Source organism: Eublepharis macularius, chromosome 12, assembly GCF_028583425.1.
Source record: "Eublepharis macularius isolate TG4126 chromosome 12, MPM_Emac_v1.0, whole genome shotgun sequence".
Lineage (NCBI taxonomy): Eukaryota > Metazoa > Chordata > Lepidosauria > Squamata > Eublepharidae > Eublepharis > Eublepharis macularius.
The window spans coordinates 50,818,680-50,876,523 of record NC_072801.1 but is presented as its reverse complement, the minus strand read 5'-3'; the positions used below and the strand labels follow the sequence as shown (position 1 = coordinate 50,876,523).

At 44.7% G+C, this 57,844-nt stretch overlaps 1 protein-coding gene and 2 pseudogenes across 1 annotated transcript; all 3 read left to right on the top strand.

Annotated features, from left to right (window-relative positions):
• The first annotated feature begins 16,620 nt into the window (after window positions 1-16,620).
• LOC129339226 (olfactory receptor 12D2-like) lies at window positions 16,621-17,591 on the top strand (annotated as a pseudogene).
• A 12,005-nt stretch (window positions 17,592-29,596) lies between these two features.
• On the top strand, window positions 29,597-33,471 carry LOC129339225 (Golgi-associated RAB2 interactor protein 5A-like). Its single transcript, XM_054993823.1, has 3 exons — window positions 29,597-29,680; window positions 30,944-31,122; window positions 33,261-33,471. The coding sequence occupies exons 1-3, from the start codon at window positions 29,597-29,599 to the stop codon at window positions 33,469-33,471; spliced, it is 474 nt and encodes a 157-aa protein (XP_054849798.1).
• Window positions 33,472-42,111: 8,640 nt separating this feature from the next.
• LOC129339224 (olfactory receptor 12D1-like) lies at window positions 42,112-43,019 on the top strand (annotated as a pseudogene).
• The last annotated feature ends 14,825 nt before the right edge of the window (window positions 43,020-57,844 follow it).

The following is a 57,844-nucleotide window of genomic DNA, read 5'->3' as shown; positions in this document are numbered from 1 at the left end:
CAAAGTCGGCATGGCTCCCTCTAGGAAAGCAAAAGCTGGGGGGAAGGGCCCGCGGCCAGCATGGGCCGGCGGCAGTCGGGGGAACAACCTCCCCTCTTCTGGCAAGGGCTCAGGCACCTTTGCGTCGGGGCAGGGGAGCAAGGGCACTGCCTCCACGGGCAGGGCCGGGAACCCCCCTGCATCAGGCCAGGCCCCAAGGGGTAGGCCCCACCCTTTGCCTCAGCAGGACAAAGGTACCAAGCAACTCATGCCTGCCTCCTTGGCCAGGGGGAGAGCCAGCCACAGCTCCAAGGCAAGGGGCCCGTCTAAGGGATCAGCCAAGCCTCGGGGGCCTTCTGCAGCTGCACAGGCACAGGAGAGAGCCTCGAGGGGCGGGGGTCTGCCGAAGGGGCCAGGGGGCAGGCTTTCTCAGACCATAGGCCTGCACCTGAAGCCTTGAGTAGTATTGGACGGGCCCTGGAGCTCCTCATGGCCTGGGTCGAGCAGCTGGGGACCTCCGGGCCTGGGGCAGGCCAGCCAGCCCCAGGGCCTGTCGAGGTCCCTCAACAGGGCAGAGGCAAGCCAGGAAGGAAGCGCTCTGCTCCAAGCGAGGAAGCGCTGCGGTCTTCTTCTGCCAGCTCATCAGACTCAAGTAGCAGGGAACGGAGGAGGCCTGCAAAGAGGGGACGGACATCACGCAGGAAGAGGAGCCAGTGTCACCGGGAGGATTCAGACAGCGGGGAGACCTCAAGTGAGTCCTCATCCTCGGAGAAGGGGTCCCTCTGGGAGGAGTATTGGGAGGTGGCTTCAGGGTTCCCGGGCTTACCAGCCTGGGCTCAGCGGCATGTGGGGGGCCACAGGGGGGAGGGCACCCCCAGGAGGTTTAGGGCGTGGATGATAACCCCCCTCAGGGCTCATCCTTTATGGATGATGAGGACCCCCCAGGCCTCCACCTATCCCGCAGGGTGCAGGAACGTATTCTTAATGGTTATTATTTGGACATCTTCTCGCTCTTAAAGCTGGAAGCGGAAGATGGGAGGTCTGCCCCCTCTTCCAAGCGGGACAGAAAGGTGGGGAGGAAAGCAACGGCCAATCGCACATTCGCTAACTGGCTGGAGGGTTTCTTGGTATACATGGGGGTGATTCAGGTGGCCTACCCCGACTGGGGTTGGCATCTCTCCAACCACCTTAGCAATGTTCTCCGGGCCCGAGCCTTGGCCGGGGAGCAGGTGGCCATGGATTACGACGAGGCCTTCTGTAAGAGGGCTTCTCACAACCCCAGGGCTCAGTGGGACTTCATCAATGAGAAGCTGTGGCTCTGGTTGGTGGGGCCGCACATGAAGGGTAGGGGTGAGGGGTCTTGCGGCATGCCCTGTTCGGCTTGCTGTGACAGGCCCAGGGGCCCCTGCAGGGAATACAATCAGGGCAAGTTCTTCTGTCCTAAGTGTCGATTTGACCACAACTGTGATTCCTGTGGCGGTCCCCACGCTTGCCCGTCATGCCCTCGGGGCTCAGCCCCCTCTCAGCCATCTTCCACCGCAGCTGCGCAAAAGGATGGAGGACCAGCCTCAATCGCGCCCCAGGCCGCCGCGTTGCCACGACCGCCAGCAACCTAAAATCCGCCAGGGAATTGCCTGAGGTGGTTGCGGCCAAGGTGTTCAAAGAGGTGTTGACAGGCCGGGTTTCTGGCCCCTTCGATCCCCCCCTCTTCCCAACCTTAGGGTCTCATCCCTGGGGGTCATCCCTAAGAAGACCCCCAGCGAGTATCGCCTGATACACCACCTGTCCTACCCCAAGGGCTCGTCGGTGAACAATTTGATTCCCCCTGAGTGTTGTTTGGTCAGATATGCTTCATTTGATCAGGCCGTCTGCCTGCTAAGGGCATGCGGGCGGGGTGCCCTCATGGCTAAGTGTGATGTTCAGTCAGTCTTCCGCTTGCTCCCTGTTCACCCAGTTGACCACTGACTTCTGGGCTTTAAGTTCCAGGACAAGTGGTATATCGACAAGGCCATGCCCATGGGCTGTTCAGTGGCCTGCACGACCTTTGAAACATTTAGCACCTTCCTCGAGTGGGCGGCCAAGGACCGCATGGGGTCCACTTTTATCACACATTATTTAGATGATTTCCTGATAATGACCCCTCCAGGTGGCAGTTTGTGCCGACCGCCTCATCGCCTTTCAGGCTTTGGCCAGCAAACTGGGGGTGCCCCTCGCGCAGGAAAAGACGAAGGGCCCCTCCTCCTGCCTCACATACCTGGGCATCGAACTGGACTCAGTTGCCAGCATATCTCGGCTCCCGGCAGACAAGCTTGCCTGGCTTAAGGCCTTCATAGCCGCCACCCTTCCCCGGGAGAAGTGCACCCTAAGGGAGCTTCAGTCTATCATAGGCCACCTCAACTTCACTTGCAGGGTGGTCTCCCCAGGACGGGCCTTTTGTTCCCGTCTTTCCAGGGGTTGCCGGGGGGTATCCGCCCCTCATCATCACATCTGGCTCAACAAGGGCATCAAAGCTGACCTCCAGGTGTGGCTGGATTTCTTGTCACGATTTAATGGGGTCTCCCTCTGGCAAGACCTCCTGGACTTGGGCTCGAGCTTGCAAGTCCATTCGGATGTGGCCAGTAGCCTGGGATTTGGGGTTTATTTTAAGGGATGCTGGTGCACCCAGCGCTGGCCTTCCTCATGGGCAGGCTCAGGGATCCTCCGGGACCTCACATTTTTAGAACTCTTCCCCATTGTGGTAGAGGTGGTCATCTGGGGGTCCCTGCTTCAGGACAGGCGGGTCACCTGGTGTGACAATCTAGCCATGGTCAAGGTCATCAACCGGCAGTCCTCTCGCTCTGAGCGGGTCATGCGCCTCATCCGCCGCTTCATGTTAACATGTCCCGCTGCTAACATTACCTTCTCAGCCCGCCATGTTGCAGGTGTGGATAATGGGTTGGCTGATGCATTATCTCGCTTCCAGATGGAGAGGTTCTTCGTGCTGGCTCCAGAGGCTCGATGCACCCACGATCCCTTTCCGGAGGACCTGTGGCTGATTGGAGGTACTCCGTGATGCAGGGAGTATTATGGTCAGTGGCCCAATCCACCCTCTGGGCTTACTCGGCAGCAGCCACCCACTTTCTGGCTTTCTCCAAGACTGTTGGTGGCCGGGGGTCCTGGCCCACTTCTCAGGACATGGTCTTGCAGTACATGGGGCACCTCAGGGGTCTGGGGCTTTCGCCCCTGTCCATGAGGAGGGATCTGGCCTCCATTTCTTTTTTCAGCAAGGCTCAGGGCTTCCCCGACCCATGCTGTGGTTTCATCGCCCATAGGGCCCTTGAGGGTTGGGCCAAGCTAGCCCCCCCTGCGGCATGCTGTGGGATGCCCTTGTCCCTATGCTGACACACCAGGCCCGGCAGCAGGGCCCGCCTGATGCCATCGTGTTCCAGATCAGGGAGAATGATATCGGCAAGTGCGAGTGTTCCGGATCTGAAGCGGTCGATATGCGCTGATTTGGAACAGCTACAGGGGCTTTTCCCTCAGACGGCCTTGCTTTGGTTGGACCTGCTGCAGAGGCACGTCTGGCGAGAGGCACACTGCCCCAAGAAGGTGGACAGCATCAGGCAGAGACTCGCCCACACCATGGAGCGGTTTATCTTGGATAAGGAGGGCCTCCTGATCAGGCACCCGGACATTTCACATCGCCTGGAGGCTCTATTCCGGACTGCTGGGGTCCACCTCTCCAGCTGGGGTCAGGACATCTGGCTGCAGGACATCAGGGATGGCCTGTTGACTTGGCTTCAGTGGTAGGAGTGTTGACGGGGAGCCCAGAGGAGGCTCCTGTGGTAGTGGGCATTGGGGCAGATCTCGTTTTTGGGGAGCCAGGTTCTGTGTGTCCACGCCCCCTATCAGGGGATCCCCAGAGGGGATCTTGGGAGTGAGCTACGGTAGGGCCTGCCCAGCTCGGGTGTGGCGAGGAAACCTCACTCCCAGGTGGCAGGGGAGTCCACTAAGGGGTGCACACCCAGGTGACTCCCCCAAATGCCACTCCTTGGGTCCCCCCCCTCAGCATGGCTGAGGGGGGTGGGTTTTTGGCTGGCGGCAGGCCAGCCGAAGTGTGCTGGGATCTGCCCCTCATGCTGCGCCAATGTTCCTATTGTTATGTTAATTTTACCCCAACGCTTGTCTCAGCATGGTCATTCCACGCTTCGCCTCCACACTCTCAGCATAGGCAGCAAATATGAAGAATGCCAACCTTTTGAGTTGCGAGATGGGGAGTGAGCAAGCAAAAGGAGCAAAAGGGGCCTTAGGACTTTGACTATCTGAGTGCAGAGAGAACAATGAGCCAGGGAATGGATGGTAGGCCTTCTAGGAGAACACAGGAAGAGAGACATGCAGCCCAAACAGCCACACGTTCCAGTGAAGTCAGCAATGTGCATAGTGAGGCCTAGATTCTGGTTGTTTCAACATTTCCAAATGCCTCAGAATGCCTAAAACTGACCACTTTCTATGTGTCTGTGCCTCATTCCATTGGAGAAAACATGAGGGGGCAGTGCAGGTGAGGGAGGCTTCAGGAAATTAAGGACATCCTAATCCATCCTTAAGATTTTTTTTACTTATAAAAATAATTTCAGGAGAACAGAAATTTATATACATAATGTAAATAACGTAAAAATGTAATCTTCACATTGTTTGTTCAATTTAACTTCATTTAAATCAATCCTTTTAACATCTTCACAATTTTTTTGATCCAAATTTCTAAATTTTATTGTGTAGAATAACTTTTTGCAGTATTGCTAATAAACAATTTATCGCTTAGGCAACCTTCAATTAAAAAATAACAGTATAAATTATTAAAAAGACTATGTGAGTTGTTAAATTAAACTTATACTGCCAACCGTGCCAGGGGCTAGCCCCCTTTAGGCAGGTGGCAGCCATTTGACCCGCTGAAGGGAGGGAGACAGAGTCCTCCCCTCATCTGGGGTTTAGCCTTGGGGGCGGAGCTTTGCAGCATTCACTGGCTCCTCCGCCCCTTTTGGCCTCAGTCTTGCCTCCTGCTCAAGCAAGCAAGGTCGTGTTGGGTGCTTGCCTGGCTCGAGGCCTAGGAGGGCACGGAGAGCTCATCCCCGGTTCCCTCGTCGAGACGACGCTGAGCGGCCATTGGTGGTTGGGCGCTGTCGTCTCCATCTAGCCCGCTTTAGGCTCCTCTGAGAAGCCTCGCTGCGGGGGTTTGGGGCGGAGGAAGGGCCGCTCCGCGCTCGGCAGCCAGGGCCGGCATTGCGCCGGACTTTGCCCCGCACCTTCCATTTTCCCCGCGGCTTGCCTGCGTGTCCTGGCTCGGCGCCGCGGCTGGGGCCGGCATTGCTCCAGGCTTTGCCGCGCACCTTCCTCTTTTCCCATGGCTCGCCCGCGTGCCCCGGCTCGCCGCTTGGTTCCCGTCTGCCCTGCTTGTCCCGGCCGCACCATGGCTTGTGGCTGGGCCACTTGGCGCTTAGTGGCCGAGGGTGGCGTAGTGACGGGTTTTCTGTTGTTTGAGGCTGGGTGGCCTTTACAGATTGCATGGGTGCTCACGGGAGGGAAGGGCCTGCCTTTCGGGCAGCTTTTGTGTCGCTTGTGCCGGCACTCCCACCCCCATTACTCGGGGCATTCATTCCCATCTCTTTGCTGCCCTCCACCCTTCGTTTGGGTTAGGCTGGGTAGCCGTTTTGAGTGCTTCTGAGTGGCACTAGGGGTTGCCTTTTCCTTGTTGAGGGGGTTGGGAGTCTAGGCAGCGGCCATTTTGTGGGTCAGGAGACGGAGGCCATTTTGTTAGATTCAAGGGCGGCCTGGTTTTTTCCCGCTGCTATTACACCCCCTGGTGGTTTTGGCCCATCGGCCTCTGGTACTTTCTGGTGAGCAGTAGCCAGGGAGAGTATTAAAACAATAATAATAACATAATAGTTGTTGTTGTTGTTGTTATAAAATAAATAATAAAACCAAGTTGTGCTTTAGAATAGGATGGGTCCAAAAAAAGGGGTTGGCAACACCAAGGGCAAGCAGCCCGCCCGGCGCCCTCCCAAGCATCCTGTGGTAGCATTATCATCGGATGAGGAAGAGGAGGGTTCAGTCAGGCGGGATATATTGGCCAGGATTGCTGCATTGGAACAGGCCAGGCCATCTGTCCCCACACAATGGGAGCCTGCTAGTAAGAGGCCAGCTCGAGCGGCTTCCAAGGCTGCATCCATTAATGATATTCTGTCTCGTTTGGCTGCTTTGGAAGGGTCTTCTGCTGAGCGTGCCACGGTTCCTTCAGCATCATCGGTTGGTCAGGCCACGGAGGAAGAGGCGGCAGAGCCTGCGGCATCTGAGACGGAAGCTGTCTGGCCTCAGGAGGCAGGTCAGGTGGCCCTGGTGGTTCAGCCCCCGGACAGCGATGGTAAGTGTCCCTGGCCTCAGCAGCTGGGTGCGTGGCCATGGGGTCAACCAAATCAGTCTGCACAACACACTACATACACACAACCCGCAGCTCCCGCAGGTACTTCGGGTGTTGGAATGGCTCCCAGGGCTGGGATGGCTGCGGAATGGGGCTCTTGGTGCCAGTCGCCGGGGCCTAGCCAGGTGCTTGGTAAAGGGCCCCAGACCAATAAAAGTGAGGGTACTTGAGGCCATGTTGGCCAATTACCCTAACAGAGATGATGCCCAGTTTTTGTTACATGGTTTTTTGTTTGGCTTTAGGATACCTTTTCAGGGTCCCAGGACAGCCTTCATGTCACCGAATTTGCGTTCGGGGGTTGGCATGGAGGAAGTTGTAAGGGCAAAAATTCAAAAGGAATGTGCGGAGGGCAGGGTTTTAGGCCCTTTCCCCTTCCTTCCTGTTCCTTGTTTGCAGGTCTCCCCCCTTATGGGTAGTCCCTAAGAAGGCAGCTGGTGAATTCCGCTTGATTCACCATCTTTCTTACCCCAGGGGTGGTTCAGTCAATGATGCAATACCAGAGGACTTGTGCTCGATGCATTATACGTCCTTTGACCAAGCGGTCAAAGTCGTGAGGCATTGTGGAAGAGGCGCGGATATGGCGAAATGTGACATTAAGTCGGCCTTTCGTCTTCTCCCCATACACCCGGAGGATTTTGAGCTCCTTGGGTTTGCCTTCGAGGGCAAATATTACATGGACCGAGCGCTCCCGATGGGTTGCTTCGTTTCATGTGCAGTGTTTGAACCTTTTAGCACGTTCTTGGAGTGGGCCCTACGTCAGAGGCAGCGCTGCCGTGACTCCGCCCACTATTTGGACGATTTTATCCTGGTTGGGCCCTCGGGTTCATGTTAGTGTGCCTGGCTTTTGAGGGGGTTTATAGCTTTAGCTGATGAGCTGGCCGTTCCTTTAGCCCATGAGAAGACAGAGGGTCCCATGACGGTTCTGACCTTCCTCGGTATAGAGTTAGATACAGAGCATCAAACTTCCAGGCTGCTCCTCGAGAAGCTACAAGATTTGAGGGTGCGATTGCGGTCTCTCTTAGACAAGCGGAAGGTTTCACTTTTGGAGCTGCAACAGGTCGTCGGACATCATAACTTTGCATGCAAAGTGTTGGTGCCCGGCAGAGCCTTTTTGAGGCATCTCTGTGGTGCGATGGGGAAGCTCAGGCTCCCGCATCATAGGACGTGGATTTCTTCTGGGATGAGACAGGACCTGGAAGTCTGGAGCCAGTTTTTGAGCTGCTTCAATAGCATTTCTTTTTCGAGGCAGGAGTTGTTGTTGGAAGGGGATTTGCAGGTTTCCTCTGACGCAGCTGGCTCTATAGGTTTGGGGATTTATTTTAGGGGGCACTGGTGTGCCTCGCAGTGGCCCGCGGACTGGGTGGAAGCTGGCTGGTGCAGGGACCTGACATTTCTTGAATTCTTCCCAATCTTAGTGGCTGTTAACCTTTGGGGAGAGGAAACGGCCAACCACTCGGTGCACTTTTGGTGCGACAATATGGCAGTGGTACAGGTCGTGAATTCCCTCTCTTCTCGATCCCCCAGGGTGATGAAGCTGGTCCGAGCCTTCACTTTAAGGTGTCTGCACCTTAATATTTTGTTTTTAGCCAGGCATGTACCTGGGGTTAACAATGAGGTGGCAGACGCGTTGTCTCGTCTGCAGATGGACCGGTTTCGACAGCTTGCCCCAGAGGCGGATTTGCTGCCCACCCAGGTTCCTCTGGAGCTATGGAGGATTGGGAATCCGAGGCCTTCAGAGCTATCCAGTTAACTCTGGCCCCTAGTACCAGGAGAGCTTACGACAGGGCGGTAAGTCGCTTCAGGGGTTTCAGGCAGGAGGTGGGTCTCCCTCAGTTTTGGCCAATCCCTGTCGAGCATGTAGCTCATTTTTGTGTTGCTCAGAAAGGTAGGGGGCACAGGGTTAAATACATTCGCAGTCAGCTTGCCGCGTTGAGTTTTGCCTCGAAGGCCCGCGGCCTTGTTGACCCTACCAGTGACTTCCGCATAAGGAAGATGTTGGAGGGTTGGTCCCAGGAGACGGCTGTTATGAAGGCAGCCTATTTCCCCCAGTATCTTGCAGGGCTTGAGGAATGTGTGGCCCTTGGTTTGTAGTTCACCTTTTGAGGAACTGTTATTCCATGCCGCTTCCTTGATCGCATTCTTTGGAGCGCTTAGAGTCAGTGAGCTCGTTCCCCCAGTCCCTTAAGGACAAATCTGGTCATGCTATTTCAGCAGCTGATGTTAAGTTTCAGGGGGACCAGGTAGTGATTCGTCTTAGGCGTTCTAAGACTGACCAGTGTCAAAAAGGGGTAGATTTGACGCTTAGTCAGTGTGCCATTAGGGATTTGCGCCCAGTGGAGGCTTTGAGGAAATACCTCAAGGTTCGGGGCTCAGCGCCAGGGACGCTGTTTTGCCATGACAATGGTTCCCTGCTGACAAAGTACCAGTTTTGGACCGTCGCAGGCAGAGCCCTCTTGAAGTTGGGGTTAGAAGGGGTCAAATTTGGGACTCACTCGTTTCGCATAGGTGCGGCTTCCACAGCCGCGGCGATGGGGTACTCAGGGGCCGAGATACAGAGAGTGGGGGAGTGGTGTTCCGACGCTTATAAGTCTTACGTGAGGCCTCTGATCAGGGGCCAATCATGCTGACGCTGTTTTTCCTTCAGGTGCGGTGGTGTGGCGTGAGAGGATACGCATCCTCATATGTGGCGATAGTATGGTCTTTTGGGCGGCAAACCAAGCGAGGAGGACACAGATGGGGTCTTAGCTTGGACTCAGCCGTTGGGCCACGGTGGAGTGGCAAGGCAGAAGAGGCCTGCGATGGGCTGGTTTATTGCCACTGTTGTTTGGGGCAAGGAGTTCCCCTCCCCCACACATCCTTGTTGTCCATTTAGGTGGCAACAATTTAGGTCTTATGAAGGGTGTGGCCCTTTCTTGGCAGGCACAGGACGACTTCAGGGAGATTCTGAGGAGATGGCCCGGTGTCCTGATCTTTTGATCGGCGATGCTTCCGCGCCGGGTGTGGCAGGAAGCATTGGACCACAGTGCTATTGAGAGGGCTAGGCAGATGGCCAATAGAACCCTCTTTAAAACAATGACAGGTGGGTTGGGGATCTATTTACCCCATCCGCAGATCCGGGCCAAGTCTGCAGACCTCTACAGAGGGGATGGTGTTCACCTCTCTAGCAGAGGTAACAATATTTTCTTGAATGACCTGCGGCACGGGCTGCGCTTGGCCTTAAGCCATTTGTGGGGCGTGGAGGACTAAGCAGAGGCTTGGCCTCTGCGGTGGCAGGATGTTAGTTAGGGAACAATCTGTAGCAGGCTGGTGAGCACCCTTGGCAACTCCCCATTGGTGGGGAATTGGGGTCTGCCAGAAGTGACTGGCTGCCGTACGGCCCAGTTGCGTGGTTTGACGCCCTGGGTGGGGAACCCCTGTATAAGCCAGTCTCCCCCTGCTGCCGTACGGCTGGGTGGGGGAGCTTTGAAGGGGAAACACTTTGCCTGGCCAGGCTGGGTTCCAGCCATTTGATGATGGCTCGCACCCGGGGCAGCAGGTGTCTCGCCCAGACAGGTCAGGGCAGGGTACGGAGTGATCCCAGGGCCTGACCTGTACAGCTAGTACGGCCCTTGCCGTAGTTTAATGTTTGCTTGTTGTTTATTAAAATGAAAACTGGCCCATTTTATAACCCGAGATACTGTCTCTGTCTCTTACTCCCAATAGTGGGGCAAATGATGTTTGTTTCAACTTGAGTATTGAATCTACAATTTTACTTCGTAGAAATAACTATTGAGTATGTAAATACCCTCTTATCCCTTCTCTTATAACTCTAATTCCCCTTCCCTTTCCCCCTCCCCCTTTCTTGAGTACTTAATGTGTATATATATATAAATTATACTTACAATAGTCTGATTTGTTCTGAAATATATTATAATTGTGCTTAAGTTTCCCCCCTCCCTTATCCTCCCCTGTAACCCAATTGATTTAAATCTAGTAATACAATATCACTCCTGGTATTACTCCCCCTAACTAAAATATTAATATAATTATTAACACCCCTTCTGTTAATAAATAAAATTTTGTTCTGGTCTGAAGGATTTAGAGTCAGATAATTAATTTTTTGAATTTATACTAATAAATATCTATAAAAGAACTAGTTCACTCTCCTTTCTTACTGTATAACCCAATTAATTATAGCCTTATATCGTTATATCGCTTCCCGAGTCTTGATATTGATGAGAGTTCAAAATTCAGATAGGAATATATAATTTTTGAAGAGATGAGGCCTTAACATATGAATAAAAGTCTTTCACTTTGTTCAGAAAATTTCTTCTCATTGGTATTTATTTTCTGTTTCCATACCATAGCTACCAGATGTTATAATATACCATGATATCATGTGGAGCCTTGTTGCGATAAATGCTGCATATCTTAACAAAAATAATTCTGGTGAACTTTCACTGCTTCTATTCCATTGGAGAGCATTATAAACACCATCTCCAAATATTTCACTGCTCTAATGTAGTTCCACCACAAACGTACGATATCATGAGGTTCATTACAGTATAAACAGTGGTTACTAATACCACGATACGTCCTTCCCAATCAAGCTGTGGAGAAATGTCATTGCTGAAGCGTTTTTGTGGTAGTTTCTCTTAAGCTAAGGGTAGGCCAAAAGATAATACATTCCAAGTTTTACTATCTTTCTCATACCCTAAAGAGCATCTTGACCTGGACAGCCCAGGCAAGCCCGATTGCATCACATCTCATAAGCTATGCAGGTTCAGCCCTGGTTAATATTTGAATGGGAGATCTCCAAAGCAGGCCAAGGTTGTTATGCAGAGGCAGGCAATGGCCAACCATCTCTGTAAGTGTCTTGGCTTGAAAGCCCCAGCAGAGGTTGCCATAATTCATCTGTGACTTGATGGCACACTCTATCACCATTCTATAGAGCATTGCCATTTCTGTATATATTCTGACCTGATCCCCAAACACAATAAGCTGTAGAAGATATGCAGAGAACCATCACCCTTTGAAGGGACTCAAAACCCTACCAGGACTAGTAAATATCATCCCATCCCAATTATTCTCTCCCTCTTTTTTCTCTGTTTTCTAGCTAGCCTTCTGCGTGTACTGTGTGTTCTATGCTTTCTTGTCTTTTATTCCTCTTAAAATAAAGAAGCCTTTCCTGTTGTACATCCACCTGTTTGAGAGTTCTCTAAGAGAATAATCCTGGTATACATCAGTAGAGATTCCCCAGTTACCCTCTCTTGCTTCGTTACCTTTAGTGTTAATTCCCCCAACTCACAAGGAGATCCTTCATTAGGGCAACACTGGAAATTGGTAAGTGTAGGAGGAAGGTGCTTCCGGGGAAATTTTGCTTTTGGACCCATTGCCATCTCTGAGACTTCATCAATGTTGCATGTGTCTAGCATATTTTTCCTGTGAGATGGGCATCAAATGGAGGATGAGAGAGTATAGTTGTTTGTTCTAGCATAAGAGGCTTGCCCTTGGCGAGTCTGAACTGTGGGAAAGTAGGATATAAATCTTTACAATGAAGGAATAAACAAATTAATAATTTGTCAATTTATTACCTTTCACTTCCCCAAGGAGATCCAAGACTTATTTTTGAGCAGTTTATACACAGTAATTTTTAAAAATATATTCAAACATTCTCTCCCAAAGAGAACAATTAAGGGAATCACTTTCCCCCATGAGATAATTTTAGGCATCAGGACTATGATAAAAGGACTATGGGTCAGGCAGCAATTGCTTGTAATGCCATTTTCTCCTGAATGTTTTTTAGCAGAGAAGGACTAAACTTCCTCACAGATGAGCATGGCAAGAACACTTGGAGAGAGTGGTTTCTATCTATAAAAATGCAAGTATGGAGGAAAATTAATTTCATTGACTCTTTTTGCTTTCAAGTAACGGCAATCATGTATTTATTTGATTGTGAATACAAACAACCCCCAGGGAATAATGAAAATCTGATAGAAAATGACTTTTAGAGGGCTGTAAAAACAGAACTGTGTGGGGTGGAAAACAAAGAATGGTTATGATGCAAAACAAGGCAATAGTATGTATACAACTGCCCCCAGACTCTAGATGGAAAGACACACTAATAAGTACCGAGGGATGCTTGTGTGCGTAATGAAGATTGTATGTGTAGTCCTCAATACACATGCAGGCTTTTCTTGCTCAACACATCTGAATGTGCACGGCACACATGAATACCGCTTTCACGGGAGTTCCCTTTGTATGACTGCATCTGCAAGTGATTTCAGAGGGCAAGGTGCCAATTTAGCTCTGTTTGCACTGCAAGAACAAGAAATATAAGCTGCTTGAACTTGCTATTTTGCATTTATTGTGGATGTGGGGGAACTGACATTCTTTTAGCAGTTGAGGAGGAACTGATAGTGAAAGCGTGAGATTATTCACGCACAGCAAATTGAAGTGTGACTGTGTGAGTGAGTACATGTAAAGTGAAATGAGGTTCACTTGAACATCCTTAGGTACTTAGTAAAGTGTATTTTCACCCTTTCTGCAGAGGGACTTTGCATTTCAGTGGGATGCAGCTTTTATCTCCAGATAAAAGGATCTCTGTCAAAACGAAAGCGTGTTCCATGCATCTCAGAAGGCACTACTGATGAGCAAGTGGTCTAAGAATATAAGACAGCTTCAGGAAAAAAGAGTTATCTTTGTAAATTAGAACATCCTTCTCACCCTGGGAACCATATCAATATTTTCAAGAAAACTGTTGCAAAATAAGCTTGTAATCTGACTGTAACAACTACCAGCTAAAGGCTGATAACCACCTTATGAGGAAAACAGAAATCAAGCAAAATTTAAATTATTTCAAAATTCCAGAATTTATACCCAATCCAATCGTAATTCTTGGGATATGAAAGGGATATGAGACACAGTTGTTTCTTGAATGGCTATATGCCCATGCATAAACTAGAAGACTCTAGACAGAAGTGAATTTTATGAATCAATTTCATATGTGAATCAGTTTTATTCCTTGTTTCACTGGGGATTTACTGAAGCCCACAAAAGCAATTTTCATTTCTGCTATTTCTCTAGTCTCATACTTCCAGCTGTACATCAATCATGTTTTTCTCCCTTTGTATACATACTTACACAATAGTCACAACAGTGGCAACATCTTTTAATAATAGCCTTTTCTCTATGTTTTCAGTGCCCCCCCCCCCGCTGTTTAATAGTAACTTTTCCTTATGTTTTCAGTGATGGACAACCGTATATATGTTGGTGAGTTTGTCCTCATGGGCTTAACAAAAGTCCCTGTGTTGCAAGATGTCCTCTTCTTTCTCTTCTTCATGCTGTATTTGACCATCATACTAGGAAACACCACTATTTTGTTGATAACACTGATTGAACCATGGCTCCATTCACCAATGTACTTCTTTCTTGGAAACCTCTCCTGCTTAGATATCTGCTACTCCACAGTCACTGTGCCAAAGATGCGGATTCATTGATTGGTTGTCTATCTCAGTTTCATTTTTTCCATTTCCTAGGGAGCAGTGAAGGTTTATTGCTAGGTGTCATGGCTTATGACCGCTATGTGGCCATATGTAATCCACTGCGTTTCAGAAGGCTTCAGAAGGCTTCAGTAAAGAGAAAGTGTACCTGACATTTTAAAGAAGAAGCAGAGTACGCCGTTTTGGACAAGGGAAAAATTGAGGGCAACCATAGAGAGTACCATTGAGAAAAAAGGCCCAATATTTTGAAGGTTTGCAAAAGATTAAATGATTTTTCCTCTTTCCCATTTATATTATTGGACTTAACTAATTAAGTAAAATAAAATAGAAAAGACCGAGCTGAGAAAGAGAGCCGATTCATGGGATCCCAAGGCAAGCCCAATGGCGGGGAAAAAGGACAAAGAGTGGCAGGCAGCGATTGAAAGTTTAGACAAAAAAATAACAGAAGGCAATAAGGAAACAAATGAGACTATACAAAAAACACAAGAAATGGTCCAGGAATTACAGAAGAAAGTGACTCGCAATTGAATTTAGTGAAAGAGATCAAAGAGGCAATAAAATCAGAGGTTGCAGAATTGGCAAAGAGTATTGATGAAATAAGAACAGAGCTCCAAACTACGAAACAAAAAGTGCAAGAGGTGGAGGAGAAAACGGAGTGTATAAGAGCAGAGGCAGCGGGAGTGAGGGATAGAGTTGTTGTAATGGAATGCAGAGCTATGGAAAAAGAGCTTCGTTTTCGAGGTATTCCAGAGGTAATGGCGGGATCTGCATTGAAACAAGTCACTGAAATAATTGTGGAATTTTTAAGTAAAGAGCAGGAAGAAGTGGCTGCCAACCTAGACATTGCCTATCGAGTTAATTCCATGTATGCAGAGCAAAAAAACTTGCCAAGAGATGTTATTGTCCAGTTAACCACCAAGAGAATGAGGGAGGAGATTATCAGAAATGAGGCCTTTACATATGAATAAAAGTCTTTTACTTTGTTCAGAAAATTTCTTCTCATTGGTATTTATTTTCTGTTTCCATACCATAGCTACCAGATGTTATAATATACCATGTTATCATGTGGAACCTTGTTGGGATAAATGCTGCATATCTTAACAAAAATAATTCTGGTGAACTTTCACTGCTTCTATTCCATTTGAGAGCATTATAAACACCATCTCCAAATATTTCACTGCTCTAATGTAGTACGATATCATGAGGTACATTACAGTATAAACAGTGGTTACTAATACCTCGATACGTCCTTCCCAATCAAGCTGTGGAGAAATGTCATTGCTGAAGCGTTTTTGTGGTATTTTCTCTTAAGCTAAGGGTAGGCCAAAAGATAATACATTCCAAATTCTATTATCTTTCTCATACCCTAAAGAGCATCTTGACCTGGACAGCCCAGGCAAGCCCGATTGCATCACATCTCATAAGCTATGCAGGTTCAACCCTGGTTAATATTTGAATGGGAGATCTCCAAAGCAGGCCAAGGTTGTTATGCAGAGGCAGGCAATGGCCAACCATCTCTGTAAGTGTCTTGGCTTGAAAGCCCCAGCAGAGGTTGCCATAAGTCATCTGTGACTTGATGGCACACTCTATCACCATTCTATAGAGCATTGCCATTTCTGTATATATTCTGACCTGATCCCCAAACACAATAAGCTGTAGAAGATATGCAGAGAACCATCACCCTTTGAAGGGACTCAAAACCCTACCAGGACTAGTAAATATCATCCCATCCCAATTACTCTCTCCCTCTTTTTTCTGTTTTCTTGCTAGTCTTCTGCGTGTACTGTGTGTTCTATGCTTTCTTGTCTTTTATTCCTCTTAAAATAAAGAAGCCTTTCCTGTTGTACATCCACCTGTTTGAGAGTTCTCTAAGAGAATAATCCTGGTATACATCAGTAGAGATTCCCCAGTTGCCCTCTCTTGCTTCGTTACCTTTAATGTTAATTCCCCCAACTCACAAGGAGATCCTTCATTAGGGCAACACTGGAAATTGGTAAGTGTAGAAGGAAGGTGCTTCCGGGGAAATTTTGCTTTTGGACCCATTGCCATCTCTGAGACTTCATCAATGTTGCATGTGTCTAGCATATTTTTCCTGTGAGATGGGCATCAAATGGAGAATGAGAGAGTATAGTTGTTTGTCCTAGCATAAGAGGCTTGCCCTTGGCGAGTCTGAACTGTGGGAAAGTAGGATATAAATCTTTACAATGAAGGAATAAACAAATTAATAATTTGTCAATTTATTACCTTTCACTTCCCCAAGGAGATCCAAGACTTATTTTTGAGCAGTTTATACACAGTAATTTTTAAAAATATATTCAAACATTCTCTTCCAAAGAGAACAATTAAGGGAATCACTTTCCCCCATGAGATAATTTTAGACATCAGGACTATGATAAAATGACTATGGGTCAGACAGCAATTGCTTGTAATGCCATTTTCTCCTGAATGTTTTTTAGCAGAGAAGGACTAAACTTCCTCACAGATGAGCATGGCAAGAACACTTGGAGAGAGTGGTTTCTATTTATTCTTTTCTGCTATTTCTCTAGTCTCATACTTCCAGCTGTACATCAATCATGTATTTCTCCCTTTGTATACATACTTACACAATAGTCACAACAGTGGCAACGTCTTTTAATAATAGCCTTTTCTCTATGTTTTCAGTGCCCCCCCCCCGTTGTTTAATAGTAACTTTTCCTTATGTTTTCAGTGATGGACAACCGTATATATGTTGGTGAGTTTGTCCTCATGGGCTTAACAAAAGTCCCTGGGCTGCAAGATGTCCTCTTCTTTCTCTTCTTCATGCTGTATTTGACCATCATACTAGGAAACACCACTATTTTGTTGATAACACTGATTGAACCATGGCTCCATTCACCAATGTACTTCTTTCTTGGAAACCTCTCCTGCTTAGATATCTGCTACTCCACAGTCACTGTGCCAAAGATGCTGATTCATTGATTGGTTGTCTATCTCAGCTTCATTTTTTCCATTTCCTAGGGAGCAGTGAAGTTTTATTGCTAGGTGTCATGGCATATGACCGCTATGTGGCCATATGTAATCCACTGCGTTACACCATCATCATGAACAAGAAGGCCTGCATTTTTTTGGCAATGGCCAGCTGGACTACTGGGTTCTTCCATGCTCTAATGCACACCATTATGACTTTGAAGCTGTATTTCTGTGGCCCTAACTTAATCCAACATTTCTTCTGTGACATCAAGCCCCTCCTGAGGTTGGCTTGCTGTAGCACTGCCCTCAACCTCAGACTTCTCAATATTGTTACAGGCCTAATTATTTTTCTTCCTTTTTTTCTTACACTTCTCTCCTACATCTATATCATCTCCTTCCTCTTCTTGAAAATAAAATCCAAGGAAAGCAGAGGTAAAGCTTTCTCCACTTGTGCCTCACATCTCACAGTGGTAACACTTTTCTATACTGGGGCCATCTTGACGTATATTCCTCCCTCTTCTGGAGAATCCCTGGAACAGGAAATGATGGTCACTGTCATGTACACTGTGGTTACTCCAGCTCTGAATCCCCTGATTTACACCCTAAGGAACCAAGAGGAGAAAACTGCTATTAGGAAAGCAATAGGTCAAAGCTCCTTCCTTCACAAATGGGAAATTAACATGGGCTCTTTTGTTCTTGTTCCAAAGAATAAAGACAAGCTATCCAGATGATTGGTGTCCATATTGGCTATAGACAACTAGGGAAGCTATTTATAGGTTAAGTCTTTCCCATTATATCTGCAATGTATTTGTTTTGAGCAGGGCTCTTGAGACGTGGCATAAAATCTCCTAAATTTGGACATTTATAAATAAATAATTAAAGTTGGACCTTAATGAAGTAAATTCCTCATCTCGCTTTATGAGCTGGAGCAAATGTGAAGTCCTCCTTGTTAACGTAGGAGTTGAACACATCTGCTGGGTAATGTTTTCTAATGCACTCTACGTGGGTCTGCCTTTGAGAATGGTCCAGAAACTTCAGTTAGTCCAAAATGCTGTGGCCAGGCTGGTTAGAGGGATTGTATCACCTATGTGCTGAGACTACTGAAGGATTATCTCCTCCTATACTATCCAGCACACCAGTTAAGATCTGCCTCTCAAGCCCTGGTTTCTGTACCCCTGCAGTCAGAAGTAAGGTGACTAAAGACATTTTCAGTAGTGGCACCTCCCCTGGGAATGCCCTCCCCCATTGAGGCTCACTTGGCACCGACTTTATTTTCTTTTATGCATCAGACGAAAACACATCTTTTTACTTAGGATTTTAATTAAGGGGTTATGATATTAACTTTTTAATAGTCTGTTGGATAGTTTTTATGCTCCTTATGACCAGTGGCTTGTTTTTAATATTGTGGTGTTTTTAATTGTAAACCATCTTGAACAGAGCTCTGAAGAAATGACATAGAAATAGAAATAGAAAGTGGCATAGAAATAACCTAAGTAAATAAGATCAAACACTGGACTAAGTCATGAAGTAGCAGACACAGGACACAGAGAACATTATCACATGGACAAAAGATCCAGTAATAATAGTGGATCCAATAAGGCAGAAGCAGGCAAGACAAAATGCTGATGATACAGTGAGAAATAGAACATTTATCTTGTCGATACACAAAAGAAGAGGCTCTATAGGTTTTGCACATAGCTTTACCAGGAGATTTATTTATTTATTTATTTATTTATATTTCAATTTATATATCGCCCAGTTTTAAATCAGTTTATATAGTTTAAAATCAATACAGTTCATACAGTTTAAAATTAATAAAAACAAGAAAACAATACTAAAATCAATATACAAAACAATAATGAAATAAATTAACCAAGTGCAATGGTGGGGAGAACCCCCACCCCCACTCTGATGGTGAGAGGCTGACATGACACCACTACCTTCAACCACCGATGCTTGGTGGAATAGCTCTGTGTTATGACTTTTACTTTTGGGGGGGGGCAGATATTTCTTTTATTTTTTCCCTTCACACCCTCTGGGTTGTTAGCTGCCACCAGGAAGATTAAATTCCAATATATTTTATTTAAGTTTTCCCTTTGGTAACGTGTTTAAGCATCAGGCTCCTTCGTGGTTCTATGTGGCCCTGAGGATAGGAATGGGATATAACAATGAGAGCTACTCTGGGATATAACAAAACAAAATAAATGTTTATTCTTCAAGAAGTGTATTGGTTTCATAAAAGTAGTTCTTAAAGTTACTTCATTTAAACTCCTTCACACAGATCTCCTGTAAGGCTTCACACACAGTTAGCCTCTTTCTCTAGGCTCTATATTTCTCTCACAGAAAACTCCTCAGGCAGCACACAGCTAGCCTCTCTGACTCTTATTCACAGATTATATTTCTCTCATAACCACTTCAACATATTCAGGCAGCACACAGCCAGCCTGCTTTCTTCTCACTCCCCAAAACCTTTCTCCCTTGCCTGTCAGTCTCAACTGCATTCACTCCACCCACACTCTGTCATCAACCAATCATATCACTCACTCATCTCTCTCTCTCACCCCCACTCTTCACCTATTTCATCCAGCATTTAAAGAAACATGCACCCATTTCTTGAAATCATTACAAATCCCCCCCTTCTCCTTTAAGCAGAACACATCTCTTTTTCAGAAGAGTTGTGTGCAGCTTCCTCTGGCTTAGGGAATAGTTTATTCTCTTCATCAATTGGTGTATTCTGTTTCTCTAAGGACTCTAGCTGAATCATAATTTCTTTTTTAAACTCCTCAACAGTTTTTATTTATGCTTCCTGCTTTTTCTTGGGACATTTCAGCAGTACTACTAACAGGAGTTTGTGTCTCTCTTTTTCTCTCCTGCAATTTATCAATTGTGTCTGTTGCTAAGATACCTAGGGGCTTGTCTTCTGCTCCCTCGGCTTCAACTTGTAGCAAATCATCGGAGTCAGTGCATATTTGAATTCTTGCTTTTGCTCCCATTACATCTCTTCCCAATACTACTGGTATTTTCTGTTCTTTAATAACTGCTACAGGAAAATATTCTTCCTTTCCTCTCCAGTTAATTTTTAGTCGTGCGAGTGGCACTCTTTTAGAATTTCCCCACACACCTTGCAAGGATATTTGCTTATCTGCAATCAGGTTTTTCTTATTAACAAAATCCTCCCTGACCAGTGTTACTGAGGCTCCTGTGTCTAGAATGGCTAAAGTATCTCTCCCATTTATTTGTACCACCTCTCTCAGTTCAGTACCCTGAGCAACCTGATCTGTCTTTACCCCGCACAAGTAGACTGTTTCTTCAGTGTTTATGGGTAAGGCAGTGTTCTTACTGGGGGTTTCATTTGTGTTTGCTGAGTTAGGGGAGTTTCTAGCATCTTCCTCACGCCGATCATCTGAGTCAGTTCTAGTGACCCTCCTTACATGCTCAAGCGTTGTTTGCTTGGGTTGATTCTTTAGACATTTGTAAGCTAAATGCCCTTTCAGACCACATACAAAACATCTTCTATCATTCCAGTATCCCTCTTGGTTTCTTTCTATATTTTTATCCTGACTTTTTATAATCTCACCTCTCTCATATGTTCCTGTCCTTTCTCCCTCTTGTCCTTTACTTGATTTAAACTTTGGTTTATAAGAATAGTCTTTCCTTTCACGGCAATCCCATCCTCCTCTATTAAGTGTTAATCTATCTGCCCATTCTGATGCTTGCTTGACATTCTCTGGAAGTTTATCTTTAAACAGAAGTCTGATCTCTGAAGGAAGTTGAAATAAAAACTGATCCAAAATCATTAGATCCCTTATTCCCTCTTTAGAGTTAGCTTTGGCAGATGAAATCCATTTATCAAAATAGTCTGTCAGTTTGGCACTCAAAGACTTAAATGACTTCTCTTTCTGAGGCTCTAGGCTTCTAAACTTCTTTCTGAAGTAATCAGCACCTAGCCTAAATCTGTCATATACTGCCTCCTTGTATTCAGCATAAACAACAGGTTTATCTGAGGGAAATGTGTTGTAGATCTCAGCCAATTCCCCTCTAATTAAGCTAGATAAATACTTCATATATTGTGCCTCTGGTATTTCCCAGTTCTGAGCAGATCTCTCAAAAGTGGACAGGAAAATTTGTGGATCTTCTCCTGACACATACACCATAAAATCTTTTGGGGGAACATGAGGTAAATCAGCTCTGGGTTCAGAGTTTCCCTCCTTTTTGTCCCCATTGTTAAATCTCTCTCTTTCTAATTGTAATCTTTCTGCTTCCAAACTGGTGTGTCCTTCCATCTCCTGAACTCCCATTTCAGCTTTCCACTTTTCCCTCTCAAACTGTTTTTCTTCTATTTCAGCTTCCCTTTCAGCTTGCCTTTCCCTTTGTTTTTGTTCTATTTCTCGAGTTCTAAGTTGTGCTTCAATTTTCAATTTCCCCCCCAGAAACTCTAAATATTCTGGACTAGGGTTGTAATTCCCTCAGGGTTCCTCTCCTCTGCAGTTCTACTTGGCTCCACACTGCTTTGTATTAGTATAACTCTCAGTTCTTCTGCACTTTTCCCCTCATGAGGTAAATTTAACTCTTTGCACTTCTGAATCAGAGCCTCCTTTTTTCATCCCCATAAACTCTGCCATTTTTCTCTTTTACTTGTATTCCTGCTAAAATTTTACTAAACTTCACCAGATTATGTTCTCTCTTATAAATCCTACTAGTTCTTCTGTCTTTCCTTTATAACAGTTCTATATTCCTCATAGGATTTAACTGAACACTCTGTCTCTTTGACTATCTGTCCCTTCAGAATGCCTTTCTCTCAGAATGTTCCTTCCTCCCAGGCTATTATATCCCACTTAAAATATTTTCTTCTCCTCAGGATGTTTGAGATCCCACCGCTATGCCTCCATTTGTTATGACTTTTACTTTAGGGAGGTAGATATTTCTTTTAATTTTTCCCTTCACACCCTCTGGGTAGTTAGCTGCCACCAGGAATATTAAATTCCAATATATTTTATTTAAGTTTTCCCTTTGGTAACGTGTTTAAGCATCAGGCTCCTTCGTGGTTCTATGTGGCCCTGAGGATAGGAATGGGATATAACAATGACAGCTACTCTGGGATATAACAAAACAAAATAAATGTTTATTGCCCCACTATTAGGAATAAGAGACAGACACAGTATTTGGATTATAAAAATGGGCCGCTTTATTAATAAACAAGAACCAGAAATTATTAACTACGGCAAGGGCCTAACTAGCGGTACAGGTCAGGCCCTGGGGTCGCTCCCTACCCCGCCCTGACCTGTCTGGGCGAGACACCCGCTGCCCCAGGTGCGGGCCATCAGACAATGGCTGGGACCCGGACTGGCCAGGCGAAGTGGTTCACCCCTGTAAAGCTCCCCCACCCGGCCGTACGGCAGCGGGGGGAGACTGGCTTGTCCAGGGGTTCCCCACCAGGGCGTCTAACCACGCAACTGGGCCGTACGGCAGCCAGCCACATCTGGCAGACCCCAATTCCCCACCAATGGAGAGTTGCCAAGGGTGCTCACCGGCCCGCTACAGATTCTTCCCTAACTAACACCCTGCCACCCGTGGCGTAAACTCAGACCCACCAACAAATTAACCCCCCTCCCAAGACAGTACGAGGTAGGCGAAAAAACTCCAGCCCCAAGGCCAATCGGGGACTGAGAGAGAAAAAATTCCTACCTGGCTCCGAATGGCAACCGGCTAGTCCCGTACTGAAATAGGGAGAGGTGGGTGGGCCGAGCACGAGGCAAGACTGAAGCCACGGGGGCGGAGAGGCAGAAAAACGCCGCGAGACTCCGCCCCCAGGCTGAATCCCCGGATGAGGCTGAAGCTGTCTGCCTCCATCCTTGCAGTGGGGCAAATGGCTGCCACCTGCTTAAAAGAGGGGCGAGCCCCAAGCAGGATTGGCAGTATTGCCCCACTATTAGGAATAAGAGACAGACACAGTATTTGGATTATAAAAATGGGCCGCTTTATTAATAAACAAGAACCAGAAATTATTAACTACGGCAAGGGCCTAACTAGCGGTACAGGTCAGGCCCTGGGGTCGCTCCCTACCCCGCCCTGACCTGTCTGGGCGAGACACCCGCTGCCCCAGGTGCGAGCCATCAGACAATGGCTGGGACCCGGACTGGCCAGGCGAAGTGGTTCACCCCTGTAAAGCTCCCCCACCCGGCCGTACGGCAGCAGGGGGAGACTGGCTTGTCCAGGGGTTCCCCACCAGGGCGTCTAACCACGCAACTGGGTCGTACGGCAGCCAGCCACATCTGGCAGACCCCAATTCCCCACCAATGGAGAGGTGCCAAGGGTGCTCACCGGCCCGCTACAGATTCTTCCCTAACTAACACCCTGCCACGGCAGAGGCCAAGCCTCTGCTTAGGCCTCGGCGCCCCACAAGTGGCTTAAAGCCAGGCGCAGCCCTTGCCGCAGGTCGTTCAAGAAAATGGCATTACCACTGTTGGATAAGTGAACCCCATCCCCTCGGTAGAGGTCTGCAGACTCGGCCCGTATCTGCGGATGGGGCAAATAGACCCCAAGACCCTCCGACAGTGCTCTAAACAGAGCTCTATTGGCCATCCGCCTCGCCCGTTCCACAGCCCTATGGTCCAATGCTTTCACTCGCACACGACGCGGAAGCATCGCCGACCAAAAAATGAGAACACCGGGCCATCTTCTCGTAATCTCACGGAGGTCGTCCCGCGCTTGGCAAGACAGGGCCACGCCTTTCATGAGACCCAAATCGTTGCCACCCAAGTGGACAACAAGAATATGAGGGGGAGGGAGACTCCGACCCTCAAACAACAGCGGCAGCAAACCTGCCCAACGCAGGCCTCTTCTGCCTTGCCATTCCACTGTGGCCCAACGGCTGAGTCCAAGCTGGGACCCGATCCGCGTCCTCTTCGCTTGGTGCGCCGCCCAAAAGACCATACTATGGCCACATATGAGGATGCGTATCCTATCGCGCCACGCCACAGCACCTGAAAGAAAAACAATGTCAGCATGACTGCCCACCAGCCAGGGGCCTCACATAAGACTTGTAAGCGGTGGAGCGCCACCGCCCCACCTTCTGAATCTCGGCTCCAGAATACCCCATCGCTGCAGCCGTGGAAGCCGCACCTATACGAAAAGAGTGGGTCCCAAATTTGACCCCTTCTAGCCCTAACTTTGAGAGAGCCCTGCCAGTGACAGCCCAAAACTGGCATTTTGTAAGCGGGGAGCTATTCTCATGGCAAAACAGTGCCCCAGGCGCTGAGCCCCGCGCTCTCAAATACTTCCCCAAAGCCGCCACCGGGCACAAATCCTTAATCGCGCATCGCCCTATTGACAAGTCCACCCCTTTATGCATCTGGTCGGTCTTAGAACGCCTAATGCGAATCTTCACCTGTTCTCCCTGAATTTCAACATCAGAAACGGAGATGGCGCGACCAGAAACGTCCCTAAGGGACTGGGGAACGAGCTCGCTGACCCTAAGAGCTCCAAAAAATGCAATCAAGGAAGCAGCATGAAATAACAGCTCCTCAAAAGGGGAATTGCAGACCACCGGCCACATGGCCCTCAAACCCTGTAAAATACTAGGGGAAATAGGCTGCCTGGCGTCCCTCGTAACGGCAGCCTCCCTGGACCAACCCTCCAGCATTTTCCTAATGCGGAAGTCGCCCGTGGGGTCAACCAGGCCCCGAGCCTTCGAGGCAAAGCCCAAAGCCGCAAGCTGGCTACGAATGTATTTAACTCTGTGCCGCTTACCTTTCTGAGCAACACAAAATTGGGCTGCATGCTCAACTGGAATTGGCCAAATCTGCGGAAGACCAGACTCCCGCCTGAAATCCGCAAAGTACCTCACCGCCCTGTCGTAGGCTCTCCTGGTACTAGGGGCCAGAGCTAACTGGATAGCCCTGAATGCCTCGGATTCCCAATCCTCCATAGCTCCAAAGGAACCTGGGCGGGCAGCAAATCCGCCTCTGGGGCAAGATGTCGAAACCGGTCCATCTGCAGACGAGATAAGGCGTCTGCCACTTCATTATTTAACCCGGGTACGTGTCTGGCCAAGAACAAAATATTAAGGCGGAGACACCTTAAGGTGAAGGCTCGGACCAGCTTCATTACCCTGGGGGATCTAGAAGAGAGGGAATTCACGACCTGCACCACTGCCATATTATCGCACCAAAAGTGCACGGAGTGGTTGGCCATTTCCCCACCCCACAGGTAAACAGCCCCTAGAATCGGGAAGAACTCAAGAAAAGTAAGATCCCTGCACAGGCCAGCTTCCCTCCAGCTAGCAGGCCATGGTGCAGAACACCAGTGCCCCCTGAAATAAATTCCCAAACCAATGGAGCCCGCTGCATCGGATGAAACCTGAAGGTCACCCTCTAACAACAGCTCTTGTCTCTAAAAAGAGACACCATTGAAATTGCCCAAAAATTGGGACCAAACTTCCAAGTCCTGTCTCATACCTGGAGAAACCCGAACCCTGTGATGCGGAAGCCGAAGTGACCTCATTGCATCACAAAGGCGTCTCAAAAAGGCTCTACCTGGAGCCACCACCTTGCATGCAAAGTTAAGATGGCCTACAACCTGTTGGAGCTCCACTAGGGAAACTTTCCGCTTGCCCAAGAGGGCCTGCAAACGAGACCGTAACTCCTGGAGCTTTACCAATGGCAGCCGCGAAGTCTGCTGCACGGTATCCAATTCTATCCCTAGGAAGGTCAAAACCGTCGTGGGACCCTCCGTCTTTTCATGTGCTAAGGGAACACCCAACTCGCCAGCTAAACGTACAAAATCGTCCAACAGACGAGCACACTGACCCGTGCATGGGGGCCCAACCAGGATAAAATCATCCAAATAGTGGGCGGAGTCACGGCAGCGTTGCCTGTGACGTAGCGCCCACTCAAGGAACGTACTAAAACGCTCAAACACTGCGCAGGAAACGGAGCAACCCATGGGAAGGGCTCTATCCATGTAAAATTTGCCCTCAAAGGCAAACCCCAGCAGTTCAAAGTCATCAGGGTGCACAGGTAGAAGGCGAAATGCGGACTTGATGTCGCATTTCGCCATCTCTGCACCCCAACCGCAACGTCTAACCACTTTGACCGCCTGGTCAAAGGAAGTGTAACGCACCGAGCAAAAATGCTCAGGAATTGCGTCGTTAACCGACCCACCCCTAGGGTAAGACAGGTGGTGAATAAGCCGGAATTCACCTGCTGCCTTCTTAGGCACTACCCCCAAGGGAGAAACCCGCAGATGAGGAACTGGAGGGGAGGGGAAAGGGCCTAAAACCCTGCCCTCGGCACCTTCCTTCTGGATCTTTGCCCGCACAACATCCTCCATGCCAATAACTGAACGCAAATTGGCTGACATGAAGGCTCTTCTGGGGCTTTGATAAGGAATACGGAAACCAAACAAAAAACCTTGCAACAGAAACTGGGCATCCACCTTGTTAGGGTAGTCAGCCAACATGGCCTCAAGGACCCTCACTTTTATTGGGCTGGGGCCCTTTACTAGGCCCCTGTTGCCCTGAGGGGCCACCCCCTTTCTTTCCGAATGGCCGCTGCCTCTTACAGGCATTGAGGGCATGCGGACCTCGGCAGGTCGGGCATTCATGTCCAAACCGACAGTTTTTACGGTTGCAGACCCCTTTTGAGGTAAACTCAAAGCAAAGCAGCTGGGGCTGAACCGACTGCCCCGCCGAGGCGCGGGAACCGTAAGAACCCTGGGCAAACCCCCCAGAAACCTGTGAAGAACGCTGCACAATATGACCGCTATCTGACCTATCCCCAACTGAAGACTTAGCTGGGGTCATCAGCTGCAACCACAGGTGCTGGTAGACTTGATCCCAAGGCAGAGATGGGTTCAAGGCCGCCCGCATCCGGAATTCTTCGTCATATTGCAGCCAGGCTGCTCCTAAAAATTCCGTGTGAGCCCTATAAATAATGTCCATGTACTGGAACAGTGGCGCCGCTCTCCAAGGGTGTGCCCTGGCTATAACCCCCGCATAAATGAGAAAACCAGGGAGCCAATTGTGCCAAGTTCTATCTATTTTGCACCTCTTGATGCGCTCTTTGTCCCGGTCCTCAAGGTCCTCTTTATCCTTCTTCTCCAGATCTCTGAAGAGAAGGGTAAAGACATCTACATAATCCCCGCGCAGGATCTTCTCCCTAGTAGCCGGGGTAAGATGATCGCCTAACGGCATGGCTGTGTCCCCACCGGGAGGGCCTTATAAGGCACGGAACCATAATTGGACCAGGGAACTCCATAATAAGAGCCCCATGGCGGAACCATGCCCATGCCTTGAAACTGTGCCGGGGGGGCGCCCAACTAGCCGCCCCAAGCGGCTGCCCAGGGACAGCCGGCTGGCACCAGTTGCCCCAATCCTGGAATAGACTGGAACCAGATGGACCCCCCGAGGAACCGGAGTGCATATCCACCGCATGTGGTGCATTTTGCTGCGCCTGCCCCCAAGGCCAAGCGCCTGGCTGCTGTGGCCAAGAACACTTACCGTCACCCACGGGCGGTTGCACCACCAGCGCCACTTGTCCAGGCTCCTGGGTCCAAGTCCCCTCTACCTCTGCGGCTGCCGACTCCGCCACCTCGTCCTCAACGATATTACCAGCCGTAGAAGTCGATGGAGCCGAAGCACCACCAGCAGATGCCCCTTCTAAAGCCGCTAAACGAGAGAGAATATCGTTAAGCGATGCAGTCTTAGACGCAACCCTCACGGGTCTCTTACTCGCCGGTTCCGCTACCGGAGCGGAAGAAGCCCGTGCTTGCTCTAAAGCAGCAATCCTGGCTAAAATATCACGTCTCGCGGAAACATCGTCCTCCTCGTCAGATGATAAGGCGGCGGCCACGCGCTTAGGTAGGAGCTTTGCAGGCTGCTTGCCTTTAGCCACACCTGCACCCTTCTTGGGCGGCATCCTAAATCAAATGAAAGCCGTGGCAGTTAAAACAGGAAAGTTTGTTTACAGCTAAGCCACTTAAACACTGCGCTAAAGCGGTCTACAGGGGGGGAACCCCGCCCCCTGACAAAATAGCTAAAAAGCTGGAACAGATAGGGAAGGCTCGGCAGGCCGCCTTCCAACCTACAACACAGTAGCGTTATTTGACCAGAAAACCGGTTCCCAGCCAGACCACTTAACCACCGTGCCCAACTGCTCAAACAAAGGCCCAGACACGAAAAATTCACCCCCCGGTACAGCGCACGGCCTTGCAAGAAACTCTCAGGTACCACCGGCAGCTATAGGGCCCAGAATGTCCGCTAGGGGCACCCACCCAAAATGGCCGCCAGGAGGCTAGACTAAATGGCCGCTGCAACAGCCGGGGAAAATTAGAGCCAGCTATTACTTAGGTACAGGGAAGCTTCCCCCAAATGCACACCCGCCTAACCTGATTGAGGAGGGGGGGGCTCCGAGAACCGCCTGCCGTCCCGTACCCAACGGCGAGCCGCGGCAGCAGAGGGCAGGAAAATGCACACCCACCCCAGAGCCCCCGGAGGCCCGGTAAACGGCAGGCGAGGAGCCCAGTCGCACTTAGGGGGCCGACGGGCGCCGCGTGAAGCGTGGCGCGCAGACGAGGCGCCGCAGCGCGGCCGCGCCAAAACGGCAGGCACGAGCGCTCCTTCCCTACAGTCCCTCGCTCCACTAACGCTCGCCCGCCTACCCCTTCACAACCCCAAGGGTAGGGGGGAAAGAAAGCCGCCCGCCGCGCCCAACACCCGGCGCCCAAAGCGCCGTAAGGCGGAGGCTGCAAACGCAGCACAAATGCCCCCACCCAGAAAGACCCCGAGCCGGGCAGCAGCAGGCCACACGGCCAGTCGCTGTAAAGACGGAGGGGAGCAAGCACCACCCCTCCTCCCTAGCAAACCCTCCACCCAGCCGGGAAGAAAGCGCGACGATCCGCCAGGTCCTGCGTCGGCTAAGGCCTCGTGCCGGGGAGCAAACAGCAACGTGTTGCCTCCACCGAGCACGAGGCAAGACTGAAGCCACGGGGGCGGAGAGGCAGAAAAACGCCGCGAGACTCCGCCCCCAGGCTGAATCCCCGGATGAGGCTGAAGCTGTCTGCCTCCATCCTTGCAGTGGGGCAAATGGCTGCCACCTGCTTAAAAGAGGGGCGAGCCCCAAGCAGGATTGGCAGTATTCTTCAAGAAGCGTATTGGTTTCATAAAAGTAGTTCTTAAAGTTACTACATTTAAACTCCTTCACACAGATCTTGTGTAAGGTTTCACACACAGTTAGCTTCTTTCTCTAGGCTCTATATTTCTCTCACAGAAAACTCCTCAGGCAGCACACAGCTAGCCTCTCTAACTCTTATTCATAGATTATATTTCTCTCATAACTGGTAATTTCGTTGTCTGCTTCCACCATCCATCCCCACCCCCCACATAGACACACTGTCCTGATTGGCTGGTTCACTGCTGAGTGCTGATTGGTTTGTAAGAGCCTACCAGAGGTTGGGTATGGTTTTGATTATGACATGATTTGATCTTGTTTTCCAGATTGTCTTGGTCTTGTCTCAGTATTTTCTTCATTTCACACCTGAGCAGGTGCACCTCCTGGGAAGACAAGGTGAATCTTTGCAGGTCATGGCAGTCTGTACAGAGATATTAACATTTTCTCAGCTGCTCAGGCCAGTACTGAAATTCACAAGAAATCCAACATGGCATCACATTTTCCTCTGGTTCTTCCTACAGGTTCCAGTGTCCAGTAGCCAGGATACTACCAACTGTCCCAGTTTTGAAATGGGGGATCTGAAGAAATTCCTAGCCGGAGGGGAATATGGAAAGCTGAAGGACTGTCCCCTTTTTGAAGGCAATTTTGTACAGGTGAGGCACGGGGAAAGGGAGCTGTGAATACAACATGGCCAGTCCAACAGATTGAACAAAGCTGCCACATCGTGGCAGAGCAGACTTGGGGATTCTAAGAACATAAGAAGAGTCCTGCTGGATCAGCCATGAAGTTTTGCATCCTGTACTGAGGCTCTGATGCTGCCTCTGAGCATGTGTCTTCAGAGGCTTACTGCCTCTGTATATAGATCCATTGACAGGGGCCAAGCTGTCCCATAAATAGTGCTGTTTTTGCAGCAGTGGGGGGTAGGGTGTCATTTCAACTTTCTGCCTCAGTCCTCAAAGGTTTCAGGACACACACATACACTTCGGATTCTGTCCTGATTTGAAATTTATTCAAACCTTTTTCTTTCCTTGTCAAAAAGAAATATTTCTCCTCCGACAGTGTAGCTGGATTGGAGATAGGGAGGCCTAAATTCAAACGCCCATTCAGTCCCAAAGCTCAGCAGGGGTCCTTGGTCCAGTTACGTGCGAATGAGATGGGGGGAATGTATGAGACATCTTGTCCTCCCTGAGACACTGGACTCAAATCCTGGGGTTCTACTGCAGACCAACATAGCTACTCGCCTAAAACTTGTCCTCTCTGGCTTTCGTAACGTCCTCTCTTCCCTGATCCATTTTTTCTCCTTGCAATTCATTTATATTCTGTATCCTGCTGCATACCAAAGGCTCGTGAATATAGGTGGCTATTGGCTAGTACATTCTCAAATCAAATGTCTCAATATATATAGACACAACAGAACATTTCATCGTCTATTTTTGTTTTAAACTACAAGTGAAAAACCAATTACAAGTTATACTGGGAAGATATTTTGGTGGGGCAAAACAAAAGACTCTCTGAACCAACACAACCAACTGCTGTTTTTAGTTATGGAGCAGTTGTAGCTCATGACACAGGGCTAAGTCACAGGAGTCAGACATGAGCTGTGGGTTGCATACTCACCTTGCCCATTTCATATCAGAATTGCAGTAGGCATGGAGAAGAGGTTTCCTCCTCCCTTGTACTCTCACTCACGCTGTCTTCCTGACCTGAAAAAGCTCTGTGGAAGTGGTGGTGGGGAGCTCAGTCAGTTCTATGCCACTTGGCTTTTATTTAGCTGGATGAGTAAGCAAATTCCCAGCATTAGAAATTTAGACTCGCAGTGTGTTTTCCAGCCTAGTAACAGTCATGTGATTGTTATCCTAAGAGTGATGGCCATTATTCTCCTGTAGGAGCCATTCAAAGTGATTCTCTTTTTCCAGGTCACCAAATTTGGGGAGATAGCCAACAGGGTCACCATGGGCATTGTTGCCAGCAGTCCAAGCTTGAAGCTGCCTGACCTTATGTTGCTGGCACGGCCAGTGGAGAACCAACTAGAGGAATGTGCAGGCAAGCACAGAAAACCCAGTTCTGTCCCTCAAGAAGAACTGCAACTTATTGCGTGAGTCCCCATCACATCTTTGCACAATGATATTTTTCTCTCAAGGGGGTTAGGTTGCCAATCTTCAAGTGGAGCCTGAAGATCTCTTGCAATGACAACCGATCTCCAGACATCTAAGACCACTTCTCCTGGAGAGAATGGATGCTTTGGAGGGTGGACTGTATGGCATTATACCCTGCTGAGGTGCCAAACCTGCCCTACCCAGGCTGTATTTCCAAAAGTCCAGGGATTTCCCAAATTGAACATGGCAACCCTACATGCAGGGAGTTTGATGCTAGCTGGAAGTCTTGTTTCTGAATGTGTTTTCCTTACCCTCGATGGAGGGGTATTGGCTGTGATTATTCAGTGGTAGAGAAACATGTGCTCGGAGGGATTCCCTAGATTTTGTTTTCAATATACATAAAACCAATCCCAGCTAAGGAGATCTCAGGATCTTCCAAGGTATCTTTGCTCACTGAGAAGGCCGTCATTATCAGAGTGATGAGGAAGTGGTGGGTTGTTCCAGGGGGTGATTCAGCAAAAATCGGCTCCATTGCGACCCGTTGCTTCTGTGTCTCACCAGGAATGACAACATTACCAACACAAAGTGAAAGCTTTCTGGAGCATGAGCTTTAGGGAACCTGGTAATGCTATTCTAAACAAAGATTCTGGTTTAGAATCCATTTGGCAGGAAGACCCCTGATGTAGAATGTTATTGATTGATTGATTGATTTATATTCCGCCTTTCTCGCTGAAACTCAAGGCGGATTACATAGTGTGAAATTAGTACAATTAGTGGCAAGGACAAGGGCAGTCATTTCCATAGTGTCAAGAACATTTCCAGAAACAATGTCATGGGGTAAAAGAATATAAGTTTACAAAGATATGGTATTAGCAAGGATCCAGTATGGGGTTGAGGAATTGCTGAAACAGAACATAATCAATCTAGGACTTACACTGAGCAACATAAAGCACAGGTAGGATATTTAAAGCAACAGATAATATGTAAGGCAACATAATGGTGAAATCTATGGTTTCTAACTCATTAGCGAAACATTTGGGATCCCTTTCCTACAATACCACCCTCTTAGTTGAGAAAAAAGGACCTTTTGAATAATTCAGTTTTGCATTGTTTGCGGAGAGCTCAGGCAGGCCGTTCCATAGGGTAGGGGACACCACAGAGAAAGCCCAAGTATGGGCTGCTGTTGATTTCGCCCATGTACAAGCTGGCACCTGCAAGAGACCCTGTTCAGATTAGCAAAGCTCTCATGGGGGGACATAGGGAGAGAGGCGGTCACGTAGGTATGCTGGACCAAGGCTGTGAAGGGCTTTGTATGTAATAACCTATACCTTGAACTGAGCATGGTAACTGGTAGGTAGCCAATGGAGTGACTGTAGGATAGGAGTGATGTTCAAGCTCCTGCTCACTCCTGATAATAGTTGAGCCACAGCATTTTGCACCAATTGGAGCCTCCTAGTTACATGGAAAGAAACAAACCCTAAGTAATTTAAACTCCTATGCTTGAAGAGCATTGCAAACCAGAGTTAGATCAAAGAAGACTCCCCAAACCAGAAACTGGATGTGTGAAAGGAGGGCCAGCTTGAGCCCAAAATTAACCAGGTTCACATTCCAGTTTGCTAATGAAGCCTGAATACTGCCACATGCACCACCTAAGAACCCTTCTTTGGGAAGATATCTTTTTAAAAATAGTTTGCTTGATTGAAATTCACAGGATTAATTAGCTAAGATTCCTTTCTCTGAGTGACCAATCTGACAAAAGTGTCTTCTAGAAGGACCTCTGGCTTTGGTGTTTCCAGGGGTGGGGTGGGGGGTATGCTACAAATTAGGAGAATCTGCTGTGAATACTTTGTATTCTGGTGGATATTGGTTGATCCGTAAATGTAAGAGGTGTGTTTTTAATCATTCTTAGAAGCTACGCTAAAATATATGGGAGATGATCTTTGAGGCATACTGCGTCTAGGCCATGTAAGGCTTTTTCGATCATCAGCAGCACTGGATTAATCTATAAGGGCAATAGGGAATGCTATCTACTAGGCATAATAGACAACATAGTCACAGATTGAGTCTGGGTAATAGGAGAGGGGTTTGCTTTTTGTGATCTCCTGATTCACATGCACACATATCTCCTATCCAACAGGCTCCATCCACTGAAGTTTGTCCGGATCTTCATCCATGATGCGAGACGATATCAGTTCAAAGTTAGCCTGGCCAGCGGCCGCACGTTCTATCTGCAGCTTCAGGCTCCTCCTCAAAAACTGGACTGTATCTTTTGGCAGTGGGTACGGCTGTTCTACCTTCTGCGCTTTTACCACACTGATGTTCCATCACCTACCAGCAGGGTTTACTAAGAAACCCGCATTGCACTATGCCCCGGAATGGGTCATAGGTGAGCTGCCGTATTCTGGAGACTCCATCCTTGTACCTGATTGGCTGTCATAAGAACTTTAAAGAATGCCAACCTTCTGAGTTGCGAGATGGGGAGTGAGCGAGCAAAAGGGACCTTGGGGCTTTGACTATCTGAGTGCAGAGAGAACAATGAGCCAGGGAATGGATGGTAGGCCTTCTAGGAAAACAGAGGAAGAAAGAGAGACATGCAGCCCAATCAGCCACACGTTCCAGTGAAGTCGGCAATGTGCATAGTGAGGCCTAGATTCTGGTTGTTTCCAGAATGCCTCAGAATGCCTAAAACTGACCACTTTCTATATGTCCGTGCCTCATTCCATGGGAGAAAACATGAGGGGGCAGTGCAGGTGAGGGAGGCTTCAGGAAATTAAGGACCTCCTAATCCATCCTTAAGATTTTTTTACTTGTAAACATAATTTCAGGAGAACATAAATTTATATACATAATATAAATAACATAAAAAATATAATCTTCACATTGTTTGTTCAATTTAACTTCATTTAAATCAATCCTTTTAACATCTTCATATTTTTTTTTTGTCCACATTTCTACATTTTATAGTGTAGAATAACTTCTTGCAGTATTGCTAATAAACAATTTATCGCTTAGGCAACCTTAAATTAAAAAATAACAGTATAAATTATTAAAAAGACAATGTGAGTTGTTAAATTAAACTTAATGATCAGTTTGTTTCAACTTGAGTACTGAGTCTACAATTTTACTTTATAGAAATATCTATTGAGTATGTAAATACCCTCTTATCCCTTCTCTCATAACTCTAATTCCCCTTCCCTTTCCCCCCCTTTCTTGAGTACTTGTTGTGTATATATATATATATAAATTATACTTACAATAGTCTGATTTGTTCTGAAATATATTATAGTTGTGCTTAAGTTTCCCCCCTCCCTTATCCTCCCCTTTATCCCAATTGATTTAAATCTAGTAATACAATATCACCCCTGGTATTACTCCCCCTAATTAAAAGATTAATATAATTATTAACACCCCCTCTGTTGATTAATAAAGTTTTGTTCTGGTCTAAAGGATTTAGACTCAGATAATTAATTTTTTGAATTTATACTAATAAATATCTATAAAAGAACTAGTTCACTATCCTCTCTTACTATATAACCCAGTTAATTATAGCCTTATTTTGTTATATTGCTTCCTGAGTCTTTTTTTTTAAAAAAATTATTGGATGGGTCATTAAAGAAATATAAAAACATACACAGTTAACTTTCCATCATATTGTAATACCCCCCACCCTTTCCCCACCCTTTTCTGTTGACTTCCGACAGTTTTCCATTCCCTTTATTACCTCTTAAATAAAACCTTAACCAAGCTAAAATATATATAATATAATAATACCTATCTAACACCATTATCTAACATTCCATATTCTTTAGTGCTATCTATCCATAATATCCAATAACCTACAATATAATATGTCCCCTATATTAATAGCTATATACTACATTCTAAGAATGGGTCATAGTAATATATTTTATACCATTGCATATCTTTAGATAGCACTATTACATATATCTATCATATCTATAATGTTCAAGATTATTAATATCCTTTATATTTTTATCCAATTCATGACGTTATAACCTAGTAAATTATAACATATTGTACCTACATATATCAATAAAATGGTATATTATCACAAACTAGGTTTTTTACCTCTAATATAACATAATGATTACTACCTCTATATTAATTCAAAGTAACAGAACGCTATCCTCCCCTCAGAAAGTATCCAAAGACCACACCTTCCCTTTAATGTCCCACTTTTTTTCTATGTAATTCTTGAATTTCTCCCAACTTGTTACATACTCTTCCATATCTTCCTCTCAAAGTTTCCTTGTTAGTTTATCCATTTCAGCCAAGCTCAATGTTTTAAAAATCCAATCTTCCACCGATGGTATCTCTTTTGTCTTCCACAGCTGTGCATAAATTATCCTAGCCGCCGTAGTCATATAAAATACCATTATTCTGTCCATTTTGTCAAAGTCTTCTAGGTTCATATATAACAATAACAATTCTGGGTTTCTAACAACTTTTTTCTTCAATATCTCTGACATAGCGTCTACTATTTCCCCCCAGAAATGCTTAGCTTTTTCACATGTCCACCACATATGATAAAAAGAACCCTCATGCTTTCCACATTTCCAACATTTATCTGACATCTGACTATTTCCATTGGCTAGCTTTTTTGTCGTGAGATACCATCTATAAATCGTTTTATACACATTTTCTCTTATCGTGGTACATGTTGATATCTTTATAGTATTTTTCCACAATTTCTCCCAAGCTTCCATCAATATATCTTTATTACAATTTATTGCCCACTTTACCATTTGAACTTTAACTGTCTCATCTTCTGTAAACCATTTCAACAAAATCTTATACACTTTAGATATCAGTTTTCCCCCCTTGCAGTAGACATTGTTCCAATTCTGAATTTTCCACTCTAAACCCTACTTTCCTCCGATCAGTGTCATACAAATCTTTTATCTGCATATATTGAAACCACCCATATCGAAATGGCAATTCATCATTATTTTTAATATTGTATAAATTCTGATCCACTCTAAGAATGTTCTGATATGTCATCCACTCCGCTCCTTCATAGTCAGTTTTTGGATTCACAACCTCTGCAGGTACAATCCACATTGGTGTTCTTTCATTCAGATATCGCTTGTATTTAGTCCATACTGCAAACAGACTCCGCCTCACAACGTGATGCAAAAACATCGCATCAGCCTTATTCTTTCCATACCATAAATATGCATGCCATCCAAAGGTTTTATTGTACCCTTCCAATATCAATAATTTATGATTTTCTAACGACATCCAATCTCTCACCCAAACTAAGCATATGGCTTCATGATATAGTTTCAAATTTGGTAATTGGACTCCTCCTCTTTCCTTTGCATCATATAACACTTTCATCTTCACTCTAGGCTTTTTTCCTGCCCACACAAAGGTTAAAATTTTTCTTTGCCATTTTTCAAATTGCTTATTATCTATCACAATTGGAATTGTCTGCATTAAAAACATTATTCTTGGTAACACATTCATCTTAACTGCAGCAATACGACCCAACCACGATAGATTTAACTTATTCCACACCATCATGTCTCTGTCTATTTGGTGCCAAAGCTTATCATAATTGTTTTTAAATAGATCAGTATTTTTTGCAGTCAACTCAATACCTAAATATCTTATTTTATGAACCACTTCACAGTCCATTATCTTCATTTGTTGTTCTTGCTTAGACATATTCTTACAAAGCAGTTTAGATTTCTTCCTATTTGTATAAAATCCTGCCAAATCTCCAAACTCTTTTATCTTCTCCATTAACCTTGGCATATTTTGTAGAGGGCCCTCCACTATCACCATCACATCGTCTGCAAAGGCTCTCACCTTGTATGTATATCCTTTAATCTTCAAACCTTTAATTTCATCGTCTTCTTGTATTTGTCTAAGTAAAATTTCCAACACCATCACGAATAACAGTGGAGAGAGTGGACATCCTTATCTTGTTCTCTTTCTTATGTCCAGCTTTTTTGTTATTTCTCGGTTGACAACTATGGCTGCAGGTTGATTCTTATATATCACCTTAACTGCTTGAATAAACATCTTACCCATCTGTACTTTTCCCATCATTGCAAACATAAAATCCCAGTTCAAATTGTCAAACGCTTTTTCAGCATCCACAAAGAAGAAACCAACTTGTTTTCCTGGATTTTTATCATAATATTCTATCGCATTCAATACTGTCCTCAGGTTGTCTTTTATCTGCCTATCTGGTAGAAAGCCTGCCTGCTCCTCCCCTACAAACTCCACTAGCCAGGCCTTCAGCCTTTCATCCAATATTTTCACAAAAATCTTGTAGTCATTGTTTGTTAAAGATATTGGTCTATAATTTTTAACATTGGTTAAATCTTGTGTTTCTTTTGGTATTAATGTAATATTAGCTTCATTCCATGTTTCCAGCAGAGCATCACCTTTTAAAATTCATTCATCACTTTTTGCAGCAACTCTTTCAAATCTTCTGCCATTTCTTTATAAAATGTAGCTGTAAGGCCATCTGGTCCTGGCGCCTCTCCCATCTTTGTAGCTTGTATCGCTTCCACAATTTCTAACATTGTTATTTCACCATTTAATTTATCTCTCAATATCTTGGGCACCGTTGGTAAAAGCAACTTTTGAAAATAATCCTCTATTGAATTCTTATCAGTTAGTTTCTTCTGATACAACTTTGCATAATACTTAAAAAAGCCCTCTCTATTGAATTTTGATCAAACAGTTCTTTCCCGTCTTCCACGATCTTACTAATTATTTGTTTCTCTCTTTTCTTCTTTAACTGCCACGCTAAATATTTCCCTGGTTTGTTAGCTCCTTCAAATGATTTTTGTTTCAGCCTTTTCAACTCCCATTCCACCTCCTTATTTTCCATTGCTCTTATTTGTTCCTGCAGTATTTTAATTTCCTGTTGTATTTTCTTTTTACCAGGTCTTTTCTTTAATTGCTGCTCTTTAAATTTGATTTTTTCTTGAATTTCTTTCAACCTCGACTCTTTTGTTTTTCTTATCTTTGGCATTTAAGTCCATAAGAACTCCCCGAATCACAGCTTTATACGCATCCCATACTTTATAAATTACCACTCCTTGATCCACATTGTATTGTATAAAGCTTTTAGTCTCTCTTAAGAACATCCACATTAACATGACTACTTAACAAATCCTCATTTATTCTCCATCTCCTTTTTTCCCCTTTCGTTCCAAATTTCCAGAATACAGGATTATGTTCTGAACTAATTTTTGGCAAAATATCTGTTTCTTTTGTACATACAGCAAGCTCTTTTGATACCCAAATCTTGTCAATTCTTGAAAAAGATTGATGTCTTGCTGAAAAAAAAGATATATTGCTTAGCACCCGGATTCTGTTTCCTCCATACATCCTCTAAACCTTCCTGTCTTTGAAATTCAAAAAAAGGATTTTGGGAGCTTACCTCCTTTGTTTCTTATCAAATTCGTTGTTTTATCAACTTGTGGATCTACCACTCCATCAAAGTCCCCTGTCACAATCACTTGGTCATATGTCATCTGTCCAAGTCGATCCTTAATTTCATCAAGAAATTGTTCTTTCGTCCCGTTTGGTGCATATATTCCCACAATCAGGGGTTTTTTTGGCATTACAATCAAATTCCACAGCCAAATATCTCCCCTCCTTGTCATTAAAAAGAGCAGAGGCAGTGGGAGTGAGTGATAGAGTTGTTGTAATGGAATGCAGAGCTATGGAAAAACAGCTTCGTTTTCGAGGTATTCCAGAGGTAATGGCGGGATCTGCATTGAAACAAGTCACTGAAATAATTCGGAATTTTTAAGTAAAGAGCGGGAAGAAGTGGCTGCCAACCTAGACATTGCCTACCGAGTTAATTCCATGTATGCAGAGCAAAAAAACTTGCCAAGCGATGTTATTGTCCAGTTAACCACCAAGAGAATGAGGGAGGAGATTATCAGAAAGCATTATGAATCCCCATTGGTACTTGAAGGGAAGCATGTTTGAATTATGAAGGAGTTACCGAGATCGTTCTTGCAAGACCGAAAAAAATACAGAGACCTGACTCAAAAATTAAAAACAATGAACATAAGATACAGATGGGAAATTCCAAAAGGGTTGAGCTTTGAGTTTCAATCAGTGAGGCGAGTCATCAAATCAAGACATGCAATGGATGTGTTTTTGACAGAATTTGAAAAGGACTTACCAAAATCAACTAGACTGTAATTATGGAATACAAATTAATATCATGGAATGTAAATGGACTTAACTCACCTTCAAAGAGCAAAGCAATATTTCATTGGTTGTCCAAACAAAAATGTAATGTGATTTGTCTACAAGAAACCCATATAAGAGAACAGGATGTAAAATATTTACAAAATAAAAAATTAGGGAAGCAATTTGTAGCAACAACTAAGCAAAAGAAAAGAGGGATTGTGTTATATATTAAAGAAGAATTGCAACTGAAATATTGCTTCCTGACTCTTGATATTGATGAGAGTTCAAAATTCAGATAGGAATATATAATTTTTGAAGAGATGAGGCCTTAACATATGAATAAAAGTCTTTTACTTTGTTCAGAAAATTTCTTCTCATTGGTATTTATTTTCTGTTTCCATACCATAGCTACCAGATGTTATAATATACCATGTTATCACGTGGAACCTTGTTGGAATAAATGCTGCATATCTTAACAAAAATAATTCTGGTGAACTTTCACTGCTTCTGTTCCATTTGAGAGCATTATAAACACCATCTCCAAATATTTCACTGCACTAATGTAGTTCCACCACAAACGTACGATATCATGAGGTTCATTACAGTATAAACAGTGGTTACTAATACCTCAATACGTCCTTCCCAATCAAGCTGTGGAGAAATGTCATTGGTGAAGCGTTTTTGTGGTATTTTCTCTTAAGCTAAGGGTAGGCCAAAAGATAATACATTCCAAATTCTATTATCTTTCTCATACCCTAAAGAGCATCTTGACCTGCACAGCCCAGGAAAGCCCGATTGCATCACATCTCATAAGCTATGCAGGTTCAGCCCTGGTTAATATTTGAATGGGAGATCTCCAAAGCAGGCCAAGGTTGTTATACAGAGGCAGGCAATGGCCAACCATCTCTGTAAGTGTCTTGGCTTGAAAGCCCCAGCAGAGGTTGCCATAAGTCATCTGTGACTTGATGACACACTCTATCACCATTCTATAGAGCATTGTCATTTCTGTATATATTCTGACCTGATCCCCAAACACAATAAGCTGTAGAAGATATGCAGAGAACCATCACCCTTTGAAGGGACTCAAAACCCTACCAGGACTGGTAAATATCATTCCATCCCAATTACTCTCTCCCTCTTTTTTCTCTGTTTTCTAGCTAGCCTTCTGCATGTACTATGTGTGTTCTATGCTTACTTGTCTTTTATTCCTCTTAAAATAAAGAAGCCTTTCCTGTTGTACATCCACCTGTTTATTTGAGAGTTCTCTAAGAGAATAATCCTGGTATACATCGGTAGAGATTCCCCAGTTACCCTCTCTTGCTTCGTTACCTTTAATGTTAATTCCCCCAACTCACAAGGAGATCCTTCATTTAGGGCAACACTGGAAATTGGTAAGTGTAGGAGTAAGGTGCTTCCGGGGAAATTTTGACTCTTTTTGCTTTCAAGTAACAGGGCAATCATGTATTTATTTGATTGTGAATACAAACAACCCCCAGGGAATAATGAAAATCTGATAGAAAATGACTTTTAGAGGGCTCTAAAAACAGAACTGTGTGGGGTGGAAAACAAAGAATGATTATGATGCAAAGCAAGGCAATAGTATGTATACAACTGCCCCCAGACTCTAGATGGAAAGACACGTTAATAAGTACCTAGGGATGCTTGTGTGCGTAAGGAAGATTGTATGTGTAGTCCTCAATACACATGCAGGCTTTTCTTGCTCAACACATCTGAATGTGCACGGCACACATGAATACCGCTTTCACGGGAGTTCCATTTGTATGACTGCATCTGCAAGTGATTTCAGAGGGCAAGGTGCCAATTTAGCTCTGTTTGCACTGCAAGAACAAGAAATATAAGCTGCTTGAACTTGCTATTTTGCATTTATTGAAGGTGAGAGAAAGTGTCAAGATCTGCATTTCAACAAATGGATGTGGGGGAACTGGCATTCTTTTAGCAGTTGAGGAGGAACTGATAGTGAAAGCGTGAATGTATTCCCGCAGAGCAAATTGAAGTGTGACTGTGTGAGTGAGTACATGTAAAGTGAAATGAGGTTCACTTGAACATCCTTAGGTACTTAGTAAAGTGTATTTTCACCATCTGTTCAGAGGGACTTCACATTTCAGTGGGATGCAGCTTTTATCTCCAGATAAAAGGATCTCTGTCAAAAAGAAAGCGTGTTCCATGCATGTCAGAAGGCACTACTGATGAGCAAGTGGTCTAAGAATATAAGACAGCTTCAGGAAAAAAGAGTTATCTTTGTAAATTAGAACATCCTTCTCACCCTGGGAACCATATCAATATTTTCAAGAAAACTGTTGCAAAATAAGCTTGTAATCTGACTGTAACAACTCCCAGCTAAAGGCTGATAACCACCTTATGAGGAAAACAGAAATCAAGCAAAACTTAAATTATTTCAAAATTCCAGAATTTATACCCAATCCAATCGTAATTCTTGGGATATGAAAGGGAGATGAGACACAGTTGTTTCTTGAATGGCTATATGCCCATGCATAAACTAGAAGACTCTAGACAGAAGTGAATTTTATGAATCAATTTCATATATGAATCAGTTTTATTCCTTCTTTCACTGAAGCCCACAAAAGCAATTTTCATTTCTGCTATTTCTCTAGTCTCATACTTCCAGCTGTACATCAATCATGTTTTTCTCCCTTTGTATACATACTTACACAATAGTCACAACAGTGGCAACATCTTTTAATAATAGCCTTTTCTCTATGTTTTCAGTGCCCCCCCCAACTGTTTAATAATAACTTTCCCCTATGTTTTCAGTGATGGACAACTGTACATATGTTGGTGAGTTTGTCCTCATGGGCTTAACAAAAGTCCCTGGGCTGCAAGATGTCCTTTCTCTTCTTGATGCTGTATTTTACCATCATACTAGGAAACACGACTATTTTGTTGATAACACTGGAATGGAACAACGGCTCCATTCACCAATGTACTTCTTTCTTGGAAACCTCTCCTGCTTAGATATCTGCTACTCCACAGTCACTATGCCAAAGATGCTGGCTAGCTTCCTCGGGGAACGTCAGAGAATTTCATTGATTGGTTGTCTATCTCAGCTTCATTTTTTCCATTTCTTAGGGAGCAGTGAAGGTTTATTGCTAGGTATCATGGCTTATGACCGCTATGTGGCCATATATAATCCACTGCGTTACACCATCATCATGAACAAGAAGGCCTGCATTTTTTTGGCAATGGCCAGCTGGACTACTGGGTTCTTCCATGCTCTAATGCACACCTTTATGACTTCCAAGCTGTATTTCTGTGGCCCTAACTTAATCCAACATTTCTTCTGTGACATCAAGCCCCTCCTGAGGTTGGCTTGCTGTAGCACTGCCCTCAACCTCAGACTTCTCAATATTGTTACAGGCCTAATTATTGTTCTTCCTTTTTTTCTTACACTTCTCTCCTAAATCTATGTCATCTCCTTCCTCTTCTTGAAAATAAAATCCAAGGAAAGCAGAGGTAAAGCTTTCTCCACTTGTGCCTCCCATCTCACAGTTGTAACACTTTTTATACTGGGGCCATCTTGACTTATATTCCTCCCTTTTCTGGAGAATCCCTGGAACAGGAAATGATGGTCACTCTTATGTACACTGTGGTTACTTCAGCTCTGAATCCCCTGATTTACACCCTAAGGAACCAAGAGGTGAAAACTGCTATTAGGAAGCATTAGGTCAAAAGCTGCTTCCTTCACAAATGGGAAATTAACATGGGCTCTTTTGGTTCTTCTTCCAAAGAATAAAGACGAGCTATCCAGATGATTGGTGTCCATATTGGCTATAGACAACTAGGGAAGCTATTTATAGGTTAAGTCTTTCCCATTATACCTGCAATGTATTTGTTTTGAGCAGGGCTCTTGAGACGTGGCATAAAATCTCCTAAATTTGGACATTTATAAATAAATAATAAAAGTTGGACCTTAATGAAGTAAATTCCTCATCTCGCTTTATGAGCTGGAGCAAATGTGAAGTCCTCCTTGTTAACGTAGGAGTTGGACACATCTGCTGGGTTATGTTTCCTAATGCACTCTACATGGGTCTGCCTTTGAGAATGGTCCAGAAACTTCAGTTAGTCCAAAATGCTGTGGCCAGGCTGGTTAGAGGGATTGTATCGCCTATGTGCTGAAAGATCTGCAATGGCTGCCCATCTGTTTCTGGGTACAATTCCAAGTGCTGGTTCTTACCTTTAAGGTCTTAAATATCTTGGGGCCAGACTACTGAAGGATTATCTCCTCCTATACTATCCAGCACACCAGTTAAGATCTGCCTCTCAAGCCCTGGTTTCTGTACCCCTGCAGTCAGAAGTAAGGTGACTAAAGACAGGACATTTTCAGTAGTGGCACCTCTCCTGGGAATGCCCTCCCCCATTGAGGCTCACTTGGCACCGACTTTATTTTCTTTTAGGCATCAGATGAAAACACATCTTTTTACTTAGGATTTTAATTAGGGGGTTATGATATTAACTTTTTAATAGTCTGTTGGATAGTTTTTATGCTCCTTATGACCAGTGGCTTGTTTTTAATATTGTGGTGTTTTTAATTGTAAACCATCTTGAACAGAGCTCTGAAGAAATGACTTAGAAATAGAAATAGAAAGTGGCATAGAAAGTGGCATAGAAATAACCTAAGTAAATAAGATAAAACACTGGACTAAGTCATGAAGTAGTAGACACAGGACACAGAGAACATTATCGCATGGACAAAATGTCCAGTAATAATGGTGGATCCAATAAGGCAGAAGAAGGCAAGGCAAAATGCAGATGATACAGTGAGAAATAGAGCATTTATTTTATCGATACACAAAAGAAGGGGCTCTATAAGTTTTGCACATAGCTTTGTCAGGAGATTTATTTATTTATTTATTTATTTATATTTCAATTTATATACCACCCAGTTTTAAATCAGTTTATATAGTTTAAAATCAATACAGTTTCTACAGTTTAAAATCAATAAAAACAAGAAAACAACAATACTAAAATCAATATACAAAACAATAATGAAATAAATTAACCAAGTGCAATGGTGGGGAGAACTCCCACCCCCACCCCGAAGGTGAGAGGCTGACATGACACCACTCCAACCACCGAACGCTTGGTGGAATAGCTCTGTGTTATGACTTTTACTTTTGGGGGGCAGATATTTCTTTTAATTTTTCCCTTCACTCCCTCTGGGTAGTTAGCTGCCACCAGGAATATTAAATTCCAATATATTTTATTTAAGTTTTCCCTTTGGTAACGTGTTTAAGCGTCAGGCTCCTTTGTGGTTCTATGTGGCCCTGAGGATAGGAATGGGATATAACAATGACAGCTACTCTGGGATATAACAAAACAAAATAAATGTTTATTCTTCAAGAAGCATATTGGTTTCATAAAAGTAGTTCTTAAAGTTACTTCATTTAAACCTCCTTCACACAGATCTTGTGTAAGGTTTCACACACAGTTAGCCTCTTTCTCTAGGCTCTATATTTCTCTCACAGAAAACTCCTCAGGCAGCACACAGCTAGCCTCTCTGACTCTTATTCACAGATTATATTTCTCTCATAACCACTTCAACATATTCAGGCAGCACACAGCCAGCCTGCTTTCTTCTCACTCCCCAAAACCTTTCTCCCTTGCCTGTAAGTCTCAACTGCATTCACTCCACCCACACTCTGTCATCAACCAATCATATCACTCACTCATCTCTCTCTCTCACCCCCACTCTTCACCTATTTCATCCAGCATTTAAAGAAACATGCACCCATTTCTTGAAATCATTACAAATCCCCCCCTTCTCCTTTAAGCAGAACACATCTCTTTTTCAGAAGAGTTGTGTGCAGCTTCCTCTGGCTTAGGGAATAGTTTATTCTCTTCATCAATTGGTGTATTCTGTTTCTCTAAGGACCCTAGCTGAAATCTGAGGTTTCTCTGGCTAGTTAGAGTCTTTTTCGGCATTCTATTTTCTATATCCAGATAAGAGTTTTTTTGCTCTGACATATCTATTTTTTCACAAATTAGCTTTAGGTTAGTAACCCTTTTCTGTAACAACTCATTTTCCCATGCAAAAATGTTTGTTTCTGCATTCATCTCATTCTGCCTGGCCTCCTCTCTTATGTCCTTTAACTCAGGATCCTTCATAATTTCTTTTATTTATGCCTCCTGCTTTTTCTTGGGACATGTCAGCAGTACTACTAACAGGAGTTTGTGTCTCTCTTTTTCTCTCCTGCAATGTATCAATTGTGTCTGTTGCTAAGATACCTAGGGGCTTGTCTTCTACTTCCTCGGCTTCAACTTGTAGCAAATCATCGGAGTCAGTGCATATTTGAATTCTTGCTTTTGCTCCCATTACATCTCTTCCCAATACTACTGGTATTTTCTGTTCTTTAATAACTGCTACAGGAAAATATTCTTCCTTTCCTCTCCAGTTTATTTTTTTGCTGTGCGAGTGGCACTCTTTTAGAATTTCCCCACACACCTTGCAAGGATATTTGCTTATCTGCAATCAGGTTTTTCTTATTAACAAAATCCTCCCTGACCAGTGTTACTGAGGCTCCTGTGTCTAGAATGGCTAAAGTATCTCTCCCATTTATTTGTACCACCTCTCTCAGTTCAGTACCCTGAGCAACCTGATCTGTCTTTACCCCGCACAAGTAGACTGTTTCTTCAGTGTTTATGGGTAAGACAGTGTTCTTACTGCGTGTTTCATTTGTGTTTGCTGAGTTTGGAGAGTTTCTAGCATCTTCCTCACGCCGATCATCTGTTCTAGTGACCCTCCTTCATGCTCAAGTGTTGTTTGCTTGGGTTGGTTCTTTAGACATTTGTAAGCTAAATGCCCTTTCAGACCACATACAAAACAACTTTTATTATTCCAGTATCCATCTTGGTTTCTTTCTATATTTTTATCCTGACTTTTTATAATCTCATCTCTCTCATACATTCCTGTCCTTTCTCCCTCTTGTCTTTTACTTGATTTAAACTTTGGTTTATAAGAATAGTCTTTCTGTTCACGACAATCCCATCCTCCACTATTAAGTGTTAATCTATCTGCCCACTCTGATGCTTGCTTGACATTCCCTGGAAGTTTATTTTTAACCAGAAGTCTGATCTCTGAAGGAAGTTGAAATAAAAACTGATCCAAAATCATTAGATCCCTTATTCCCTCTTTAGTGTTAGCTTTGGCAGATGAAATCCATTTATCAAAATAGTCTGTCAGTTTGGCACTCAAAGACTTAAATGACTACTCTTTCTGAGCCGCTATGCTTCTAAACCTTTCTGAAGTAATCAGCACCTAGCCTCAATCTGTCATATACTGCCTCTTTGTATTCAGCATAAACAACAGGTTTATCTGAGGGAAATGTGTTGTAGATCTCAGCCAATTCCCCTCTAATTAAGCTGGATAAATACTTCATATATTGTGTCTCTGGGATTTCCCAGTTCTGAGCAGATCTCTCAAAAGTGGACAGGAAAATTTGTGGATCTTCTCCTGACACATACACCATAAAATCTTTTGGGGTAACATGAGGTAAATCAGCTCTGGGTTCAGAGTTTCCCTCCTTTTTGTCCCCATTCTTAAGTCTCTCTCTTTCTAATTGTAATCTTTCTGCTTCCAAACTGGTGTGTCCTTCCATCTCCTGAACTCTAAGTTCCATTTCAGCTTTCCACTTTTTCCTCTCAAATTGTTTTTCTTCTATTTCAGCTTCCCTTTCAGCTTGCCTTTCCCTTTGTTTTTGTTCTATTTCTCGAGTTCTAAGTTCTGCTTCAATTTTCAATTTTTCCCTCAGAAACTCTAAATATTCTGGACTAGGGTTGTAGATTCCCTCAGGGTTTCTCTCCTCTGCAGTTCTACTTGGCTCCACACTGCTTTGTATTAGTATAACTCTCAGTTCTTCTGCACTTTTCCCCTCATGAGGTAAATTTAACTCTTTGCACTTCTGAATCAGAGCCTCCTTTTTCATCCCCATAAACTCTGCCATTTTTCTCTTTTACTTGTATTCCTGCTACAATTTTACTAAACTTCACCAGATTATGTTCTCTCTTATAAATCCTACTAGTTCTTCTGTGTCTTTCCTTTATAACAGTTCTATATTCCTCACAGGATTTAACTGAACACTCTGTCTCTTTGACTATCTGTCCCTTCAGAATGCCTTTCTCTCAGAATGTTCCTTCCTCCCAGGCTATTATATCCCACTTAAAATATTTTGTTCTCCTCAGGATGTTTGAGATCCCACCGCTATGCCTCCATTTGTTATGACTTTTACTTTTGGGAGGTAGATATTTCTTTTAATTTTTCCCTTCACACCCTCTGGGTAGTTAGCTGCCACCAGGAATATTAAATTCCAATATATTTTATTTAAGTTTTCCCTTTGGTAACGTGTTTAAGCGTCAGGCTCCTTTGTGGTTCTATGTGGCCCTGAGGATAGGAATGGGATATAACAATGACAGCTACTCTGGGATATAAAAAAACAAAATAAATGTTTATTTTTCAAGAAGTGTATTGGTTTCATAAAAGTAGTTCTTAAAGTTACTTCATTTAAACTCCTTCACACAGATCTCGTGTAAGGTTTCATACACAGTTAGCTTCTTTCTCTAGGCTCTATATTTCTCTCACAGAAAACTCCTCAGGCAGCACACAGCTAGCCTCTCTAACTCTTATTCATAGATTATATTTCTCTCATAACCACTTCAACATATTCAGGCAGCACACAGCTAGCCTGCTTTCTTCTCACTCCCCAAAACCTTTCTCCCTTGCCTGTCAGTCTCAACTGCATTCACTCCACCCGGACTCTGTCATCAACCAATCATATCACTCACTCATCTCTCTCTCACACCCCCACTCTTCACCTATTTCATCCAGCATTTAAAGATACATGCACCCATTTCTTGAAATATTTAGACTCTGTCTTACAGGCCCAGTGGAATGATAATATGTCCCACTGGGCCCGGGTTTCCATTGACAGATTGTTCTACTAGGCTGGGACCAGTACTGAAAAGGCCCTGGTCCTGGTTGAAGCAAGGTGGGCTTCCTTAGGGCTGGGAGCCACCAGTAAACATTTATCCACCTATCAAAGCGGTCTCCGGGGAACGTACAGGGTGAGGCGGTCCCAAAGATATGCCGGTCCCAACCCGCTCAGGGCTTTAAAGGTAAGAACCAATACCTTGAACTTGATTTGGAATTCAACCGGAAGTCAGTGCAGCTGGCGCAGGACAGGTGTAATATGTGACTGGTAAGATATACCAGTCAGGACCCACGCCACTGCATTCTGGACCATTTTTAAATTTCCAGATCAGGCCCAGGGGTAGTCCAGCATAGAGTGAGTTACAGTAATCTTGCCTGGAGGCGACCGTTGCCTGGATCACTGTAGCCATGTCCTGGAGTTTCAAGTAGGGGGCAAGTTGCCTGATCTGATGAAGATGGAAAAATGCAGACTTGGCAACCGCCATGACCTGGGTCTCCATCAATAGGGAAGCATCCAGGAGCACGCCCAGACTCTTCACCACTGGCAAAGTTGCCAGTGGTGTCCCATCCAGGGCAGGGAGCTGGATCCCAACATCTGGCAGCCCTTGTCACAGCTGCAGGACCTCTGTCTTTACCGGGTTCAGTTTCAGCCTGCTCTGTTTCAACTATGCTGTCACAGCCTCCAGAGCTCTGGCCAGATTGTCTGGGGCCATGTCAGGCTGGCCATCCATCAACAGAAAAAGTTGGGTGTCATCCACGTATTGATGACAGCCCAGCTCAAACCTCCACACTAACTGGGGGAGGAGGCGCATGTAGATATTAAATAACATCAGGGAGAGTATTGCCCCTTGGGGAACCCCGCACACCAAAGGGTGATGGGGCGATAGATCTCCCCCAAGTGCCACCCTCTGTCCCCGACTATGGAGAAAGGAGACCAGCCACTGTAAGGCTGTCCCCCTAATCCCCACGTTGGCAATGCAGCTGGTCAACAGATCATAGTCAACCATGTCAAATGCTGCTGTGAGGTCGAGTAACACAAGCAGCGCTGACCTGCCTCTGTCTAAATGCCTGTGAAGGTCGTATGTGAGGGCAACCAAGGTCATCTCCGTCCCATGGCCAGGACGGAAGCCAGACTAGAATGGGTCCAGGACTACAGCATCATTCAGGAATTCCTGCAGTTGTATCACCACTGCCCACTCAATCACCTTACCCAGGAATGGGAGGTTCAACACTGGCAAGTAACTGGATGGGTCAGTGGGATCCAAAGATGTTTTTTTCAGGAGGGGTCGCACCACCGCCTCCTTTAACGCTCCTGAAAAAAACCCAGAGCTAAGGGAGATGTTAACAATGGCCTCCAAATGTTCCCATAGCCCCTCCAAGCTGGCCTTCACCAGCTAGGATATGCAGGAGTCCAAAGGACAGGTGGTTGGCCTCATCCCCTGCAGGATCCTGTCAACATCGTCCCGGGAGAACAGCCTGAAATGAGCTAATACGAACCCAGAAGACGGCCAAGGGGTCTCCAGTTCCCTTATTGTATCAACAGTGGGCGGCAGGCCATGGCAAAGGGACAAGATTTTGCCTTCAAAATAGATCGCAAAAGCCTCACAGCCAATAGTCAAATTAAGAATTTGGTGGTCTCCCTGAGAGAGGGAAACCAAGGACCAAACTGTTCGAAATAATTGAGCCGGGCATGAGCTAGCGGATGCAATGGAAGCAGCAAAGAAATCCCTCTTTGCTGCTTTTACTGCCACCTCATAGGCTTTCATAAATGTCCTATAAGATGTTCTTGCCTCTTTGTCGCGTCCCCGCCTCCACACTTGCTCTAGTTGTCTCAGAGACTGCTTCATCTGGCAAAGCTCCTCAGTGAACCAAGGAGCTACCCATTTGTGGTCTTGGAGAGGACGGCAGAGGGCAATAACATTGATGGCTTCGCAAAGTCGGCCATGCCAATCATCTACCAGCTCATGTAACGTATTGCCAGGGGGCATCGGATCCCACAGAGCAGCCTGAAAACCAATTGAATCAATAAGTCTCCACAGGCGAGCGTAAATCCACTTACCGCCCACCTGGGAAAGGAGCAGCATGCTCAGACGAGCCTTCAGAACAAAGTGATCTGACCATGGCACTGCATCATAGGCATCCAGGACCACCATCATCCCTGCCCCCAAATCAAACCCAGTGTGTGACCTGCTTGATGCGTGGGAGCCAAAACGAACTGGAAGAGTCCTAGGGCCGCCATGAAGGACACCAGGTCAATGGCCTGCATGGAGGCATCATTGTCAGCATGGACGTTGAAATCCTCGAGAACCAAAAGTTTTGGAAATTCCAATGTCCAGCTGGCCACCGCCTCCAACATACCAGACAGGAAAGATGCAGGTGCAGTAGGCGGTTGGTACGCTATGCATATTGGCAACCTCTCCTCGGCGTCCAACGCTAGGCCCACACAATCAATGTGGGGTGGGGAATGGTTTGAAGGAGAAAGACTCCCGAATGAGCAAAGCCACGCCTCCCTCCCAACCACTTGTCCGGGACTGGTGGAGGACCATATAACCTGGACATAATATAAAAAGAACATTAATAAAATTGTAACAATCAAAATACAAAATATTACCCATTAGAAGAAACATACATGGACAAGCATGAATGAAAATATTACATAAGCTTAAAAAATCCCACCCTGGTGGTGGTGTACACAGTTTCATATGTCCCAGGCATGAAGTATCACATTAATAATACATGGACCAATGGATTATAGAATAGAATAAGAATTATCTTTGTCTCCATTACTTTCCCCACAGCTGCTGAAGGTACAGAGAAAAGAAAGCACCCTGAAAGTCTGCACTCCAAATCATGTGTCTTCTAATGGCCAAGCTATAAGTGACAAATGATACTTGCCGGGCAAGTGAATAGACTCACATGTATTCCTCCCTGTTCACTTGCCATTCACTTGCACTCCACTTGATCAAGTGGAGTGCAAGTGAATGGCAAGTGAACAGGGAGGAATACACTTGAGTCTGTTCACTTGCCAGGCAAGTGTCATTTGTCACTTGTAGCTTGGCCCTAAGACAAATGGGTTTTGGCACCATCTTTTCAGTGGCCAAAATCTTAAAAGTTCTATAGTATTTGTGGATCTAACTGTTGTCTTTGACTCAGTAGATCAAAACCAACTGTGGCAAAACTAGGAGGCACTACTATCGATAAATGTCTATTGTTCCCGATTCCAGAATTATATTGCAGTATATCCGTTAAAGTTAAGGTAGGCCCTGCAGACTCTTTAACAGAAGAGATCTCAAATCCCCAGGAGGTCAAACAGGGCCATCTTTAAATTTTATACCTCAGAAGGATGATTTTTAGTTGAAACTGTTCCAGTGTAAGGCCATCCTGCAGCTTCTATATGATGCAAAGATCTTGGATTGGAATGAACATCTGATCTCAGTCCTGGAACCAATCAAAAATATCTTCTTAAAGAGAATTTTAGTTTTGCCTTGAAGCACTCTGGTGGCTTTAGTGTGGGCTAAAGTTGGTTTACCTTCTATAATTTAATTTAATTTAATTTATTACATTTATATTCCGCCCTCCCCGCTTTCGCAGGCTCAGGGCGGATAACAAATACAAACATGCTTAAAAACATTTTAAAACATTAAATAATACATTTAAAAACATTTAAAAACATTAAATATAACAATTCATGCTGCATATAAGAGCCTTGCTTCTACTTGGCCTTACTTGCACTAACGATGGTCAGGCAAGAAATATGAAGCTGTGTTTTTAGACTGAGTGCAAATCGACTCTGGAATCCATTGACTATAGTTAAGCATTACCATTGTCACTGAGTAGACGGCAGTTAAGATTCTAAAGAAAGCAAAATAATCTTTCCGTTAGCCCATTCTTAAGGCATAGAAATGCACTGATGCATTCAGACACCATTTGCACAGCTAGCTTTAAGAATATCCTCCATTGTTATTCTCTGATAGATGACTTTTGAGGGGGTCCTTTGCCTAGTCTCAATATATGAGACTAGATCTTTAAGATCAAATGCTGTGTTGGCAGAAATACAACTCTCTGTTCTAAATTTTTGTTCAAGGAGGACCATGGCAGATCCTCTTATTTGAACAAAATTACCTTTTCTAGTCTCAGAATGACTAACTTCTTTGAGGTTTCAAGCCATGCCCTCAGACATTCTAGTCAGTTGTTACACACAACTACTTATTACTGTCCATTTTTGTACTTATGGAGCTTCAGTCCTCCAAGACCTTCCACGTTATCTTTTGTTCTGCCTTTTGTATACAGAGCCCAGAAATAAATTCCTTGGGGAAATTTTAAACGGCATTGATTCCTCTCCTGTGATGGAAAAATAGCCCTCCTGCTTTCCAATTTGGATCTATACATCCTTATAGTAGAGTCCGCCCTGGCAGCTAAGAAAATCTGGGCTTGAGTTGTACTTATTGGTTTGTTGGCATTTGAACACATGCAATAAACATTATTCTGACTCCATAAAGTTCTAGCTTTTATGGCCCTCAAGCTAGGATCTATGATGAAGAAATGGATGAAGAATAGAAAAGCCAACACTTCAAAGTACTTCCAGCAGACAGTCCTGTTTTTGCCACTGTGAAAAGAAAATGACAACAAAGGGGGATACCCATGCATTATGCCTTTCCCAAGGTGCAAATTCTCTGAAACTTGGGGGGTCTTTGGAGGACAGTGAGGACTATGTCCCCTGCCAGCTGATAGTTTAAAGGGATCTTTAAGGGGCCACGAACAATGAACAACAAACAGAACAAAGTTAAATGAACATGTTGGTGAACAGGGTCATGTTCGTTACTGTTCATTGTTCGTTGTTCGTAGATGGCAACGAACAACAAACAGCTTCTTCGGGTTTTTTTTCCCATTCATGCCCATGTCAAGTCCAGACCACATGAAAGAAGAACATTTGTTATCTGAAGAGGGGCATTTTGGTTAAGATGAGTACAGTTCAGCTTTTGAAGATGTCTGGAGAATATGCAAAACCTACTTCTTCAAACAAAAAAAAATTGTGGCCTGCTGAGTGGGAATCCTATGTTGCTTTCACTATGAAATGTATTAGTTTATTATGGAGCATTTTTAAAAAATTTGGTTGTGGTGGTTGACTGTCAGAGGAGTCAGCTTGTGGGAACTCAGACCATACACACTACAAATAGTATTGTATGTAGTTTGGCTCTTAAAAAGTCTAAAGCCTAGTTTGTCTCTTAAAAAGTCTAAAGCCTAGTTCTACCTAACAGCTAAACATCTATGCTATACAGACAGTTGTGTGACACCCATGACTAAAAGCCAACCCCACCCCCCAAAAAAACCACTCATTGAAAACTAGCAGTTCAGGGAGAATGGTTCGGGCCTATTTGTCTCCCTGACCTGCTAGTAGGGTGTCCAACCTCCTGAGGATGGCTAGAGATGTCCTGAAATTACAACTAATTTCCAGTTTACAGAAAAGAGTTGCCCTGGAGAAAATGGCTGCCTTGGAAGGTGGACTCTATGGCATTATACCCAGATTACATTTCTCCCCTCCTGAAACGTGAAATCCCCCAACTCAGAGGAACCAGCAGCCTAATTCTTTCATTTATGCCACCTACATCTCACACATTTAGATTCCTGGCTCCTGTCCCTGCCAATTCCAAGCTGACTGCACATCTTCCCACTTCCACAAATTCCCAGAAATCCTGGCTCTTTGCCCAGAAATTAGACCCTCCTTCCTGGCAGCAGAACAAATCCTGGCTTTGCTTCTGAGCCTCACGCATTTTAGAATCTTTCAGCACCATGCTCTTGCATTCTAGTCCTTTGTGGTTGCTGTGGATACAGAAGCCCCAGAGAGCTAGAGTGACCCAAGCTGAGTGAAGCCACTCAGTTGGACGGATGCAGCATGGAAGTGCAGAAGCTGTGGCCATGACCACGGGGGAAATACACAACCAGGTTCTGAGTTGTAACAGGTAAATAAAGTCATCCCTAGAGTGTGTGTCATAAATGCTAGGGGAAAACATTTTCTGTCTCTCCTAAGGCTGTCCTGCTTGCATACCCCATCTTTTAAATAATGGGACAGGACTGGCATCTCTCATTCTCAACAAACTTGGTGGAACAGAACTCCATTGGCAACACACAGCCAATTTTTAAATATAGTTATTGGCCTAAATGAGAAGTGAAAGCACTAAATTGGGGAGGAGGCAAACAATTTTTTAAGGACAGAGTACAGTTCTCATAATTTTGAGAAGGAAGAATAGGATTAATTTTTTTTTTAATTTGCAAGTAAGCAGGGAGGAATACATGTGAGTCTGTTCACTTGCCATTCAAGTGTAATTTATCACTTCTAGCTTTGGCCCTGAGAAAAACAGCATTATTTATTTGTGTGAAGCTTGTCTATGCTACCTTTTCACCCAAATATATGCTTAAAATAATTAGATAAAACATAATATAAACATACATTAAAAAGTCATAGAGATGTTAAAGATTGTTAATTGCTATTCAGGACTGCAGAACCCAAATTCATGGCAAAGTTTGCTTGAACTCATGAAGTTGCCTTGTGCTGAGTTATCACCTGAGAGCATTAAACTGAAAATTCTGGTAACTGAACTTGGGGCTTCTTGCATGCTAAAGATGTGATCAGCTAATGAGGAACAATCCATGTGCCTTTGACCTGACAGAGATCATCATGACCCAAAGCTGACCCTTGCTTTCTTTAAACGTCAGATGACAAATCTGTGACAGAAGCTGAAAGAAGCCAAAGTGGACAATCTCAAACTGACCATAAAGCTCAAGAACATCCCAGGTTCTCACCACGAACTAGAAAAGGCACAGATGGAGTTGGGGTGAAAGGATTCTTGAGATTGCTTGCCTGTGACAGAAGCTGGAAGAAGTCAAAGGGGGTGATCTCAAACTGACCACGATGCTCAGGTTACATCCTGGTTTCTGACTTCAAAAGGGATAAGGCTCTAGAAAAGGCACAGATGGAGTTGAGGCACAGGGATTCTGCAATTGCTGACATGATGAAGGACAGATAACTTGGCTTCTGTCTATCTGCTACGTAGGATGTTTTAAATATTCAGTAAAACTGAGTTGTGACACTAACTGCCTGTTTCTTTTAAAGTTGGAGCATATCTTGAGCAACTAATTCTAGGGTGCAGGGGAAATAAAAAATGTCAGAAGATGAAAACATGAAGTATGTTTGCAGAATTTCTGTTCTATAAAAGGAAACTGATAATTGATTTGGGGGAGAATGAGTAAAAGAAGGACATCTGAGGCAGAAAGATTTTCTGGAAAACTTTGGCAAAAGAGAATGGGGCAATTAGCTAGAATGCAATTTGTACCAACTGCAGGCAGGTGGGGGACTGATTTGGTACACTGACACAGGAACAAAACCGAAATCTAATTACTCTGGGGGCAAAAGCAGTACATGTGAATGTCTACATATTATACCAGCTTTACGCGTGGTTTCGTACAGCAGCACTCTGCTGGTTTGAATCCCACTACTGCAGTGAGCTCAGCAGACCTCAGCTCCAGCTGTATTGTGGGTATAACAACATTGACTTTGTTCACTGCTCTGAGTGGAGCACTAATCTGTCTAGAATAGTGGTATATAAGCGTAGTAGTTGTTGTTATTAATAATTATGATGTTCTAATGGTGTGAGATTTGAAAATGGACTGGGGTTAATTCAGCTGTGAGTGAGGGCCAAGCTACACATGACGAATGACACTTGAACAGCAAGTGTATTTCTCCACGTTCACTTGCCCTCCACTCAATCCACTTGCTGTTCAAGTGTCATTCGTCATGTGTAGCTTGGCCCTCAGATGCAGGTTTCGTGATTAAGGGGGAAATCCCCTAAAGTGCTTTACCTTCATTCTGTTTTGGCTTCTGAGTGCAAAACCCAGAGCCAGCAGACAGTTCAGAAATTAGAGGCAGAGTTGGAGCAGAGCCATATCCCTCTGGCCTTGGAATCTCAGCACAGTATTAAGGTGGGGGGAACACTTACCCACAGTGAGGCTGTTGGTCTTATTCTTCTCTGTCTTTATCAATAAAATAATCAAGATGAAAGAATTCACAATCTTTGCTGAACCATTGCAAAGAAGTCATAACATTTGTTAGTGTATGATAGAGATCAGCGTGCTAGTGAATTATACTACCAGTTTGTCTCTCTTTTTGTGGCCTGTATGTGGATCTTTTGAATAACTACATTATAGAAGAAAAGCATCTAACCTCATGTGTTTGTGCTCAGAAGTAACCTTTCAGTTCTGATTTTTTTCCCCTTTCAAAAAAAATATATCCACAGTTTAAATCTTGTATGCTGTCTTGTGACACAACAATTATTTCCTTATGAAGTTATATGACAATACCTTTATCGATGCAGAAGCACTATATACAAATTGATGAACTGCATCAATAGAAAAAAGCTGTTTCCTTGAAAAAAGGCGTGGAAACGATTAGCAGTGAATTACAAGGAACGAAACAGAGAGTCAAAACAGTAGAAGACGCGATGGAGAATTTAATAGAAACGCAACAAACAGAGATGAGATCGGTAAAGGGGAGGATGTCAGTTGCAGAAACTAAACACATGGAGAAGCAGCTTCGTTTTCGTGGTCTGCCAGAAGTTGAAGGGAAGTCAGCGCAAGAACAGATGACTGAGGTGTTGGCTGAATACCTGGGGAAGGAGGAGGAGGAAATTGTGGCTATCCTAGATGTGGCGTATCGTGTGAACTCGAGAATTGCAACCCAGAGGAAACTACCAAGGGATGTGATCGTGCAGTTTACAACTAGAAATATGAAAGAGAGGATTGTGACAAAACAATTTCAAGACCCATTGGAGATTGATGGCAAGACGATTATCATAATGAAGGAATTGCCCAGATCAGTGTTACTGGACAGGAAAAAATATAGAGTGTTAATTCAGACTTTGAAGGACATGAACATTAGGTACAGATGGGAGTTACCGGAAGGAGTGTCCTTTGAGTTTGGAGGGGCAAAAAAGCGTATCAGATCTGAGCGGGAGATGGAGAGATTTATTAAGGACAATGAAAAAGACTTACCAACAAAACCATGAATATGGAGAGTAAAGTATTATCTTGGAATGTAAATGGACTAAACTCACCGAATAAGAGAAAAAATATTTTTCATTGGCTACTAAAACAAAAATGTGATATTGTTTGTTTGCAGGAGACCCATATTAGAAAACAGGATGTAAAATATTTAAAATCTGGAAAATTGGGCAAAGAATTTGTAGCGGCTTCCAACAAGAAAAAAAGAGGAGTGGTGTTGTATATAAAAGAGGAGCTGCAGCCAAAATTTGTTATGAGAGATGTGGAAGCTAGATTTGTAGCAGTGGAATGTAACTGGAACTTAAAGAGAGTGTTGGTAGTCGGACTTTATGCACCTAACGGTGCAAAGGAAAGCTTCTTTGAGGACTTAAGGAAGCACTTAGACGATCTTGTATATGACCAGATAATTCTTGCTGGAGATTTCAATGGAGTGACAGATTTGGAACTAGACAAAAAGACTACAAAAGCACAAAAGAAAAGAGGATTATTGCCAAAGCTTTTTTTTGAGTTGA

Coding starts and splice junctions, on each gene's coding strand:
- LOC129339225 (XM_054993823.1), top strand. CDS start 29,597: ATGGGGGATCTGAAGAAATTCCTAGCCGGAGGGGAATATGGAAAGCTG. Junction 29,681..30,943: donor TTGAAGGCAATTTTGTACAG/GTGAGGCACGGG, acceptor CTCTTTTTCCAG/GTCACCAAATTTGGGGAGAT. Junction 31,123..33,260: donor GAAGAACTGCAACTTATTGC/GTGAGTCCCCAT, acceptor CCTATCCAACAG/GCTCCATCCACTGAAGTTTG.